Source organism: Oncorhynchus clarkii, chromosome 8, assembly GCF_045791955.1.
Source record: "Oncorhynchus clarkii lewisi isolate Uvic-CL-2024 chromosome 8, UVic_Ocla_1.0, whole genome shotgun sequence".
NCBI classification, from domain to species: Eukaryota; Metazoa; Chordata; class Actinopteri; order Salmoniformes; family Salmonidae; genus Oncorhynchus; species Oncorhynchus clarkii.
The window spans coordinates 21,563,277-21,635,365 of NC_092154.1; the positions used below are offsets into that span (position 1 = coordinate 21,563,277).

General features: G+C 42.0%; 4 protein-coding genes across 5 annotated transcripts; 1 reads left to right on the forward strand and 3 right to left on the reverse strand.

The window, feature by feature from the left end:
- Positions 1-426: 426 nt before the first annotated feature.
- Positions 427-2,114, reverse strand: LOC139415577 (fatty acid-binding protein, brain-like). Its single transcript, XM_071163687.1, has 4 exons — positions 1,973-2,114; positions 1,652-1,824; positions 1,167-1,268; positions 427-713 (listed from the first exon to the last, which is right to left on the reverse strand). The coding sequence occupies exons 1-4, from the start codon at positions 2,043-2,045 to the stop codon at positions 663-665; spliced, it is 399 nt and encodes a 132-aa protein (XP_071019788.1). The 5' UTR covers positions 2,046-2,114; the 3' UTR covers positions 427-662.
- A 1,326-nt stretch (positions 2,115-3,440) lies between these two features.
- Positions 3,441-33,167, reverse strand: LOC139415578 (cAMP-dependent protein kinase inhibitor beta-like). Its single transcript, XM_071163688.1, has 3 exons — positions 33,053-33,167; positions 5,886-6,045; positions 3,441-4,261 (listed from the first exon to the last, which is right to left on the reverse strand). Exons 2-3 carry the CDS (start codon positions 6,016-6,018, stop codon positions 4,173-4,175), a joined length of 222 nt encoding a protein of 73 aa, XP_071019789.1. The 5' UTR covers positions 6,019-6,045; positions 33,053-33,167; the 3' UTR covers positions 3,441-4,172.
- Positions 33,168-37,939: 4,772 nt separating this feature from the next.
- Positions 37,940-44,209, forward strand: LOC139415099 (serine incorporator 1-like). Its single transcript, XM_071162913.1, has 10 exons — positions 37,940-38,086; positions 39,331-39,492; positions 39,606-39,799; positions 39,956-40,035; positions 41,549-41,686; positions 41,840-42,009; positions 42,156-42,246; positions 42,349-42,493; positions 42,634-42,858; positions 43,269-44,209. Exons 1-10 carry the CDS (start codon positions 38,048-38,050, stop codon positions 43,405-43,407), a joined length of 1,383 nt encoding a protein of 460 aa, XP_071019014.1. The 5' UTR covers positions 37,940-38,047; the 3' UTR covers positions 43,408-44,209.
- Positions 44,210-44,261: 52 nt separating this feature from the next.
- LOC139415098 (heat shock factor protein 2-like) lies at positions 44,262-50,522 on the reverse strand. 2 transcript variants are annotated; one of them, XM_071162910.1, is made up of 11 exons: positions 50,329-50,522; positions 49,750-49,858; positions 49,534-49,661; positions 46,884-47,008; positions 46,703-46,778; positions 46,526-46,584; positions 46,354-46,435; positions 45,961-46,073; positions 45,618-45,872; positions 45,332-45,443; positions 44,262-45,019 (listed from the first exon to the last, which is right to left on the reverse strand). In XM_071162910.1, the coding sequence occupies exons 1-11, from the start codon at positions 50,419-50,421 to the stop codon at positions 44,660-44,662; spliced, it is 1,512 nt and encodes a 503-aa protein (XP_071019011.1). In that variant the 5' UTR covers positions 50,422-50,522; the 3' UTR covers positions 44,262-44,659. The 2 variants fall into 2 exon arrangements, with proteins under 2 accessions (XP_071019011.1, XP_071019012.1); XM_071162911.1 differs by having other exon boundaries at positions 44,265-45,019; positions 45,381-45,443; positions 50,329-50,505.
- Positions 50,523-72,089: the final 21,567 nt, after the last annotated feature.

The following is a 72,089-nucleotide window of genomic DNA, read 5'->3' on the forward strand; positions in this document are numbered from 1 at the left end:
AAACAAACCTGTTAAGCTCAGACCTTATTTCCTGTGTTTATCGCAAAAACCGATTCTTTCACATTTATTTTCTCTATAGGAATCTCTGAACGAAACAGAAGTAAATCATTTGCGTTTTTTAGGATTACGAGCTGGCGAGCTCTATTGATTTCGCCGGCGCAGCTCTGCAAAATAATATTTAGTGCACGCAGACACAGCCGCACAGACAAATGCCCCTTCGCAACACTTTTACAACATGGTCTTCCTAGGCATGTGAGCTTGAGTTCTGCTGATATATTGTATCGAATAGTCATGACATGAATACATTGTGGCAGACACCTGTTTCCTAGGCATGCCCAATCCTTGAGTGGGTGAATATGTTGACGTTGAGGGAATTGCACAACAATGGGTATCAAACAGTCATTTACATAATAGAGTAAAAACATATTGAATTTTGAGTGCATGTTCTTTTATTTTAGTATGTTTCACAAAGGTTTACAGATGATGAGCAATCACCAAATGAACATATATAAAAAATGTCTTACAAAAAAGACTTCCAGCCCATGTTGTAAAACATTTGGAAGGATGAAGTGCAAAGGTCAGCATGCAGTAAAAACAAAACACTTCTTGGCTGTAGTCCAGTAAAATGGACTCAAATGATTTAACTAGTGATGTCTCCCAGCTCATGCCTTCTCATAGGTACGCACTGCCACAATGTCTTCAAAAGTAAGAGTCTGTGAATGAGATAAAATAACAAATACATATCTGTGCATTGAAGATATCAAACATGAAATACAGTATAAATAACATTCATAATGAAAAGTAAGATATTGCTTGATGGACTCTTATTTTAAGAGTGGACTATTAGAGGTCATGGACTATTAGAGGTCACTCTTACAATTTGTGGGAAATGTAAAACTAGAGTCATAATGTTAAACTGATGAGGACCATGCACATTTAAAAAAAATGTATTTGCATATATCTCTACGCTGAGAACTATGCTGCTATGCTACTATGCTACTATGCTCAGCAGCACCAGCTTCAGCATAAAGGCTTTCAGCATAGAAATACCCTCTACACCGTTTCTAGTACTAGTACTAGTGTAGCCTTGCTTCCCCATCACCTTGTTTCAAAACCCATATTACCCAGGAAATCTAATTTCAGAATACATTTAAGAAGGCTCTTACCATGACCAATTTCCCATCCTTGATTTCTCTCATAAACTTGGTCTCCTTGCCGTCCCACTTCTGAACGTGAGCAAGTTTATCTCCATCCAAGCTCACAGTGGACTGCAACCAGATGGGACAAATAGGTCAGAATATGGCTCTCAACAACAAGTTAAATATAGTTACAATATATTATGGTAAATTCTATGAAGACATAAATGCAATACTTTCAAAGTTCCAATGTTTCATAATCCAGATCATATTACATATTACTAATGCGGCTAAATATAAACAAATTGAATGAAATTTGTCAAGTAAACATGTTAGTCAATGCATTATAAAACGCTGGAAACAATAAATTAAAACGTTGGACTGGGCTCTTTAACAGGTTCCTCAAACCAACCCAGTGAAAAATATAAGAGCTGTTCTAGCTGACAAAGCCTATATTCAAGTGCAGTGTCCAGTGCATATATCCCTTTAAAAAAATCCCATATTGTAACACTTACTTTACAGTTTCTGTCATCTGCAGTGGCTTCATCAAACTCCTCTCCCAGTTTGAAGGATATTTCAGTGTTCTTGAAAGTACTCTGGGTTTTAACGACCACTTTGTCCCCCTCTTTTGCGATGATAACGGTTGGTTTGGTCACATTTCCGACCTGCCTTGTTGCAAAACCAACACCTGTGAAAGTAATGAAAAAAGGCAATGAGATCATGCAAAATGAATCACCTGACGCCAACTACTGTACATTATGTCATTGAACAAATATACAGGTAATAAATAACTTTTCTAATTATTAGGTAATAACTGTAAAGTCATGAAAACTTACCAAGTGCTTTCATGTACTCATCGAAGTTGTCACTGTCGACCAGTTTCCAGGTGGCACAGAAGGCATCAACCATGATGAAGAGTTAGAGGACCGTGCAATAAGAGAACTGAGGTAAAGTTGATACGGGTGGTGCCGGAATCAATATGAGCTTTTTCACATAAACCTTCATTATTTGTCTGGGGCTTATTAATATGCTCGTAGGGGGTGGCGACTTACTTCCTATTGGCTCAGGAGATACTTTCTGTCTTCTGATTGGTGTTGAGAGCTTGTAAAGCTATGCTTTGATTTTCACTTTACATAGCATATGCCATCCCATGATTTGACACACCTATTGCAAAATACACATATTATTTATCAACTGCTTGTGCATTGATTGCAGTTGCAGATCCGTCTTGTTGTGACTTAGAGTAAACATACTAGCTACACTAATCACTGTCCCTGCTCTGCAAGACAGACGGTAAATGGAATGTGTCAGATCTAGGGCTGAAAACCCACCCAACTGGAATCAGAGTTTGTTTGACAAATCTTTGTCATTAAGTGGATTAATCCACTCTAACAATCCCATGGGCTTTCTGCATTGAGGACAGTTATTATGCATTCTGTGTGCATTCAAGTACCAATGTATTTGTTTTAGGCAAAGATAGTTCTTCATTTTCAGTATCCTAAATCTGAAGGAAAGCAAAAATCAAACATTTATGTCTTACATATCATTGGGTAGGCTATGGATACTGTAATTATTCCATAGCATGATCAGGTTTGGACTATTCTGATCACATATATAACATATGCTATGCATGTATGAATACCATTAGGAGACAATCATCTTTTTAACTAAAGATTTTCAGCATAATGTTCAGTGCTTTGCTTCCAAGAGCTTTGGAATTTGATACAGAGCTTTTTATGTGTAGTTTAATAGAATGTATATGTATTATTACAGTAGCATGGATAATCCCTATTTGAAGAAATGTGTCTCCTTGATGTATTGTTTAATATCTACTCAGTAAGTTGCTTTATATTTCATGACAATAAAAAAGGGTGTTAAAAAAATATAATGTATATTTGCCAGTGGATTCTGTAAAATATCCATTCATGTTGGTGTGAAAGACATATTTGGTGCCCTCCTCTGGCCAAATCAGTCCCCACCAGACACTATGGTACAATATCACGAGAGATATAAATTACATCTACAAAAACGAACAACATGGTTTAATTTTTCAAGGTACTGTGGCCTTTCATTCGTGGCCAACAACACACATCAATATTCTGGTTCCATGGCTAAGAATGTAAGATGTACTGTATTATTGCAGATGACTAAGAAAGAGTAGGAGATACAATGTAATCGCCATTTTACTGCCAATGATTAAACAAGGTAAGTTGGTATCAATTTCACTGTGCAATGAGACGCCTCCCTTGTACAAAGACAACACACAATGTTTATTTTATTTTTTATTATAGCATCTGAAAAATATTTACCACAATGCCGTATATAAAGCATTATGTTTATTAGCTGGAGTGGACATTGAAATGCATCTTTAATGGGTGGCAACTATAATGTAAAACTATTTACTGCCCAAAAATACATATCTTTTTTTGGTTTCTAATAACTCAGTTGTTAACTATGCATATTCTAACAGTAAAAAAACACACAAAGTAGAGGTTGCACTGTAGTGCTCTAATAAACGGCAATTGTAAGATACAAATTTGACTTACATCACCAAGTGGAATGTTTATTATTTTGTTGTGCAAATATAAACATTCCTGCAACTACATTTTGACATTCTGAGAAAAAATGCATTCATTGGAATAGCTCCGTATGCAAAGTATGTACAAGTCCCTCTTGCTCAAATAAAAATGGCATTTTTCAGTCATGCCACTTCACCAGTTCACTTCATATGCTAATATGAACCGGACATAAGTGCAGTTTCATTCTCTGTACATGTAATAAACTATGGGTAATCTTGAACGAATAACCCCTTAACTTATAAAGAAACAGCCTTTTCTTTTTTATAGTGCTCTCCCTTTTCCACCCAAATATTTAAGTTTCCATCATAGGTGTCCTGACATTGCATAGCACAGTGCATGACGATTACAGTTGTCTAGTCAATGGGGTTGGTTTGAGGAGAAGCGGCCATAGTAGAGCCAGTCTCTCTCTTGTTCTCCCTCTTCTCTTGTAGTCAGTTAGCCAGAGACCACGGCCCTATTACGTCCCCTCCGCCTTCTCCTCACCCTCTATAGGGCAATTCGGTGGGCTTCCAGAGGACGTGCACTCTCCGCCTTCTCCTCCATCATCTGAGAAACACACAGAGCAACATTCATCATTTCAGTCAGGAACATATCTTTGAAAATGCCTTAATGCCCATGTAGTTGGAAATGTTTGCATTCCATTCACAATACAAACTGTAGCGTATACTTTCCCCTATTTTGTGTTTGTTTGTAAGACATGGAAGATACAGTATCTTGCATTCACAAGATGAAGGGAATATGAGATTGTCAACCTCAGCACCTGACACCTTGAATATCAACAGAGACTAAACTTAACACAGATCCTCACAACTCAACCGCTTTGTTCATATTCAGCATTTTAATACGGTTTTGAACACTGTCAAAGTGAATTACTCTACAGAGAGCCTTCACCATCATTGAGATGACCGTCTTCAGGGAAAATGAGCCAACACAGACTGCTTCTTGACAGACAATTCCTTTCTGTATTGTATAGGGGATTTATACTGCAAATTGCACGCAACTGTGATATATCTGGTTCATGCCCTCTACAACATTAGGATCTACAGTATATGCTGCTGGTTGGTTAAATCTGCTTAAATCAAGTCATGAAAAGGCCAATGTGAGTAACAGAAGGAGATGAATTTCACAAAAGCTATTGTTTGACCATTTGAGCCCTTGTGTGTGTTTGTGTTTCTGTGTGTGTTTGTGTTTCAATGTGTGTGTGTGCATGTGTGTTTGTGTGTGTCTGTCTGTCTGTCTGTCTGTCTGTCTGTCTGTCTGTCTGTCTGTCTGTCTGTCTGTCTGTCTGTCTGTCTGTCTGTCTGTCTGTCTGTGTCTGTGTTTGTGCATGAGTGCAACCGTGTGTGTGCATAATCTTGTTATTGACTCATACATTAATGCTCAATGGACCAGTCGTTATAGTTGAAGGGTGTAACACTGCAGCCACAAAGTGAAAGGGAGCAACGCTGAGTAAAAAAGCTATACATAAACAGAGGCCTCCAACTAACAATGACTTCCCCTCCTACCTATGAAGCAATATGTGTAATGGCTTTAGTATATAACCAAGACAGCAGCTACTATTCCTGGAGTCCAAACTTCCTGGGCTTTCCCTCACTGGTAGATAGTTAGCCCTTTCCAAACAGTTTCTTTCATTTGTTTCCATTTAAAAAGTTAAAGCTGTGGTTCAATTTACATTCTGTTAACGTCCAGATGCCCTTCCCATTAAACCCTGGTAGATTAATGGAAAGCTGGCTGTCCAGACAAGACACTTGATAATGGTGATGGGTACTGGGCTGGCAGGGCCTCACAAAAGCACTCAACTATCTGAGTAAAGATTTCTTTAATGACAGTGCTTTATTAAGTGTTGCTCCACCACACTTTTTCTATAATGGCTAGATACAGATAAGTATTGTTATGGAAAATTGCATGTACTTCTATGATTAAAAAAACAGACACAGTACCATCTTTAATATTCACAAAATACTGCTTCTGAAATAAACTGGTTCAAATTCTAATTGAAATGTTTAGATGAAAATACTTTGAATTACAATTCAAAGTACAATTCATCTTAATCCATAACAGAGTGAAAGCATGCAATCATGTACTGTAGGCGTATGGCAATTATTGTAAATATCGCAGAAACTTTGCAATCAAGTACTGCATGTAATTGAGAGTAAATTTCACTACCCACCTACAACAGAGAGCTCTGCTAGTTTGTCTGACAGGTCAGCAGGCCCTGCCCCAGTGATATCAGGTACAGCGTTCCTCCGGCCAGTCCTCCCCGTGGCTGCAAAATCAGTGACAACAGGCTCCACATCAGTCATCGCTGGGCCCTGTTCTCATAGCATAGTCTGGAACACAACAACAAAGTGGAATTTATGTCTAAACATATTGTACCTGGTTGATAACACTGTGCTATGTTTAAGCAATAAGGCCCGAGGAGGTGTGGTATATGGCCAAAATAGCATGGCTAAGGGCTGTTCTTAGGCACGACGCAAACCCTCAACGTGCCTTATTGCTATTGTAGACTGGTTACCAAAGTAATTAGAGCAGTAAAAATAAATGCATTGTCATACGCATGGTATATGGTCTGATATACCACGGCTTTCAGCCAATTAGCATTCAGTGCTCGACCCACCCAGTTTATGAAACTCATTACACAAGCTTTCCGTCACACATTACAATACAACAGAATATATCTGTGCACATTACAAAGGTAATGAATGTATTGTGCATGCTGCAACACATACATGTTGTAAGGACCGATGCCGGAGATAAGAAGCAGGTATGGGGAGTCAACATTTAATCAGGAACAAACAGGAAACAAGACAGGCACAGCGTCGGCACACGGGTAAACAAGGACATACGACAATCAATGCTGAAGCAGGGAACAGAGCAGGGAACCAGACATATATAGGGAAGGTAATGACAGAGGTGATAGAGTCCAGGTGAGTCCAATAAGCGCTGATGTACGTGATGGGGGAAAGGCAGGTGTGCATAATGATGGTGGCAGGAGTGCACAATGCTAGGGAGTCTGGCGCCCTCGAGCGCCAGGGGGGAAGAGCGGGAGCAGGCGTGACACATGTACATATAATAATAAGCAGTAATAGGCCTATTATTTTAATGATAATTATCAGAAGAAATCATTGCATAATTCTTTGACTGTGAAAGTTTCATGCTTCTAACTAAATCTATATGGAATGGTATGGTTTAGTTTAGTTTATTATAATCCCCATTAGCTACAGCACATGCAGCAGCTAGTCTCCCTGGGGACCACATACAACATACAAATACATTAAAGTACAGAACAGTAGGAGACAAGAACAACACAAGATATTAAATTCAATTCAAAATAAAACATCTAATAAGACTTATCTGAATGACACCAAGAGACAACAAAACAAGATGTGTCTGTTACATGAACTCTTCAGCAATCTAAAGTACAGTTAACTCTAGTGAACTTATCCTCTGCAGCAGAGGTAACTCTGGGTCTTCCTTTCCTGTGGTGGTCCTCATGAGAGCCAGTTTCATCACAGCGCTTGATGTTTTTTTTTGCGACTGCACTTGAATAAACTTTCAAAGTTCTTGAAATTGTCCACATTGACTGCCCTTCATGTCTTAAAGTAATGATGGACTGTCGTTTCTCTTTGCTTATATGAGCTGTTCTTGCCAAAATATGGACTTGGTCTTTTACCAGATAGGTCTATCTTCTGTATACCACCCATACCTTGTCACAACACAACTGATTGGCTCAAACGCACTAAGAAGGAAATACATTTCACAAAATAATTTTTAACAAGGCACAACTGTTAATTGAAATGCATTCCAGGTGACTACCTCATGAAACTGTTTGAGAGAATACCAAGAGTGTGCAAAGCTGCCATCAAGGCAAAGGGAAAGGGAAAAGGGTGGCTACTTTGAAGAATCTCAAATATAAAATTATTTTGAATTGTTTAACACTTTTTTATTTACTACACGATTCCATATGTGTTATTTCATAGTTTTGACGTCTTCACTATTATTCTACAATGTAGAAAATAGTAAAAAAAAAAAAAAAAACATGGGAGGTGTCCAAACTTTTGACTGGTACTGTATGTCTGTTTGAAGTGTATGCAAATAGATTATGAAAGTGGTTAGGCATTTTCAACACAAACGTTTCTTAAAAAGACTAGAAGATGTAGTGAATTTCTCCTCAACCCTGGTACAGTACGGTATGGTACACACTGAACCATAATATGAGCACTATAACAGACAATAGTGCTTTCAAAAAGAGCACTGCTTGCCTCGATACCCTTCTCTAAGGACATTTGGTCCCTTAGCTCTAGTCTAAATATCCAGGACCTTCATTACCTTGGCCTAATGACTATTGATTGGTACTACTTTATTACTACAGGGGCATTGGTACACATGTGATCAATACTTAACCATGTGTTATGCAACCTTTCCTGCATGCCATTACTGCAGCTCTATTTCCCCTTAAAATATAGAACTTTGCCTTTTACATTATGTAGTAATGGACCGACAACCAGTAAGTCTCAAAATAATATGCTATGCAGTATACAATTTGACCAGCAGGGGGCTCATTTCACGGCAGTACAGTACTGAATGACTAAATTACAAATCTACTCTCCATGTTAAACATTCCCTCTTGTTGCTAAATTAATGCAAAATAAAACATATTCCGAGATTTAATTACAGTTTCTCCTGGCCTATTCACTATCTTTCAATGGATTACAGTCTCTCCTGGCCTATTCACTATCTTTCATTGGATTCCAGTCTCTCCTGGCCTATTCACTATCTTTCATTGGATTACAGTCTCTCCTGGCCCATTCACTGTGTTTCATTGGATTACAGACTCTCCTGGCCTATTCACTATCTTTCATTGGATTAAAGTCTCTCCTGGCCTATTGACTATCTTTCACTGGATTACAGTCTCTCCTGGCCTATTCACTATCTTTCATTGGATTACAGTCTCTCCTGGCCTATTCACTATCTTTCAATGGATTACAGTCTCTCCTGGCCTATTCACTATCTTTCATTGGATTACAAATAGGTTTTAATACCAGAAATAAATATTGCCAGTCGCTTGACATGGTTACGAGTCCCGGTCGGGGCTACCCCTTGAATTCGCTACAATACTATACACATTTAGACACCCTATACATTTACAAAGAAAACATATCCTACCTCCAAGAACACAACACACACACATGCACACACATACATTTGCACGCACACACTCACATCCTTACACTCACACACACATACAAAGAAAACATATCCTACCTCCAAGAACACAACACACACACATGCATGCACACACATACATTTGCGCGCACACACTCACATCCTTACACTCAGTCACACACACACACACACACACACACACACACACACACACACACACACACACACACACACACACACACACACACACACACACACACACACACACACACACACACACACACACACACACACACTAGTCATCATTCAACAGAAGGTGCATTACCTCCAATGGGAGTATCAGTCCCGTAGATGATAAGCACTCGCTGGATGTCACAACATTTAGAATTTAATCAAACCCCCCTTAGTCAAGACAGGCAATTCTTGCATTAGATTTGTCGCTATTATTAACAGGGCTCCAGCATAACACCTGGGGCACCGGTGAAAGATGGAATAAGGGGGAGACGTTAGTCAGAATAGGGGCCAGAGCCAAACAGGTCCCTTTTAGACCAAAAATTTAATTGTCTTGACTTAGTGTTATGTAAACATTCACTAGGTGAACAACACTTCTTAAATGGGCCCTTTAATCCTCATAGCTCCCTCTCCTTTATCTGTGGCCAGCTTTGGAAGACGTGTTGTGCTGGTTAAGCAGTGTGGCCCTAAAGGCCCTGTGTGTGCTGAGATGCTCTGCGGAGTGTGTTTAAAGGCCCACTGCTAAGCACATGCATCCATAACTGTGTGTGACTACAGATAGACTGCTGTATTTGGACTTGGGTCCATACAACAGAAGGCTCTGGGTAGCAGGGGAACCCACAGTGCCCTCGCAGAGTGGAAGCAGCAGGAACTGGTGTTGGCATTCTTCTCCTTGCAGTCTTCCACTCATCTATGTCCACTGGAATAAAAGGAGCTGTGTGCATTGCCAGCAGGCCCCTGTGCCAAGCAGCCAATGAGAGAGAGAGTCCAGTGCCAGAAGGCAAGAGGGAGGCATCAGCTTGTGTGTGTTTGACTGAGAACATCGCCCGCCCATTGCTGTTAGAAACACAAGCTTATCTCCGTATGGTTGAGCTTGCTGGAGGGCGTTGTAAAGCATCATGTGCATTTGTGGGTTGAAAGGTGTAGGTGTGTAAAGGCTTATGTTATCACAATCAGAAAGGATCACAGTTTAGACCACTAAAGACTAACATATCCTAGTTAATCAGCAAACATATTCCCCTCGAAAGTATGCAAAGAAGTAAGTCAAAAATCTTGAAAATCAACACCTCAACACAGACATGACCTAATAACAACCCCTCTAAAAAAAAGACTGCTAATCCAGTCTTGATCTGTACTAATCCTAAATAACATTGGAGCAGCACATCATTTTACCTCCTTCTAATACTGAACAACGTTCCACCTAGGACCCCAAGAAGTTGTTAATGGAGAGAAATGTTCATGACTATTTCTAGGAATGCTCAATGAATATCTTCTATGATTAGTGGGGGGTGTGATTGAAGGGACAAATATTGGACAAATAAACTGACTGAGCCCAGCCCAGATGACTGACATCTCTCCATCGAAGGTGGCCAGAACTACATTTTGATAAAGATGGACAATCTTGACAATAACCTTTAAAAAAATGTAGCAGTTAGGCTACAAACTGCAAACATTAATGTGGAATATCTCTAAAAAAACATGCAATTATTTTAGTCAACAACAGAGAGAGAGCTGTCTTCCATTTCAGGGACATCAAGGCTTTTATACAGTACCAGTCAAAGGTGTGGACACACCTACTCATTCAAGAGTTTTTGTTTATTTTGACTATTTTCTACATTGTAGAATAATAGTGAATACATCAAAACTATGAAATAACACATATGGAATCGTGTAGTAAATAAAAAAGTGTTAAACAAATCAAAATATATTTTAGATTTTAGATTCTTCAAAGTAGCCACCCTCTGCCCTGATGACAGCTCTGCACACTCTTGGCATTCTCTCGACCAGCTTCATAAAGAATGCTTTTCCAACAGCCTTGAAGGAGTTCCCACATATGTTGAGCACTTGTTGACTGCTTTTCCTTCACTCTGCGGTCCAACTCATCCCAAACCATCTCAATTGGGTTGAGGTCAGGTGATTGTGAAGTCAGGTCACCGTGAGGCCAGGTCATCTGATGCAGCACTCCATCACTCTCCTTCTTGGTCAAATAGCCCTTACACAGCCTGGAGGTGTGTTTGGGCCATTGTCCTGTTAAAAAACAAATGATAGTATGCACTAAGAGCAAACCAGATGGTATGGCGTAACGCTGCAGAATGTTGTGGTAGCCATGCTGGTTAAGTGTGCCTTGAATTCTAAATAAATCACAGACAGTGTCACCAGCAAAGCACCCCCAAACCCCAACACCATCACACCTCCTCCTCCATACTTCACGGTGGGAACCACACATGCAGAGATAATCCGTTCACATACTCTTTGAACCAAAATCTCTTGGAACCGTTCACATACTCTTGGAACCAAAAATCTCAAATCTGACCTCATCAGACCAAAGGACAGATTTCCACCGGTCTAATGTCCATTTCTGATGTTTCTTGGCCCAAGCAAGTCTCTTCTTCTTATTGGTGTCCTTTAGTATCCTCGTGCTCGTAGACCTTAGTGATGCTTTTGATACCATCGATCACCACATTCTTTTGGAGAGATTGGAAACCCAAATTGGTCTACACGGACAAGTTCTGGCCTGGTTTAGATCTTATCTGTCAGAAAGATATCAGTTTGTCTCTGTGAATGGCTTGTCCTCTGACAAATCAACTGTACATTTCGGTGTTCCTCAAGGTTCCGTTTTAGGACCACTATTCTTTTCACTATATATTTTACCTCTTGGGGATGTCATTCGAAAACATAATGTTAACATAATGTTAACTTTCACTGCTATGCGGATGACACACACTACTGTACATTTCAATGAAACATGGTGAAGCCCCAAAATTGCCCTCGCTAGAAGCCTGTGTTTCAGACATAAGGAAGTGGATGGCTGCAAACTTTCTACTTTTAAACTCGGACAAAACAGAGAAGGTCCCAAGAAATAAAGAGATCTTCTGTTGAATCTGACAATTAATCTTAATGGTTGTATAGTCGTCTCAAATAAAACTGTGAAGGACCTCGGCGTTACTCTGGACCCTGATCTCTCTTTTGACGAACATATCAAGACTGTTTCAAGGACAGCATTTTTCATTTACGTAACATTGCAAAAATTAGACATTTTCTGTCCAAAAATGATGCAGAAATATTAATCCATGCTTTTGTTACTTCTAGGTTAGACTACTGCAATGTTCTACTTTCCGGCTACCCGGACAAAGCACTAAATAAACTTCAGTTAGTGCTAAATACGGCTGCTAGAATCATGATTAGAACCAAAAAATGTGATCATATTACTTCAGTGCTAGCCTCCCTACACTGGCTTCCTGTCAAGGCAAGGGCTGATTTCAAGGTTCTACTGCTAACCTACAAAGCATTACATGGGCTTGCTCCTACCTAACACGTACGCTACGGTCACAAGACGCAGGCCTCCTAATTGTCCCTAGAATTTCTAAGCAAACAGCTGGAGGCAAGGCTTTCTCCTATAGAGCTCAATTTTTATGGAATGGTCTGCATACCCATGTAAGAAACGCAAACCCGGTCTCAACCTTTAAGTCTTTACTGAAGACTCATCTCTTCAGTGGGTCATATGATTGAGTGTAGTCTGGCCCAGGAATGTGAAGGTGAACGGAAAGGCACTGCAGCAACGAACCGCCCTTGCTGTCTCTGCCTGGCTGGTGCCCCTCTTTCCACCGGGATTCTCTGCCCTGGGTCACTGGCTTATTGGTGCTCTTTCATGCCGTCCCTAGGAGGGGTGCGTCACTTGAGTGGGTTGAGTCACTGATGTGATCTTCCTGTCTGGGTTGGCGCCCCCCTTGGGTTGTGTCGTGGCGGAGATATTTGTGGGCTATACTCGGCCTTGTCTCAGGATGTTAAGTTGGTGGTTGAAGATATCCCTCTAGTGGTGTGGGGGCTGTGCTTTGGCAAAGTGGGTGGGGTTATATCCTTCCTGTTTGGCCCTGTTCGGGGGTATTATCGGATGGGGCCACAGTGTCTCCTGACCCCTCCTGTCTCAGCCTCCAGTATTTATGCAGGGGAGTTTATGTGTCGAGGGGCTAGGGTCAGTTTGTTATATCTGGAGTACTTCTTCTGTCTTATCCGGTGTCCTGTGTGAATTTAAGTATGCTCTCTCTAATTCTCTCTCTCTCTCTTTCTTTCTCTCTCTCGGAGGACCTGAGCCCTAGGACCATGCCTCAGGACTACCTGGCATGATGACTCCTTGCTGTCCCCAGTCCACCTGGCCGTGCTGCTGCTCCAGTTCCAACTGTTCTGCCTGCGGCTATGGAATCCTGACCTGTTCACCGGACGTGTTACCTGTCCCAGACCTATTATTTGACCATGCTGGTCATTTATGAACATTATAACATCTTGGGCTAACCCATCTAACCCTACTTCAACTCTGAGAAACTTTTATTTGAGCTGCAATCTGAGGTGCAGTTAACTCTAATGATCTTATCCTCTGCAGCAGAGGTAACTCTGGGTATACCTTTCCTTCCTTGTCACAACACAACTGATTGGCTCAAACGCATTAAGAAGGAAATAAGTTCCACAAATTAACTTTTAACATGAGTAGTTGTGTCCAAACTTTTGACTGGTAGTGTATATATTATGCCCCCCCCACACACACACTTATAAAACCAATGTTGTGCTCCTATGTCATGTAGTCTGCTCTCACAACCTTTGTCATCAAAGCTTTGATATTTTAGTGTCACTTGAACTAAAGGCTGAAACAGAATACAGTCTCCCTCTGTCCATCAGTGCTGGTGGGACCAATGTGGAGTGATGACCTAGAGCAGCTTGGCCGAGTGTGATAAGAGTAACGGCCATGGAAGCTCCTCCTCCTGTGTCAGCACAGCAAACAACACGCAAAGCCGCCCCAGCCAATTTACTCAGTGACAATGGCTTGAAAGAGAACCATGCCATGTGAAATCGCTGATTACTCTGGGCTAGGCTGACCTTGAAGCTCAAACATCCACCACCACTCATCACCAGCATTGCACACCCTGCCAGCCACAAGGTTCATTTATCCTCCTCATAGCCTCCTATTCTATGGAGAATTTAACAAGATTTCAATAGCCCCAATGCCTATTAATCCGCACACTCTTTGAAAAAAGGGTTACAAAAGGGTTCTTCGGCTGTCCCCATAGTAGAAACCTTTTAAGTTCCAGGTAGAATTTATTTGGGTTCCATGTAGAACCCTCTGTGGAAAGGGGTCTACCTGGAACCAAAAGAGTTCTACCTGGAACCAAAAAAGGGTTATTCAAAGGGTTCTTCTTTGGGGACAGCTGAATTAACCATTTAAATACTAGATAGCACCTTTTTAGAAGCTCTCCATTGTGGTAAGAGGATTGATAAGTGAGGGAAAGTGGAGCTTTTACAACAGCTCAGATGAGACACGGGGTGCAGTGTCAACATGTGCATGTACTCATAAAGAAACGTAGTGCTGATTCAACCAACTATTTCTAGAACCTTCTGTAGTATTTTCTCTCTAGGTGACAAATACAATTTGTTAGCGCATAGTCCACCATAAATTACATTCAACCAGCTGTCATGAAGGCCATTGTTGTGATAAGTTTTTAATCGACAGTATACGTATGTCCGATTCCCAGGAGGCTTAAAGTGACAGAGATAAGTGGACGAGCTGCATGGAGAGAGGAAGAGGCTTGAGACGCCTCCACCATGGCCCAATCAGGACCCTGTCGCTGGGTCCCCCTCTTCCTTTCACTCCACTGAGAGAAGAGAGAGCTCCCAATGTTCGATAATGAGCCGTGTTCAGTGGGAAACTTCAAGGAATGAAGTCACATGGCAGCATTGTTGACTGTTCATTATTCAGGAAGGCCTGGTGGGTCAGGGCCTCTCATAACTGTAGCCACACACAAACACAAGAGTCCTGCTCACAGAGCATAGGGAACTGCCTGCCTCTCCACTACCACTGTTACTCCCACTGTTACCCTGTCATATAGCAGTGCAAAGCATAACATTATGTCATTGATCAGGCACCATTATCGAATTATCCACTGAGGTATTCTTGAAAACAATGATTTTCCAGATCCCAGATACTCTACTACAAAAAAGAGAAATGGCCTTCCAAGAGACAGTGCCTTATTTATATCTGAGAGATGGCCATCCAATAGTATTTTATCTTGCCCCTATGGGATCTTTATCCAACCCAGTGATAGCTGTTGACGCCGCTGTGAGTGACAGGGTGGAAGGCTAGCACGTTCTCGGTGTGTCCCTCTCAGCGGGCTCAAAGACTTTTCCCAGCACCCATCTGTTCAAAAGGGCAGCATGTGACCGAGTGAGTCAGATAAAATGGCCACCTCAGAGAGACCCCACCAAGGCACTGAGGACGCCTGCCAAACATAACCAAAAAATACTGTGATAACCTCTGACAATGGCACTGCAGAACATAAATACAACACAAACAAACACGCTAATAAACAGCCATTTATGGAGAAAATCTATTTGAATGTTGCAGGAGCGTAATGCTTGCTTATGTAACTGATAAGAAAGCACATTATATTGCAAAAACATGCAATTAAATTAATCACAACAGTACAATATTTGCAGAGACAATGTTATTTCAGCGTTACATGTGTTACTATAAAGGCTTCTGACAGCAGATGCCCATCTGATCATGTTTACACTGCTCATTGGACCTCTTCTATTCAGAAATAAATCCCAGTGGGGGAGGCCACAATATTTCCTTTGTTTTTTCCACCTCATTTTCCTGCTATTTGTCCTTTTGCTTTGGAAAGACGTCATTTGAAACAAAGCCTACGAAGTGATATTTTGAAACATAGGGAGGCTAATTAAGTACATGTCTCCCATAGCAGCCAGGAAGAGAAGAGAGCTCTCCTCTTCAATACAGGGCTATATTTGGACAGGCGACCTCCTGCTGAATGGGCTTTAGAGGATACACCTCCCAGGGTTGTTCAAATGTCAGAGCACCAAACTAACAAGTGACTTCAGTGCACTCAAAAGTCACGGAGTAAGGCTCCTTCAGCGTACTTCCAATGGAAAGATTCCTAAGCCTGATTGATAGAGCCCTAGAACCATAGGGCTCTAGGGTGCCATTTGGAGAGTTCTAGGGTGCCATTTGGAGGGCTCTAGGGTGCTATTTAGAGGACTCTAGGGTGCCATTTTGAGAGCTCTAGGGTGCCATTTGGAGAGCTCTAGGGTGCCATTTGGAGGGCTCTAGGGTGCCATTTGGAGGGCTCTAGGGTGCCATTTGGAGGGCTCTAGGGTGCCATTTGGAGGACTCTAGGGTGCCATTTGGAGGGCTCTAGGGTGCCATTTGGAGGGCTCTAGGGTGCCATTTGGAGGACTCTATGGTGCCATTTGGAGAGCTCTAGGGTGCCATTTGGAGAGCTCTAGGGTACCATTTGGAGGGCTCTAGGGTGCCATTTGGAGGGCTCTAGGGTGCCATTTGGAGGGCTCTAGGGTGCCATTTGGAGTAGAGATCGACCGTTTAATCGGCATGGCCGAGTAATTAGGGCCGATTTCAAGTTTTCATAACAATAGGTAACCAGTCTTTTTGGACGCCGATTATGGTCAATTACATTGCAATCCACAAGAAAACTGCGCAGCAGGCTGACCACCTGTTACGCGAGTACAGCGTCAAAAGGACCTTGCGGCTGCAATGAGCCAAGGTAAGTTGCTAGCTAGCATTAAACTTATGAACAATATTAACTAGGGAAATTGTGTCACTTCTCTTGCGTTCAGTGCAAGCTGAGTCAGGGTATATGCAACAGTTTGGTCCTGCCTGGCTCGTTTCGAACTGTGTTTCTTCCTAACAAAGACCGTAATGTGCAATGTAACAGCATTATTTAGACTTAGGGTTGCCACCCGACAAAAAGGAATGGTTCCGTATTTCACTGAAAGAATAAACATTTTGTTTTCGAAATTATCGTTTCCGGATTTGACCATATTAATGACCAAAGGCTCATATTTCTGTGTGTTTATCATAATTAAGTCTATGATCTGATATTTGATAGAACAGTCTGACTGAGCGGTGGGTAGGCAGCAGCAGGCTTGTAAGCATTCATTCAAACAGAACTTTACTGCATTTGCGAGCAGCTCTTAGCAATGCTTGATGCACAGCGCTGTTTATGACTTCAAGGCTATCAACTCCCGAGATTAGGCTGGCAATACTAAAGTGCCTGTAAGAACATCAAATAGTCAAAGGTATATGAAATACAAATGGTATAGAGAGAAATAGTTGACGCGTCATAATTCCTAGAATAACTACAACCTAAAACTTCTTAACTGGGAATATTGAAGAACTGGGAATATTGAACCACCAGCTTTCATATGTTCTCATGTTCTGAGCAAGGAACTTAAACGTTAGCTTTTTTACATGGCACATATTGCACTTTTAGTTTCTTCTCCAACACTGTGTTTTTGCATTATTTAAACCAAACTGAACATGTTTCATTATTTATTTGAGACTAAATAGATTTTATTTATATATTATATTAAGTTAAAATAAAAGGGTTCATTGTTCGTTCAGTATTGTTGTATTTTCATTATTACAAATATATATAAAAATCGTCCGATTAATCGGTGGTGGCTTTTTTGGTCCTCCAATAATCGGTATCGGTATCGGCATTAGAAAATCATAATCGGTCGATTTATAATTTGGAGGACTCCAGGGTGCCATTTGGGATGCACATATGATCATGGTGCACAAGAAGACTGCATGGGCTGTGCTGTTGAAGTGATGTTTCAATGGCAGGAGATGCCAAAGTGAATCTGTGGGATCCAGCAGTGTTTTGGGAGACACTGTCCCTCTTCCCCAAATCCCATCTCTGGATTGCTACCATGGATTTCACAGAGCAGATCAGGAATAGAAGTCATGCACCATCTAAGTGAATCACAACATCTTTTCAGTAATGATATGAAACCTTCAGTCATAACATGCCTACCACACATGTCTATTGTGTTGACTCACACCATGTGTAGAAAAGGCCCATGGAGTTGGTGGAATACTCCTTTAATTCATTGCCATTTACTCAGCTGGACCAGGGGCGCTCTAATTAGGTCAGGTGGAAATGTCCGACAGATCTCAACTCCATAAAAGGAGGAAATTGCCATCGCCTGATCTCGCTGCTTTCTCTTCCTTAACTCCATCTGATCCAGAAGTTCTGTGCGTCCATGAATCCACCACAGACTACTCAGTAAATATACCACTTTATGGTTAAAGGAATTCCTGCCTCAGTCTCATCCATTCCTCTGTCACCTGACACGTGACCACCTGTTCACCTTCACTGTCAGTCATCCTACCTGTCCAGCTACTCACACAGATTCCACTAATCTTTCAATGGTCCTTCGAACCGGATGATGACTGAACCAAAGACAGGTGAAAAGGAAATGGAGGCGGAGAGGGAAGAATTGTCTCCACTGGAAGGAAGAAGAGAGGAGGAGAGAGCAGCTGAGGGAAAGGTCTTGGAACAAAGGAAATATCCAGGAGCTAAGCCTAAAGTAACAAAGGCTTCATCCTCAATCACCAGCAGCACCAGAAGAACCAGGCAAGCACCTGGTTATCTTTCGGATTATGTGGTCAAGTTTCCGACATCAAAGGGCAAGCCCACCAGAGCTCAAAGTGTTGATGGATCAACTATATGTTTCAGCCATCAACCATCCCCTCTGAGCCAAGGACTGGAAACTGCTTTGGAGCAGGAAAGTGGTCTACATGAAGAACCTATGGAGGAGGTAACTCCCACCGCACAGGTCGACCAGCTTCCTGAGGCAGGCTCCACTCACTCCTTAACTAATGGGAAATCATTGAAGCACTCTAGACGGAGTGGGAGTTCGACCAGTGGATACCCCTTTGGGAGTGGCCATGGCAGCCGCCATTCACTAGCCCTCAGCAATTCACAGACCGCTGTCCTACAAGAGAGGATGAAACTATTAGCTTTGGAAGAAATTGAGCGTCAGATTGAGGAGGAACGACAGGCTGATGAACGATGTCACCAATTGGATGTGCAGGCCCGTAGAGCTCTACAGGAACGGGAATTCATTGCCAAGGACCTGGCACAGCAGCGAAGGCATCGTCAAGCCAGAAGGGAATTGGAGGAGGCACGGATGGTCTCATCCTTCCTGGAGAGGAACGAACAGGGAGTTGACCTGACCACCCCTCCACATGGACCTGAACTGTCTGCCTTTCTTTCCCAATCTGCCCCTCTGGTACAGCATGGCCCACAGTCCCTGGAGGCTCCGGGGTCAACAGCCAACACGGAGCACGGGAGACAGGCCGCTCCGCCAACGCCCTCTATGCCAGTGACACAAGTTAGCATTCCTCCATCTGGACAAAGCATCACTCCTTCGCCTTTCCGCCAATTACCAACCAAGGCAAATCGTTCCTTTCGTCCAGGGCCAGGCCAGTCCTCAAACAACAGGTCGGAGGGCTCTCGCCCAATTCTGGCTGCCACAAATGGTGGGTCTGGGAAAGTAGGGGACCGGCCCAATGAGGCCACAGTGGGATCATCAGAAGTCCCGGGTTTATCCTTCACGCAACCAGAAGAGGGAGCCAACATTATGAAACTTCTAGTAGCCTCAGCCTATGGAATTCCCAGACCCAAACTGCCATACTTTGAAAACGGAAAGGAGAGTGAATTTGTCCTTTTGGAAATGGCATTGGAGAGCCTATTGGGTATTCACAGTCATCTGTCAGAACGCTACAAATACCAAGTACTAATGGATCATTTGCGGTTTCCCAGTGCATACAGGCTGGCCCAATCCTTTATGCACTCCGCAACGCCATACACTGCTGCTCTCCAGGCCCTGAAGGTGAGATATGGTGAGCCACGTCAGCTAGTCCAGAATGAACTAAACAACATCCTGAACACGTCTCCAATTAAAATGGGAGACCATGCTGCCTTCCAAGAATTCTCCCTGGCTGTCCAATCCCTGACCTCGATGCTCCAATCCGTTGAAGGAGAAGACGGGAACGAGCTGAAATGTGGCTCCCACGTGGACAGGCTTCTTAGCAAACTTCCAGTGTACCTCAGAGACAGTTTCATTGAACATTGTTTGAATAAGGGCATCCTGAAAGAAGGCTCGAGAAGCACCTATGCTCTTAGAGACCTGGCCGCATGGTTGGAGGTGAAGGCAAAGGCGAAGAGCATCGCTCACCAGGCCACAATCTCAGCCATAGCCACCGGGGGAAGGAAGGAGTTTGAACGCCAGGAGGGACAGAAAAGGCCAAATCCCACTACCATGTACTTAAATAGTGAGGCCCGGGAGGAACCCGGGAAGAAGACCCCTCTCAAGAGCAAGAACATCAAATTCCAGCCTTACTGCCCATATTGCAATAGTAAGGGGCACTTCCTTGGCTCATGCCCCAGGGTAAAAAAGCTCACTCAAACTCAATTGAAGGCCTGGATCACTTCAGGCGAGCGATGCTACAAGTGTGCCCGTAGCCATAAGGCGGAGACCTGCACATTGAGGAAACCCTGCAACCGCTGTAAAGAAATCCATCTCACCGTGTTGCATGATCTAATTCCCCAAGCACAGAAGGAGCAGAGTATGCTCATGGTAGGAGCTGCAAAGGAGCTGTACCTCGACCAGCAGAACCGGTCTCCAAGGGTCATGTTGAAGGTGGTCAAGGTCACTCTGAAAAGTGAAGGGAGAAGCATTGATACGTTCGCTGTTCTAGATGATGGGTCAGAAAGAACATTTATTCTCACGGCGGCCACCCGTCAGCTTAACCTGGAGGGGACCCCCGAGACCCTTAATCTCAGAACGTTGCGAGATGATGTTATCCAAATGAAAGGCTCTGCTGTAACATTTAGCATTTCACCTTCAGGAAACAGGGACGTGGCCTATAACATCACCAATGCCTTCAGGGCAGGTGGCTTGAATCTCGCAGAGCACTCCTGCCCGGTAAGTGTTCTACAGAAACAATATCCTCATCTACGAGGATTGCCTCTTCCTAACCTGGCCAGAGTAGCGCCACTTGTCCTGATTGGGTCAGACCACCCACATCTCGTCACCCCGACTGAGCCTATACGAGCTGGACCAGAAGGAGGGCCCATTGCTGTCCATACATCCTTGGGTTGGGCTGTGCAAGGTCCATCCCATCTACTTCTCTCCACCCAAGCTGTACAGTCACAGCAAGTCCTCTTCACCAGAAGCAATCCAGATGCAGCCACTAACCTCCTTCGGAATGTTGAGATGCTCTGGAAGATGGACACATTCTCCAATCGGAAGCTACAGGAGGTCACTCGCTCGAAACATGACTCCTATGCATTAGTCGTCCTGGAGAAAAGCACCACCACCACTGAAATGGATGGCATTTGCAGGTATGCAACCCCACTGCTACGGGTGCCCAACCATCCTCCTCTGGCAACCACCACACGGGCTGTACTCCCACTACTGCGTGGAACGGAGCGACGCCTGGTGAAGAATCCTGAGCTTGCAGAAGTTCATAACCGAGAGATTCATAACCTTGTGAAGGCAGGCTTGTCCCGACCAGAGAACGAGTGGCCGACAGCCCCCAGGCGTACGGCCCCTCTGCAACCAACTGAAGCTCATGAGTTAAGGAGATCCGCCCAATGCTACAGCATTTCTATGGAACCAACAACGGCTCTCCCTGACCTAACACAATCCCAAACACTGCCGGATCTGATCACCGCCACAAACCAGACCTCAGATGGGGTGGCTTCTACACCTACATCCCTCGCGGCAGAGACACTACTCCTCCAGCAAGCACAAGCAGTTAGCTTCCCTGAGGAGTTAAAAGCTCTGAAAGCCGGTAGGGAAGTGGCTAAGGACAGCCGTCTTCTCTCTCTTGCCCCAGAATATGATCCAATCCTTGGAGTGATCAGAGTCGGAGGGAGGCTGCGCCAAGCAGAGGTTTTGGACCCAGATGCTATCCACCCAATTATCATTGACTCCAAACCCTTGGGATATCTCTCTGCAGACATCACTGACCCCGATCCAGTTACACCGAATATGCTCTTGATGGGACGCCGAGATGCATCACTTCCTCAAGCCATGTATGCTGATACCAACCTAGTAGGCAGACGCCAGTGGCGACACAGCCAAATCTTAGCTGACCATTTTTGGGCCCGATTCATTCGGGATTACCTACCAAGTCTACAGCACAGAGGGAAATGGCGGCGAGAAATGGCCAGCCTGGAAACTGGCCAAGTAGTAATGATAGTGGACCCTCAGCTGCCTCGAGCCTCCTGGCCGGTGGGCCGTATAACTAAGACCATGCCTGGGACCGATGGTCGTGTTAGATCAGTGGAGATCCAGGTGAAGAACCGGACATATATCCGGCCAGTTGCCCGACTAATTCCTCTCCCTGAGATGACAGAGGACGGGGAGCAATGAGCCTTTTTTGAGGAGTGTGGAATTTAACAAATTTCCGGGGTGGCTGTAGAAAAGGCCCATGGAGTTGGTGGAATACTCCTTTAATTCATTGCCATTTACTCAGCTGGACCAGGGGCGCTCTAATTAGGTCAGGTGGAAATGTCCGACAGATCTCAACTCCATAAAAGGAGGAAATTGCCATCGCCTGATCTCGCTGCTTTCTCTTCCTTAACTCCATCTGATCCAGAAGTTCTGTGCGTCCATGAATCCACCACAGACTACTCAGTAAATATACCACTTTATGGTTAAAGGAATTCCTGCCTCAGTCTCATCCATTCCTCTGTCACCTGACACGTGACCACCTGTTCACCTTCACTGTCAGTCATCCTACCTGTCCAGCTACTCACACAGATTCCACTAATCTTTCACCATGATTCATAGTAGATAATGTAAGCTATTAAAACCGATTGCCATGTTGAAGGCTATCACCTATTCAGACAATGTAGATGACTAAATCGGAGGTGGCATCTTGCTTTCCTTCAGTTTTGAAGATGTGACTCACTAACGCAGACCAAGCCAGACGTACAGTATATCTTAATCAGGACTGATTATAATCACCAGTAATTCAGACAGCTAGCAAATACAATCAGCTATAATGATATAACTCATCATTCATAACCACTAAAATACTGTAATCAGAACATCACATAAAACATCCATAGAAGGGAAAATGCAACGTAATAATGCAATAAACAGATACGGTTGTTTCCCATGCAGACCAAAACATTGTCTTATTCACCTTCATATTCAGTTCTCTTCCTGATAGCACACATAAAATGGTTACCCACACTGAAAGCACTGGTCAAAGCAAATCCCTCCAGGCTTTACTAAAAATCATTTGAACTGGATAGTCAATTGGATATCTTCTTATGTGCTTTGAAGTGAAGAAAGCCAGTATTTGCTTTTGAAATAAGACTCCACAACCAAAAGAGCTTTTGAAAACAGCTGCACATGGCTAAGTTGGCAATTTATAGAAAATATACAACACATTGATATCTTATTGACGTTGAGCATTTGCAGAAACAAAATGCATTTTGTCGTTCTATCTATAAAATCTTCTGGATGCCTAAAATAGTCCCACAAAATGTATAAATACCCAAACCAAAAATCAGCAATTAACATTCCTCTCAGCAAACCGGGAACATTCCCAGAACATAAGCTAACATTCCCATTAATATTTAGTTATGGTGTTATCTGACATTAGGATGATGACATCTCAAAAACATTAATTCAAATAATGTTTTTTTCCCAGGAAATGTTTTAAATTAAATATCCTTGGAATGTTCTCCTAACATCCACTAAAATGTTGTGCACGACATCTGTAACAACCACCACAGAACATTCCCCTAAGGTTGTTTAGGTTTCAACGTAGCCAATATATCATTGCTAAGGGCTGATCTTATGCACGTCCTACACATGGAGTGTAGGACACAGCCCTTAACCATGGTATATTGGCCATATATCACAAACCCCTTATTGCTATTATAAACTGGTTATCAACGTAATTAGAGCTGAAAAAATACATGTTTTGTCATACCTATGGTATACGGTCTGATATACCACGGCTTTCAGCCAATCAGCATTCAGGGCTCGAACCACCCAGTTTATAATTACAATGAATGCATATCTTAGATGCTGGTTGAAGCTGTGACCCATCGTGTTGCCAAGGGTAGCTTAAAAGTTATGTACCTCTCCCTCAGGAAGCAGCCTGTGACTTTGAGAAGGCCGTCTCCCTCCACGCTTTGTTGAAAAATCACCTTGGGAAGATTTATGAGGAGTTTAATGTTTGGGAGAGCAAGACTCAGAGAGAGAAAATACACCTGAAAGCCAATTCATGACACACACCTGCCAGAAGAGGCATGCACGCACCCCAACACTGTAACTCCTCTCTCTGGCAGGTCTATGATGGCCTCACCATTAAGTGCTCTGACTGACAGTGACCCTATGAATGGAAAACAGCTCTTTTTGCTCATGCAAGAGTGAATACAATTTAATAATTAATGATATAAGCATATTTGAAGGAAATCTTCATATATTGTACTGTGTATATTTACACACATGCACAGGCATTCACTACAAAGAGTCATAGTGATTCACCTACACTTCATGACCAAAAGTATGTGGACACCCCTTCAAATTAGTGAATTTGCCTGTTTCAGCCACACCTGTTGCTGACAGGTGTATATAATTGAGCATACAGCCATACAATCTCCATAGACAAACATTGACAGTAGAATGGCCTTACTGAAGAGCTTAGTGACTTTCAAAATAGGCCACAAAAGCTCACAGAACGGGGCCGCTGGGTGCTGAAGCACGTAAAAATTGTCTGTCCTGTTGCACCACTGAGTTCCAAACTGCCTCTGGAAGCAACGTCAGCACAATAACTGTTCATCAGGGGCATCATGAAATGGGTTTTCATGGCCGAGCAGCGGCACACAAGCCTAAGATCACCATGCACAATGCCAAATGTTGTCTGGAGTGGTCGAAAGCTCGCCGCCATTGGACTTTGGAGCAGTCGAAACGCGTTCTCTGGAGTGATGTATCTCGCTTCACCATCTGACAGATTAATCTGAGTTTGACGGATGCCAGGAGAACGCTACCTGCCCCAATGCATAGTGCCAACTGTAAAGTTTGTTGGAGAAGGAAAAATGGTCTGGGGCTGTTTTTCATGGTTCGTGCTATACCTCTTAGTTCCAGTGAAGGGGAATCTTAATGCTACAGCATACAATGACATTCTAGATGATTCTGTGCTTCCAACTTTGTGGCAACAGGAAGGCCCTTTCCTGTTTCAGCATGACAATGTCCTGTGCACAAAGCGAGGTCCATACAGAAATGATTTGTCGAGATCGGAGTGGAAGACATTGACTGGCCTGCACAGAGCCATGACCTCTACCATCAAACACCTCTTTGGGATGAATTGGAATGTCGACTGCGAGCCAGGCCTAATCATCCAACATAAGTCCCAGACCTCACTAATGCTCTTGTGGCTGAATGGTCCCCGCAGCACTGTTTCAACATCTAGTGGAAAACTTTCCCAGGAGAGTGGAGGCTGTTATAGCAGCAAAGGGGGGGCCAACTCCATATTAATGCCCATGATTTTGGAATTAGATGTTCGACGAGCAGATGTCCTCATACTTTTGGCCATGTAGTGTATCTATTTGGCCTCATGTGAAATAGTACATTTGTAGTAGGCCTACAGACCCTCATTCATAATCAGTCAATCAATACTTCTCTTTCCAATTTCCACAGAAATTATGTTTAAAACAATCCAGATTAACAAGGTGTATTACACATGGAAGGAGAAACAATCATCTCTTTTAATTATCATGGGCTTTAATAAATAATTTGTTTCTTCACATCAGAGAGAATTCTTGCCAGAGGTTGATAACAAACACTTTGTGAATGCCACACTTTACAGTCTTTAAAGACACAGTCTTTATATCGGCCCATATGTGTCACAGACTACATTAGCAGACAGGCAGTTTGTTTAGCAGGAAAGGAGAGTGCCATTTCAGCAAATCACATAGGGCAGTCTAGAAAAAAACATCCTCCTTGTTGAAGAGTTTACCAGGCAGAAGTGCGGTCAGTTGTGGCCAAACGATGACAGCTAGGCGGTCTGTCTCATATTTGTTATTCCTCATACAGTGTCTTGTTCAACCGCAGATTTATTTTCAGAGTGTAACATAGGATATAAAGCAGAGCGACGAGTACAGCCTAGATTGCTAGTGGTTTATTTTTAGCCTCTGTGATAACTCAGTTCAAATCCAGTGATTTAAGATAACACGATCCGGGTCGTTTTATTGGCCCAAAACTCAGACTTTACACAAGGCTGGATAAAGATAAGGATTAGGCCACAGAGCTGTGTGTCTGTGGGGCTCTTCACCCGGCATTGTGTGTGCTAAGTGAATGATATGTATGGTAATAATCAGACTTACAACGTAGTTTATCTGTGTTTTAAAGACAATCAATGTCTGGTATGGATTGCCAACTGTGGCCCTAGGAACAAGGAACGCAACCTGTGTTGTGGTCTTAAAATGACTCGTTTTGGGATGCACCACTGCACTGTGTAGACTAGAGTAGCATAATTGTGGGCACTACCAGTGAGAGCTAAGTGCACTCATCGGGTTCCTGCATGTGTATCATGCAATACTGGCACTGCAACATTATAGTACTCCACTGTTCTCTTGTCAGTGACAAACTGGCAGCTGGTGACCCAAAGGGACTTAGATACAGGCAGATGAACATGGACATACCCATAGGGTAGGAACCTCTGAGGAATACTGCGGTTCACAGTGGGTCGATGGGCCAATCAGCACATTTGGATCCTAATCCAGCGTGGCAACAACAGTGTAATGAAGCTTTAATCACTAAAAGATCGAATTACTCCAAAACCCTAATCCAGGGGATGACCTTAACACTCTACTACAGTACACAAAATAAACACAACAATATGGGATTTTATTGTTTTGCTGTTTAACCACCTAACCCATGGCTCCTTTCATTACCAAAATGCCAGAGGTTTAAGGGGCTAAAAAGGGCAAAATGTGACCCAATAGTATGAATAAAGAATTAGTAATACATCCAATACATAGTTTAGTCTTATTGTCAATATGTCACAGAGAGAACATATGTGTGCAGCAGTCTCTGCAAGCTGTTCTGTCTCTGGCAGAGTGGTCCAGAATGCCAATGTGATAGATTTTGATACATACCCCCACACCCCCACAAGGACCTGTTAGACCGATTTGTGATAATTTTATTGACTCAACAGTGAGAGGAGCGAGAGCATGCTTGGCTATGTGCTAAAACTGAGCCGGTTTCACAAGAGCCAATTACTGTGCTGCTGACTGAGCTGAGAGAGAGCCAGGCAGAAGAGAGGAATGATGGGAAAAAGGATCCCTCCTGGGGCATTGCCAGTGAAATACCAGCACAGAAACTGTCAAAGACAATCACAGGCGCCTTGATGACACATGATGAAAAAAAAGACTTCAAACAGAGTGAGCTACAACTGTTACAAAAAAATATTTCCTGAGTCGCAGCTCGCAGGTAGTTAAGGATGTCCAAATTGAAATATCACCTATTGACAGTGTTTACCTGACTAATCCCTTCAGACACCATCTTTAAAAGACTTTGTTGGTCTCTGGGGCTTTCAGGTAGGGGTGTCTTCGATCAAACACTCTTGATGAAACTGATTTAGTTACACCTTACACTTTATTTGTTTGATACAACAAGCACAGTTTCTCTTCGCATTTGTTTTAACAGACGTGCCTGAGAAAAACAATTACTGTGTAGACACGACACAATGTGACAACAGGAAAATAAGTGATACCAAACTGCACTTTTCATTCCCATGTGTGTAATTACACATACTAGTAGGCAGACACCATTGGTAGTTCTCTGTCATCAACACAGCCAATTAAGAGGATAATACAAATGAGACGCACCTGGATCCTCCTAGGCTCATTAACTTAATGTTTTTTTAAAGTACAGTCACGATTGACCATATTGGAATTACCTACTGTGACATTTAGATCCTGAGTGACAGGCTGGCAGATGATGTATGACACTAGTTCACTTGAATAATGAATAGTAATAACTGCATATCTAACACCGGACAAGCTCCAGTTAGTAGGACTATAAGCCTATAGGCAGCAGCCAGCTAGGGACAGACAAACCCCACCTCTAACGTTAAAAGGGTAACAGCGTTCTTCACCTTCCTCTTTACATTTCCAGAGAATAATGATAACGACATAGTGTTGTGAGGTGAAGGGGCACCTGTCTGAGTCTATTTGAGTCAGTGCTGCCCAGAGGAAGCAGAGGGGTTGTAAATACTATGTCCCCTGCAACTTCATCCGTCACTCTGGATATGCGTTAACAACATTTCATTTCTACTTTTAGTATCCTCTTTAGAAAATACAGCAGTCAGTAGACAACAACAGCCTGGTCCAAGCTGAGTGGCACTGTTTGAATGTTAAAATGACACACTACTATATGGTGGAGAAGGTCAGACAGATTGTACGAGAGGGTCTGGAAATGACGTTACACGGGATTCTAAAGACTAGAGTAAGAAGGAGGGTGGGGGTGTATGCCTTATGATTAATGAGTCGTGGTGTGGTCATAACAACATACAGGAACTCAAGTCCTTCTGTTCACCTGACCTAGAATTCCTTACAATCAAATGCCGACAGCAATATCTACCAAGAGAATTCTCTTCGATTATAATCACAGCCGTGTATATCCCCCCAAGCAGACACCTCGACGGCACTGAAAGAACTTCATTGGACTCTATGTAAACTGGAAACCACATATCCTGAGGCGGCATTTATTGTAGCTGGGGATTTTAACAAGGCTAATCTGAAAACAAGGCTCCCTAAATTTTATCAGCATATCGAATGTGCAAACCTGGGCTTGCAAAATTCTGAAAATCTAACCACGACTCCATTTTGTTACTCCCAGCCTATAGACAGAAACTAAAACAGGAAGCGCCAGTGCTCAGGTCTGTTCAACGCTGGTCCGACCAATCTGATTCCACACTTCAAGATTGCTTCGATCACGTGGACTGGGACAACAACATTGATGTAATATGCTGATTCAGTGAGCAAGTTTATTAGCAAGTGTATCGGTGATGTTGTACCCACTGTGACTATTAAAACCTTCCCCAACCAGAATCTGTGGATTGATGGCAGCATTCGCGCAAAACTGAAAGCACAAACCACTGCTTTTAATCATGGCAAGGTGACCGGAAACATGAACGAATACAAACAGTGTAGCTATTCCCTCCGCAAGGCAATCAAACAAGCTAAGCGTCAGTATAGAGACAAAGTAGAGTCACAATTCAACGGCTCAGACACGAGACGTATGTGGCAGGGTCTACAGTCAATCACGGATTACAAAGAGAAAACCAGACCCGTCGCGGACACCGACGTCTTGCTCCCAGACAAACTAAACAACTTCTTTGCTCGCTTTGAGGACAATACAGTGCCACTGACACGGCCCGCTACCAAAACCTGCGGGCTCTCCTTCACCGCAGCCAACGTGAGTAAAATATTTAAACGTGTTAATCCTCGCATGGCTGCCAGCCCAGACGGCATCCCTAGCCCCGTCCTCAGAGCATGCGCAGACCAGCTGGCTGGTGTGTTTACGGACATATCCCGCACCTTAAAAGCGGTAGACCTGCCACTTTCAAGGTGCGGGACTCTAACCTGGAAGCTTACAAGAAATCCTGCTATGCCCTCCGACGAACCATCAAACAGGCAAAGCGTCAATAAAGGGCTAAGATTGGATCATACTACACCAGCTACGATGCTCGTCTTATGTGGCAGGGCTTGGAAACTATTACAGACTACAAAGGAAGCACAACCCCGAGCTGCTCAGTGACACGAGCCTACCAGACGAGCTAAATCACTTCTATGCTCACTTCGAGGCAAGCAACACTGAGGCATGCATGAGAGCATCAGCTGTTCCGGACGACTGTGTGATCACGCTCGCCGTAGCCGACGTGAGTAAGACCTTTAAACAGGTCAGCATACAGAAGGCTGCGGGGCCAGACGGATTACCAGGATGTGTGCTCCGGGCATGTGCTGACCAACTGGCAGGTGTCTTCACTGACATTTTCAACATGTTCCTGATTGAGTCTGTAATACCAACACATTTCAAGCAGACCACCATATTCCCTGTGCCCAAGAACACAAAGGCAACCTGCTTAAATGACTACAGACCCGTAGCACTCACGTCCGTAGCCATGAAGTGCTTTGAAAGGTTGGTAATGGCTCACATCAACACCATTATCCCAGAAACCCTAGACCCACTCCAATTTGCATACCTGCCAAACAGATCCACAGATGATGCACTCTATTGCACTCCACACTGCCCTTTCCCACCTGGACAAAGGGAACTCTTATGTGAGAATGCTATTCATTGACTACAGCTCAGTACCATAGTACCCTCAAAGCTCATCACTAAGCTAAGGATCCTGGGACTAAACACCTCCCTCTGCAACTGGATCCTGGACTTCCTGAAGGGCCGCCCCCAGGTGTTGAGGGTAGGTCGCAACACATCTGCCATGCTGATCCTCAACACGGGAGCTCCCCAGGGGTGCGTGCTCAGTCCCCTCCTGTACTCCCTGTTCACCCACGACTGCATGGCCAGGCACAATTCCAACACCATCATTAAGTTTGCAGACAACACAACGGTGGTAGGCCTGATCACCGACAACGACGAGACAGCCTATAGGGAGGTCAGAGACCTGGCCGGGTGGTGCCAGAATAACAACCTACGACAAAGCCTATTCCCCCTCAGGAAACTAAAAAGATTTGTCATGGGTCCTGCCTTGTACGGCAATTGCTCAGCCTCTGACCGCAAGGCACTACAGAGGGTAGTGCGTACGGCCCAGTACATCACTGGGGCTAAGCTGCCTGCCATCCAGGACCTCTACACCAGGCGGTGTCAAAGGAAGGCCCTAAAAATTGTCAAAGACCCCAGCCACCCCAGTCATAGACTGTTCTCTCTAGTACCACATGGCAAGCGGTACCGGAGTGCCAAGTCTAGGACAAAAAGGCTTCTCGACATTTCTTACCCCCAAGCCATAAGACTCATGAACATGTAATCAAATGGCTACCCGGACTATTTGCATTGTGTGCCTCCCCCCTCCAACCCCTCTTTTACGCTGCTGCTACTCTCTGTTTATCATATATGCATAGTCACTTCAAAGCTGGGACCGAGAGACTGAAAAACAGCTTCTATCTCAAGGCCATCAGACTGTTAAACAGCCATAACTAACATTGAGTGGCTGCTGCCAACATACTGACTCAAATCTCTAGCCACATTAATAATTAAAAATTGCTTGTAATAAATGTATCACTAGTCACTTTAAACAATGCCACTTTATATAATGTTTACATACTCTACATTACTCATCTCACATGTATATACTGTACTCTATACCATCTACTGCATCTTGCCTATGCCGTTCGCCCGTTCAGCCATCGCTCATCCATGTATTTATATGTACATATTCTTATTCATTCCTTTACACTTGTGTGCATAAGGTAGTTGTTGTGAAATTATTAGATTACTTGTTAGAGATTACTGCACGGTCGGAACTAGAAGCACAAGCATTTCGCTACACTCGCATTAATATCTGCTAACCATGTGTATGTGACCAATAACATTTGATTTGATTTGATGGTGGAGAAGGTCAGACAGATTGTACGAGAGGGTCTGGAAATTACGTTACACAGGATTCTAAAGACTAGAGTAGGCAGTCGACAGATGTAAGATTAGAATGTGTCTGCAATCTCTTCTTTCTCCATATCATAATCAACACATTTCCCCGGGCTGGCTTATTATTCTTCCAAGCATGTGGTCTCTCAGGGCAGGTGTTGACTGGTACAGTAGATGTGTTGATGGTGGGTGTGGAGGGAATAACATGGTGCTTACCCTCTAATCAGCAGGAGTTAGAGAGTCAGAGCACTGGCATGAAATGCATGCTGCAACCAATAATAAACCTAGTGCTTGGAGGTCACCATAACTACATCATCTTACTGCATGATGCATGATGGCCAAACACTATTTTAAACCATGGGGTTGAATTTTGTGATAAGAAAGCTGCTGGCTGACTCACATTCATCGTAAACAGCTCATTCAATAGACAAGACCCATGTTTATACAACCATTCTTTATTTAATCAGCAGGAGAATATCAACAAAAGTTATAAGGAAACATTGATTAATATGATCATGTTTGTTCCTTGTGATTGCACTGCAGTCAGGTCATTGAAATAAGCTATTTATTGCATTAAAGAAAATCAGCCAGGTAGACAGACAGGTAGACAGACAGGTAGACAGAGGGACAGGCCATTGTATTTGAGATAGGTATGCAGGGTTTTCAAGTATTCAATAGCCATCAAATGCAAACGTCATTGGGGAAGACAGGAGAGGAGGATGTGTCATTCAAATAAAACGCATTTATGATCAAATAATAGCATATGCCTTTTAATGATCCTGATAATCAATCAATCCCAAGTGGCATATGTATGACTGATATTCGTTGATATTCTTCTGCATCACATACAACATGTTTTTTTCCATAACAATGGAATACATGTGCAACGGATCCATCAATTGACAAAAAGGTTGCTCTCACACATATCTGTGCATTGTAGTCTTTATGCATGTCATTCAAATAAAACGCATTTATGATCAAATAATAGCATATGCCTTTTAATGATCCTGATAATCAATCAATCCCAAGTGGCATATGTATGACTGATATTCGTTGATATTCTTCTGCATCACATACAACATGTTTTTTTCCATAACAATGGAATACATGTGCAACGGATCCATCAATTGACAAAAAGGTTGCTCTCACACATATCTGTGCATTGTAGTCTTTATGCATGACATTGCATACGGCATGGTCATGCGTTGAATTTACATGACCAACCTTTTCTGGTTGCAGGTTTCAACAGCAAGCAATGACAATAATAACCAGCTCAATTAAAAAACTTGTAGTTGCCTACAATCTGCTGTAGCCTATAACTTGCCCATAAATTAGGCTACAGCAGATTGTAGGCTACTTGTCGGCATTTGGCAACAACCTGACGACGAGAAACCTGCCAAAATAAGATATATTGTGACACCTACTTACCCAATGTGTAGAACAATGATTGTTACGAGAATGTTATTTATTTGCGCTCCAACGAAATAGATATTTCACCATCGACAACCCATGGAAAGGACTCGGTGCACACAGTCTGCCCTCATCGTGATTTCCTCTACTCTCTTTATTTAAGTGCGAGGATAACTATCTCCGCCGCGGTGACATCACACAGAACGATCTTTTTTTTATCACCCAGAACTAGTATTCTACCAGCAGCACAAATGATGACGTCACGTTCTTTCGGAAATGAAGAAACCTTCCAAATAAAAGCTATGTTATGCTTAGTAGAGACTCTACTGAGTATTTCCCACACCACTTTATCTGAGACAGATAGTAAAGTTCTCTCTCTGTATCCCATGTCCAGTCTATTACAGTGTATTGCATTGGGCTATGGAGCTGGTGGAGAACGAAGTGCTGCTGGATATGTATGACACAGTCCCCTTCCCAAACTACACATATTTGGTTAGTAGAGGAACTGCTGAGTATTTCCCACCCCAATTTAGCTGAGACAAGTAGAAAAGTATTTTCTCTACAACCCAAAAAGTATCCCATATACCGTGTATTGCATTGCAGTGAATGAAGTGGGGGAGTAAGGAGTCACCAGTACTCTGTATTGTCACGGATTCCTCCGGTACTGATGTTGACACTGTTCACCAGCTCCTGAGGTCTATCACCAGCCTAGGCGTCACTGAACTGGATCATTACCACCAACCCTGGACTGTCTTGTCTCATTAAGCACACTTGGTTCCCATTCCCCCTGATTAGTATGTGTATATATGTGCCCTCTGTTCATGTTGATTATTGTTCCGTTTCTGTTGGTGTTGTGAGTACCTGTGCTCTGTTGTAATGGCTTGTGTGTACTAGTGTTATTACGTGTCTCGTCCCATGTATTTATTAGAGGTTTACATCTCAGTCTTTGTTTGGGTTACAGCCCTGTGTTATATATATATATATATACAGTGGGGCAAAAAAGTATTTAGTCAGCCACCAATTGTGCAAGTTCTCCCACTTAAAGCTGAGAGAGGCCTGTCATTTTCATCATAGGTTCAACTATGACTGACAAAATGAGAGAAATCCAGAAAATCACATTGTAGGATTTTTAATTTATTTATTTGCAAATTATGGTGGAAAATAAGTATTTGGTCAATAACAAAAGTTTATCTCAATACTTTCTATATACCCTTTGTTGGCAATGACAGAGGTCAAACGTTTTCTGTAAGTCTTCACAAGGTTTTCACACACTTGCTGGTATTTTGGCCCATTCCTCCATGCAGATCTCCTCTAGAGCAGTGGGGCTGTTGCTGGGCAAACTTATTTCTTTCATCACATTCCCAGTGGGTCAGTAGTTTGAATGTACCGGTCATACAATGAGAGACATAGGCCTATTTCAGTCATTGCAAAGTCTAATGGATTAAGGTATCCTACCAAATGAATGCTTGAATTAATTTCTTGTGTAGTGGTTCATCTATTTGTAGAATATGCCTATGCATCACTGAACACTAGGTGATGTGTCACCTCCACAATTGCTCTCTTCCCAGAAATAAAATGAGCAATGAGGTTTTCTGGAAACGTACTCAATTATGAAATGTAACACTGAATCCTAGACCAGACAGCCAAAGAGAAAATGAATTTTCCATGGTATAATTGTGATATTAAATATGCATGTATGCATGGGAGGACAGGGAACATCTGCACCCCTTTTCAGCTGGAGAAAACACAGACTAACTAAACTGGGACAAAGCCACTGCAATGTTGGAGCTAGAAACATTAGCATTTCACTGCAGCTGCAATAACATCTGCAAAATATGAATATGAGACAAATCAAACTTAAATTTGATTAGCAGCACAATTTTGTGTTGTGAACCATGTTACGGCTTTCCTCCTGGGAAGGAAAGGCGGACCAAAATGCAGTGTGGTTATAGTTCGTTTTTTAATAGGAAAACTCAACATGAACATAATACAAAACAATAAACGTGGCAAAACCGAAACAGCCCTATCTGGTGCAACAAACACAAAGACAGGAAACAACCACCCACAAAACCCAACACAAAATAGGCTACCTAAATGTGGTTCCCAATCAGAGACAATGACTAACACCTGCCTCTGATTGAGAACCATATCAGGCCCAAACACAGAAACAGACAAACTAGACATCCAACATAGAATGCCCACTCAGATCACACCCTGACCAAACAAAACATAGAAACATACAAAGCAAACTATGGTCAGGGTGTGACACATGTAATGATGCAAATCCATTTCAAGAGTCTCAAATTGTTGGGGTCTCTTGTGATGGTGAGAAAAGTGTTATGCATGAATTTCCCCTAGACTTTCCTATTCTACTAAATCATTAGTGACAGGCTATAGTCAGAGTTTCTTTGCTATAGTAGCTTGGAGAGGTAAAACGAACTGCCTCAATACATGATGACCCTTGATAGAATTAGGCTACGGTGTCCCTAATCTTTCCCGATTCCCATTAATGCAATTAGTTTTATGAGTACTGTCTGAACAAGGAGTCACTGACTCTTACTGTACAGAGTAGGCCTATGTAAGGCTTTCATCCAAACCAAACAGGGTAAAGAATAGGGTCATGCTCAGTGAGGAAAGGCTCAATTATCACCTGAGCATGGTATCTGGAAAACGGATGCCCATGTGAAACCCACAAACCAAGGCTCGTGCGAGGCTACTTCTGAAACTCAAAGCACTCATGGATGACTTCCTAATTCTCCATATCCAGAATATGTGTTTATCCAAAATAGCCTAAAGGTGATAGAGCTACCAAATATCTGATCTAGCATCATGGTTGATTTGTCGACTGTGAACTTTAACAGTAGCCCTTCGCTCACTGGAAAAAGCCATGCATGAATCATACTTATTTCCCACACATTCTCTTTTTCTCTATCTGCAGCATTTGTGCTCAGGGGGTATTTACATGTTCAATGTGACTCAATTATTAAAATTTGAAAACAGCTAAGAAGTAAGTCAATTCAACGTGATAGGAAAATGTAATTAGTACAAGTTATTTTCTTAAATCAAATCCAATTTTATTTGTCACATACACATGGTTAGAAGATGTTAATGCGAGTGTAGCGAAATGCTTGTGCTTCTAGTTCCGACTGTGCAATACTATCTAACAAGTAATCTAACCTAACAATTTCACAACAACTACCTTATACACACAAATTTAAAGGAATGAATAAGAATATGTACATAAAAATATATTAATGATCGATGGCCGAACGGCATAGGCAAGATGCAGTAGATGGTATAGAGTACAGTATATACATATGAGATGAGTAATGTAGGGTATGTAAACATTATATAAAGTCGCATTGTTTAAGGTGGCTAGTGATACATTTATTACATCAATTTTTTCATTATTAACGTGGCTAGAGATGAGTCAGTGTGTTGGCAGCAGCCACTCAATGTTAGTGGTGGCTGTTTAACAGTCTGATGACCTTGAGATAGAAGCTGTTTTTCAGTCTCTCGGTCCCCGCTTTGATGCACCTGTACTGACCTCGCCTTCTGGATGATAGCGGGGTGAACAGGCAGTGGCTCGGGTGGTTGATGACCTTTTTGGCCTTCCTGTGACATCGGGTGGTGTAGGTGTCCTGGGCGGAGCAGTTGCCGTACCAGGCGGTGACACAGCCCGACAGGATGCTCTCGATTGTGCATCTGTAAAAGTTTGAGTGTTTTTGGTAACAAGCTGAATTTCTTCAGCCTCCTGAGGTTGAAGAGGCGCTGCAGCACCATCTTCACCACGCTGTCTGCGTGGGTGGACCATTACCTGGACCAGGTACTTAAAACTTTCCACCTTCTCCACTACTGCCCCCCCTGCTGTTTCCTGAAGTCCATGATCATCTCCTTTGTTTTGTTGACATTGTGAGGTTATTTTCCTGACACCACATTCCGAGGGGCCTCATCTCCTCCCTGTAGGCCGTCTCGTCGTTGTTGGTAATCAAGCCTACCACTGTAGTGTCGTCTGTAAACTTGATGATTGAGTTGAATGCGTGCATGGCCACGCAGTCATGGGTGAACAGGGAGTACAGAAGAGGGCTCCAGTGTTGAGGATCAGCGGGGTGGAGATGTTTTTACCTACCCTCACCACCTGGGGGCGGCCCGTCAGGAAGTCCAGGACCCAGTCGCACAGGGCGGGGTCGAGACCCAGGGTCTCGAGCTTAATGACGAGTTTGGAGGGTACTATGGTATTAAATGCTGAGCTGCAGTCGATGAACAGCATTTTTACATAGGTATTCCTCTTGTCCAGCTGGGTTAGGGCAGTGTGCAGTGTGATTGCGATTGCGTTGTCTGTGGACCTATTGGTGCAGTAGGAAAAAAAGTAGTGTGTAGTAGGGAGATCCGTAGATCTGAGAAGTGTGCAGGAGCAGTGATGAGAATGGTAGTAGAAGATGGGTACAGGGTGAGGGATATTGAGAGGATTCCTGTGGATAGGCAGAGCCCAAGAGAGAGAGAGCGATGGGAAGAATTTGTGTTTCAGTAAGATGTGATTTTTGGTATTCATAGCCATGGATGTCAATTATACTGTAGAAATGGATCAGAAGTCACAGAAAATAGAGGTTGTGGTGGCTGCCGCAGAGAAGTACTTTGGATTGCAAGGATTTTTTGCAGAACAGTTGCATGGGGTGTTGAGTGGTCGAGTTCTATCCTCTCAGACCTTTGGTCTGAAGTAGGATTAGATAGGGTTAAATAGTGGAATGGGGTGTTTTTTTAAGAGGGTTAATAGTTGGCAGGGCACTTTTAATTTTCTCAAATGTTGTGTAATTTAATGTGGGTACATAATTTAATGTAGGTACAGTAGGCCGTGAAATGCCTCACACACCAGTACAGTAGATGGCGGTATATGCACCTTCAATTGGATGCGATCCACGAACCAAATCCTAAGAAGAAGCGCGATTGTATTGTAAACAGACGAAAAGCATCCATCTTTTACAGCACAGAGAAGTCTTATTTCGGCAAAACATCATGGGGGCCGTTCTCGGACTGTGTTCCATGGCGAGTTGGGTAAGCCTTCGTTTTTATGATAATTAAAATAAGTCAACATCACTCAGATTCAAACGGACCGAATCAAATATTTATTCAGACGACAGTTTCGCTAGCTACAGTAATCCTAAAGTAATTGTAGCTGTGTTAGCGTCAATGCACAACAACAAAGCCAGGGTGGTTCCCTGTTCAGTATGGCTTGGTGCATTGCCTTTTAATCAAATACATTGGCCCCGGGTAATCTTTCTAAAACATTACCACAATTTTAGCTAGCTAACGTTGGACGGTTAAAATCGTCATGTCATTGATAAACACTCGTCATATGCAGGTTTTGACAGTTCGATCCCCGAACTGGTTTGCTTTTCTTGCTCTCTATACATTTTAAATTCTACAGCAATGTAGGCCTACTTGAGACCTAGCTAGATAGCCACTTTGTTATTGATAGTGCCTATATGTTCAAGAGTATTTTAATGACCCACATTTCACAATGCACTGGTGGCCTAACTGGAGACGTCATAGTTAACGTTAGCGGTTATCTAGCTAGGTCTCAAGTAGGCCTACATTGCTGTAGAATTGAAAATGTAAACGTACAGAGAGCAAGCAAAGCAAACCAGTTCGGGGAGCGAACTGTCAAAACCTGCATATGACGATTGTTTATCAATAACATGATGATAATTTTAACAAGCTAGCTACTGCCCGGTACTTGGAAATATTGCAACACCGTGGCTAGGCATCAAAACAGAATCAAATTTCAGATAACCGTTAACTGTGACGTCTCCAGTTAGGCCACCAGTGCATTGTGAAATGGGGGTCATTAAAATACTTTTGAATTTAACGGCACTCAGTTCAGTTAGGCATATGTCTGGTATTGTTTCCTATTTAGTTTAACTAATAATATTCCTGAAACTATTTAAGCTAAAAGTGTACCGTTAACTGCCTGGTCTCTCCTCCACATTGGTATCAACTTGATTAGGTTTGACACATGCCGTGGCCAGATCTCTATTCTTAGCAGAGATTTGGTTTCCAACGCAGTTAGCAACTTGGGAAAAACAAGTGTGTTGGTGTTATGTCAACCCTACGTAGATGTATTAACTTTTATCAATGAATGAAAACCCTATTGACTTTGTACTTAGGCTATATTCTAACTGTAAAACCATTCAGCGGTGGGCAGATATATTATTTTGTCAGCATCAGTTCTATACTTGTATGACTTAGCTAATTGGTTTTAATCATATTTAACCCCATTCCCTTGTCTTGCCTTGTAGATCCCCTGCCTGTGTGGCACTGCCCCCTGTCTGCTGTGCAAATGCTGCCCCAGTGGGAATAACTCCACTGTCACCCGACTCATCTATGCCTTCTTCCTCCTGCTGTGTGTGGGCATCGCATGCATTATGCTCATGCCAGGGATGGAAGAGCAGCTCAAGAAGGTACCAAACTATGTGTTTTATATATTTGATATACAACATTTACAGTTAAGACAACTCATTCTACACATTTTTGTTTGGCCTGACTAGTTACTTGTGCATCTTGGCTCTTGCAGATTCCAGGATTCTGTGATGGGGGAATGGGTACATCAATTCCAGGTGTGGAGGGTCATGTCAACTGTGATGTCTTGGTTGGCTACAAGGCTGTGTACCGTATCTGCTTCGGCATGGCAATGTTCTTCCTGCTCTTCTCCCTCCTCATGGTCAAAGTCAAGAGTAGCCAGGATCCCAGAGCTACTATACACAATGGGTAAATAGCACTGTGTCCTCTTCATATATGGGTAATGACAATATCAGTAAGCATTATATACTGCAATGCAGGAAGAGAAATAAGGAACAAGGGTATCCATAAGTATATTTAAGTTCAAACAGGTCGATCAGTTAAAATACTTATGCTTTCTTTTAGGTTTTGGTTCTTCAAGTTTGCTTCTGCGACTGCCATTACCATTGGTGCATTCTTCATTCCAGAGGGTCCCTTCACAACTGGTAATGACCCTTTTCATGCAAATAATGTTTTTCTGTCTCATAGAAATATACCGTACCAGTCAAAAGTTTGGACACACCTACTCATTCAAGGATTTCTTTATTTGTATTATTCTACATTGTAGAATAATAGTGAAGACATCAAAACTATGAAATAACACGAATGCAAAAATATATTTTAGATTCTTCAAAGTAGCCAACTTTTGTCTTGATAACAGCTTGGCAAACTCTTGGCATGCTCTCAACCAGCTTCATCTGGAATTCTTTTCCAACAGTTTTGAAGGAGTTCCCACATATGCTGAGCACTTGTTGGCTGCTTTTCCTTCACTCTGCAGTCTAACTCATCCCAAACCATCTCAATTGAGTTGAGGTTGGGTGATTGTGGAGGCCAGGTCATCTGATGCAGCACTCATCAATCTCTTTCTTGGTTAAATAGACCTTACACACCCTGGAGGTGTGTTGCGTCATTGTCCTGTTGAAAAACAAATGATAGTCCCAATAAGCGCAAACCAGATGGGATGGCGTATCGCTGCAGAATTCTGTGGTAGCCGTGCTGGTTAAGTCTGCCTTGAATTCAAAATAAATCACACCGTGTCACCAGCAAAGCACCATCACACCTCCTCCATGCTTCACGGTGGGAACCACGCATCCAGAGATCATCCGTTCACCTACTCTCTGTCTCACAGACACGGAGGTTGGAACCAAAAATCTTACATTTGGGCTCAGATTTCCACCGGTCTAATGTCCATTGCTCGTGTTTCTTGGCCCAAGAGAGTCTCTTCTTATTATTGGTGTCCTTTAGTAGTGGTTTCTTTGCAGTAATTTGACCACGAAGGTCTGATTCACGCAGTCTCCTTTGAACAGTTGATGTTAAGATGTGTCTGTTACTTGAACTCTGTGACGCATTTATTTGGGCTGCAATTTCTGAGGCTGATAACTCTAATGAACTTGTTCTGTGCAGCAAAGGTAACTCTGGGTCTTCCTTTCCTGTGGCGGTCCTGATAAGAGCCAGTTTCATCATAGCGCTTTATGGTTTTTGCAATTGCACTTGAAGAAACTTTAAAAGTTCTTGACATTTTCCACATTGACGGACCTTCATGTGTTAAGGTAATGATGGACTGTCGTTTCTCTTTGCTTATTTGAGCTGTTCTTGCCATAATATGGACTAACAAATAGGGCTTTCTTCTGTATACCACCCCTTCCTTGTCACAACACAACTAATTGGCTCAAACGTATTAACAAGGAAATAAATTCCACAAATTTACTTTTAACAAGGCACACCTGTTAATTGAAATGCATTCCAGGTGACTAACTCATGAAGCTGGTTGAGAGTGCCAAGAATGTGCAAAGCTGCCATCAAAGCAAAAGGTGGCTACTTTGAAGAATATCAAGTAGAAAAAAGTAAAAATAAAGAAAAACCCTTGAATGAGTAGGTGTCCAAACGTTTGACTGGTACTGAAAGTGTAGCTAATAAAACTCACTTAGCCTGCAGCTAGTTCACACTTCTCTCCCTTAGTTTGGTTCTACATAGGAATGGCTGGAGCTTTTTGCTTCATCCTGATCCAGCTGGTCCTGCTGATAGACTTTGCCCACTCCTGGAATGAGTCCTGGGTGGAGAAGATGGAGGAGGGCAACTCTCGCTGCTGGTATGCAGGTATGGTAATCAACAGGAGCTTCTCTTTAAGAATACCTTGTGAAAATGCACTGGTGACAGGTTGAGTTAAAGCAACCCTCTGTGTCTACACTTTTAACTCCCCCTGTCCCCATTGTCCAGAAATAACCAGTAAGTCTCATTTCTCCCGTGCAGCTCTGCTGTCTGCTACAACCATCAACTACATCCTGTCCCTGGTGTCTCTGATCATGTTCTACGTCTACTACACCCACACTGACGGCTGCACTGAGAACAAGGCCTTCATCACTGTCAACATGCTGCTGTGTGTCGGAGCCTCAGTCATGTCCGTCCTGCCCAAGATTCAGGTAAGGAAGTGCATTGGACCAGCATGTCACCTGTTGTACCCCAGAAACCTTAGTCTCTGGACCTTCATCTTGTATAATAAACATGTAATTATAATATGTTATGACACATTTACATCTTAGTGTTATCTCACCCCTTTTCTCAACAGGAGTCCCAGCCAAGGTCTGGGTTGCTGCAGTCTTCCATTGTGACTCTGTACACCATGTATCTCACCTGGTCTGCCATGACCAACGAGCCAGGTGAGAAGTTTAATGATCAAATGTCTCCGATACACCAATAAATGGCTAACTCTTCATCAAGACAAGCACTCGAGTAAATGTGTTTGTCTTTGCCATCCACAGACAGGAAATGCAACCCAAGCTTGCTGGGTATCATTGGCCTCAACAACACCACCCCAGCTGGTAAGGACCACCCTGTTGTTCAGTGGTGGGATGCCCAGGGTATTGTGGGGCTGGTCCTGTTCCTGATGTGTGTTCTGTACTCAAGGTAAGGAAACAAGTCCGACCCAAACAACAATGTCTGCAGTTTTCTCTTCGAAGAAACTGCTAATGCTATTTTACCAGTTACCAGCTTTGCGCAGTTGCTATTGACCCTGACAATAACATGTTATCCATTCATTCCTATAGCATCCGCAACTCCTCCAACACCCAGTTGAACAAACTGACTCTGACCAGTGACGAGTCTTCTCTGATTGAGGATGGCCACCACCCTGAGAACTTTGACGTGGAAGATGGTGAGAACCGGGCCGTGGACAACGAGAAGGAAGGAGTCACCTACAGCTACTCCTTCTTCCACTTCATGCTCTTCCTGGCCTCCCTCTACATCATGATGACCCTCACCAACTGGTACAGGTGTGTATCCTCACTCTCCTGGATTATTTGGTCTGGTAGGATGATAACTAGGCAACAGTAATGAGTCTAGCCTTACACTGAACCCAAACCGGCTGCGAGCGTACGCCATCGTGCGCTACCGTGCATAAATGTATAGCTAGTAAACAAATCTGTGGTGGTAGTCAGTCGTTTTTAACTCTAATGCAATTGATTGGTTAAGTATTACATGGACATGTATTTGGGTTGACATCCATACAAGCATTATACTCCAATTTTTACCTCAACAGTGTGAAATGCACACAAACAGTAGCCTAAATGATATCTTTCCCCCACACATTTCCATGGCAATTCCATTGTTTTGGTCAAGTTTGATTGACCTCTTTTGCATCTGTCGCTCGTGAGTTTGACTTGTCTGTTTTTTATTTTCTCAGCCCTGACTCCAACTATGAGACAATGACCAGCAAGTGGCCCTCGGTGTGGGTGAAGATCTCCTCCAGCTGGATCTGCATTGCCCTCTATGTGTGGACCCTAGCAGCCCCACTGGTCCTGGTCAACCGAGACTTCGACTGATGATCTAAAGAATGAGGGGGGCAATCATTTGCTCATGATCATTTTGAATATTCAACTCGTAAGGTGAACAAGCTCTGTAAATACTGTGTGCATTCCCCACCCACCCTTTTTGTTAATACACTGCATGCATGCTATAGTATTGAATACATGGGTGTTTTATGTACCATGTTTTATCCTATTGCAAAGTTAAATAATGTTTTTTGCTGAGTTGGGGTTGTAAAGGTAGCTGGGGCTTGGAGAGATGGTCAGTGAAAGGAGGACTCTTTGTCAACTGTAATTGACTCTGGATAAGCGACATTCAGAAAGAACCATTGATTTGTTACAAAATGGGCAAGACTGCTTGATGTTTGATAATATGCTACACTTTGCTTTAAGTTATGCATATGTAGCAATGAAGTGAAGGGTTTCAGATATTAGCTCATTGTTGTAATCCTAGGTTCATTTCCATCAGTGATGTACCAGTGGCATATTATAGGCTAATCTACCATCATGCTTTGCTGTGCTTTCCTTTTCAGAACATCCTCCCAAATTGCAAAACTGAAACTACAGCTTTCCCTTTTGTGATCATGCACATCTTGTTGTAGGTCATATTAGTCCTTCAGTTTTGGGTACCTTGTTACTTATGATTCACACTGGAGTTATCTTAATGTAAAATACTGATGTTCAGTGGATAAATGATTTTGTAGATGCTTTAACATACTAGAAATGTGTATTCAGTATTTCCAGCAGACTGACAATTGTTTGTGTTTTGACATGTATTAAAGTGCATTGTAACCCACCTTTTAATAAACTTTAAGGCAAAGCATGCATTTTCTTGAATATACCTTCACCTACAGAACAAAGCATTCAGAATGTAATGATGCTTTTGCTGTTCTTTTAATGTCATTGTCACTGTTAAGCTTCGCAATCTATGAATCTTAACATGAAACATTATGATACACGGTACATAGACTACAGTACTTGAAATGATCAACATTGGTGTTTTACTAAGGAAACAGGCACTTTTTTTTGTTCATTAAAGATGAATGTGATCCTTAACATATCAAGAATACAGTGAAACATTCCCCTTTTCACAAGAAATGCTGAAACCTAAACCAACAATTGCAGCCTCATCTTAATCGGGGTTTACGTACAGCTGTCAGTAGATTATTCCACTAAATGACGGAATGTCTTACTTCTGAACAGGAAATAGATCATTTTAACAAGTATCTACAAAAGGTCCAATCCTTTTTCTGCTCCTTGGTTAACCTTGTTAAATCTCCAGCTGCGTCGAGTCAGTGGTGTCACCTTCTGGGTTGAGTTCACACAGGTAGAAGATCGTTGACTCGCTGGCCTCTGCCTCAGTCAGGGGCTCCAGGCGGATGAGAGAGCTTCGTGGAGGCTCCTCGTCTGGCTCCAGCAGGTCTGTGGGGACCTCAGTGTTGTGCTGCAGCAGGCTGTCTCCCAGCTCTGTGGCTGTGCTGCTGTCTGCCTCTGTGGCCAAAGGGGTGCAGCCATCCAGGAAGGCCAGCAGAGGGCAGGATGTGTACTGGACCAGCTGGTTGTCTGCTGAGAAACTAGACTTGTCTCCTTCGGATAGCAGCCCTGCATTTTCTTTGGGACCACCACTCCCCTAAAGAGTGAAATGAATGAGTATTCAGAAACACACATAAAATTCAGACAAACTTGGGGTATAATCATCATGTCAATTCTGTGGCAAAAGGTTTCGCAACAGAAACCGTTTACTCCAAATGGGAAATGCAAACGAGTTTCTATTGGACAAATTCAGGTAGGTCCCTCCATGTTTCATTCCGTTTGCTGTGTTTGGTTCTTTAACAGTTTCTGTAACAAATGCATCCCGGATATTGAATTGAGTGGGTTAACCAGGTAATTCTATACAAGTGCAAAACTGTAGATTTTGTATGGAAATGTAATTAACATAAACCTCTGTGGCCTCTAAAATATCTGGATCAATGCTGAACTGCTTCCCGTACAACATAGCCTGAAAGTCTTCCAAACTGCAGTCAATGCTGTCCAAGTAGTCCATCAGCTCAACCCTGTTAAAACATTTGGATGCCAATTAACTGTAAAACGAGACAATAATTCAATAGGCCTATATCCTTACAAATGAAAATATGCAACTCAGTAATATGGAACATAATGTGAGAAAGCCTTCTCAAGTTCTTCATGAACTACAGGCCACAAACGTAAAGCTAGTAAAGTCCACTTACTTGCCGAGGAGATTGATATTCTGAGAAATAGCTCCACTCTCATTGAGGATTGAGTCCATCATCTTCATTGGATCCTCCAGGCTCAACCCTGACTGTTTGTTTAGCTGCAAGGTGCTGCTTGTGGGAAGGCTATCATATGTGCTTATGGTGGTCTCTTCTGGTTCGATTACTAAAGAGTTGGTCTGTCCTATACTGTCAGCGCTGTCTGTCTGTGACACAGTATTGCTGTTGAAGACCTCAACTATTTCTACATCCCTAAGAATGAAGGACAGGAGAAAAGGCATGAGAATGGATGATGGCAGATGGAAATATACATGAAACAATTTTTTTTATGTTGAATTACGATTGATCCAATGCTCTTGAGGGGCCCTCTGTGATCTCTGTGTCATCGTCAGTTACATCACAGATGACGACATCGTCAGTAAGATCAGCACTCTTCAAACCACTGACAGAGGGCTGGGAGAGAGTTCAAAATGTACATCTTTAGAATAGCTTACATTGAGAAAACAGACTTTTGAAGTAACAAACTCATATTATGGAAAAAATCTGCGCCGCCGCCAATGTCAAGTTTTGTTCTCACAATGCGGCATTTTCCTTGTCAGTGATCCTGCCTTAATATTGTAAAAAAAATTAAAGGATCTGTTTGCTAGCATCATTAGCGTCCTGACTGATTGGATGGACACCACCATGTACACCTTACATAGGGAGGTAAACCCATTCAGACCTCTACACATACTTTGTTGTGGTCCAGAGGAGGATCATCGTAGATTTCATGGATGTATTTAGGCTTCTTTCCATTGCTGTTCAGTAGAATAGGCCTGTAAAATGGAGATTCAGAAATGAATTAATAATGTTTAGTAATCGATGATGTCATTCAAAGGAAGAATTGCTATACTACGAAGCCTTACCTCTTGCGTTTTAAACTCATCCGGTTCTTCTGTACCAATGTGACGATGAATTGTATTAACTGCAATGAATAAAGATAATTATTATCAAAGTTAGACAACTATTATACCCTAAAGGACAATTGTTAAGCATTTTTATTGTGAGCAAACTCATTCTTGGTGCAGAATGTTTTGCTGCACCTTCTTAATGATTTGCTGCTGTTGGGAGTGCTTCTGTCTCAGGTCTGATATTTCCCTCCATAGACCTTCATTATCTCTGTAAACATAAATTCAAGCATGAGCATAGAACTTTCTCCAAACCAACACATCAATACTACTTTCTAACCTCCATTTGATAGCCAGGGCATGGTAGTTTGCTTACCTTTTCAGTGTGTTGAGTCTGGAATCAATGCTTTCTTGTTTTCCGTGAACATTCTGAACACTGGCCAAAATATTGGACAGGTCTTCCTGTCTGATCTTTGTATCATTTGGTCTTGCATTGGAAACCTGAAAAAAAATATGCCCTTATTCAGTTTGACGTACTTACTGATATAGGTGATTTATTTGTTTACCATTATATGTTTGTTTCCATGAGGTCTTACCTAGGGCTGTTGCGGTGACCGTATTACCAACACACCGGCGGTCACAAGTCGAGAAGGCAGTCAAATTCCACATGACCTTTTTAGTCACGGCAATTAGGCTTCTCTAAGCTCTGATGCTGCTGCTAGTCATTAGTAGCCTACCAAACTTGCTAACTGCCTGGTACTCAGCATGCTATTGTCCCTCTAATCACTATAACATCAATGCAAATGTTTTCGAAAATCTAATCAAACACTTCATGAGAACCCATCAGCTCATTTGTTTAGACTATGCGGGAGAAAACAGAGTGATGGCCGCTAATAAAAAGAGGAGGATCCCATCAGCCTTCTATAGGCTTGCCCTACTATATTTTTTCTCAACTTCCCTAATACTAAGCACATTGCTTATATTTACAACAGGAGTAGAGCCTACCTGGCTGGCATGAAAATAAACCACAGGGTGCATAGATTGCGTATTTTTCCCCACTGCCCCTGTTTCGATACAGGTGCATGATAATGGTCCATTCTAAATCAAAACAAATGTCACACATACAGTACCAGTCAAAATTTTGGACACACCTACTCATTCAAGGGTTAATCTTTATTTTTTACTATTTTCTACATTGAAGAATAATAGTGAAGACATCAAAACTATGGAATCATGTTGAACCAAAAAAAAGTGTTAAACAAAGCAAAATATATTTTATATATTTCAGATTCTTCAAAGTAGCCACCCTTTGCTTTGACAGGTTTGCACCCTCTTGGCATTCTCTCAACCAGCTTCATGAGGTATTCACCTGGTGTGCAATTCAACTAAAAGGTGTGCCTTAATAGTTCATTTGTGTCATTTCTTTCCTTCTTAATGTGTTTGAGCCAATCAGTTGTGTTGTGAAGATAGCCCTATTTTGTAAAAGACCAAGTCCATATTATGGCAAGAACAGCTCAAACAAGCAAAGATAAATGACAGTCCATAATTTCTTTAAGGCATGAAGGTCAGTCAATATGGAACATTGAGAACTTTGAAAGTTTCTTCAAGTTCAGTCGCAAAAACCATCAAGCGCTATGATGAAACTGGCTCTCATGAGGACCGCCACAGGAACGGAAGACCCAGAGTTACCTCTGCTGCAGAGAATAAGTTCATTAGCGTTACCAGCCTCAGAAATTGCAACCCAAATAAATGCTTCACAGAGTTCAAGTAACAGACACATCAACAACTGTTCAGAGGAGACTGTGTGAATCAGGCCTTCATGGTCGAATTTCTGCAAAGAAACCACTACTAAAGGACACCAATAATAACAAGAAACTTTCTTGGGCCAAGAAACACAATCAATGGACATTAGACCTGTGGAAATTTGTCCTTTGGTCTGGAGTCTAAATTGGAGATTTTTGGTTTCAACTGCCATGTCTTCGTGAGACACGGTGGGGGTGAATGGATGATCTCTGCATGTGTATTTCCCACCTTGAGGCATGGAGGAAGAGGTGTTATGGTGTGGGGGTGCTTGGCTGGTGACTCTGTGATTTATATAGAATTCAAGCACACTTAACCGGTATGGCTACCACAGTATGGCTATTTGACCACGAAGGAGAGTGATGGAATGCTGCATCAGATGACCTGGCCTCCACAATCCCCTGACCTCAACCAAATTGAGATGGTTTGGGATGAGTCGGACCGCAGAGCGAAGGAGAATGCATGTTCAGCATATGTGGGAATGCCTTCAAGACTTTTAGAAAAGCATTCCAGGTGAAGCTGGTTGAGAGAATGCCCAAAGTGTGCAAAGCTGTCATCAAGGCAAAGGGTGGCTACTTGATGAATCTCAAATACAAAATATATTTAGATTTGTTAAACACCTTTTTGGTTACTACATATGTTATTTCATAGTTTTGATGTCATCATTATTATTCTACAATGTAGAAAATAGTACAAATAAAAAAAAACCCTTGAATGAGTAGGTGTTCTAAAACTTTTGACTGGTAGTGTAGGAGTACCTATTCCTTTGTTAACCGCTCAACACAGAATAGCCGCATGTGCGCACTCCCTCAAATCATTTGTAGAAAATATTTACATTTTATTCAGCTTTGTTCAATTGTATTCTTCATACTATAAAATAATGTGAAGGAATTATAAGTAAATCTTGTCTGCTAAATGAACTTGTGTAGCCCACAGCCATTTGGCATAGCCACATCTGGATCTAACATAAGGAAAACTCAGACTATGCTATTCTTTCCTTCTGAGATAGACTACATTTTCTTTGGACATATCTAAAATAAATAATGGATTTATTGTGAAGGTGTAGGCTATATTACATGGATTTATTAGACTTTTTAAAATGGCTTGTAAGACTATGTGTGGAGATGTTAAATGTGTTTATGTTAATTAATGGTCAATTACCGTGAGACCGACAGTTATTTGCTTGACAATCAGCAGCTGACAAACCTCCACAGACTTAGTCTTACCTTTCTTTTGATGTTTTCCAGCAAGTCATCCTGACCATGTTTAAAGTAATGATGCTGAAATTCAACTGGTCCATCCCTCTCTTGCTTTACTATGCCTGTGTCGATGTGCATCACTTTGCGAAATCCATCTGCAAATTGACCACCCATTAGACAGCTGCACAAGAGGCATTCCACTAAAACAGCAGAGCCGCTATGTTTATAGAAGCGCTTACTTACACATATTCAGCTGTCTGACAAAGCTGGCCATGTTGTTGTGCTTGAAGAACTTGGGAAGGATATCCTTGGAAAATCGCTGTTCATCCATGACAAGGAAACTGTTACCTTCCTAAATAAATATGTATATATTAGGAGACTAGAATGTCTACAACTACTTCCAATCAATTACATTTATGTGTGTTACATTTCAGGACCTAAATAGTGCATGGGTATTCTTGCTTAATTTTATCAAGGAATGCTTATTTATATGCTATTTTGTTAGCTAGCCAATTTTATTGATATGCTATTGTAAGAAGCTAGCCAATTTTATTGATATGCTATTGTAAGAAGCTAGCCAATTTACAAACAGATCATTCAAAATAACATGCTAGCTTTAGTCAGCAGGGACAACAATAACAAAAGAGTATCAGTAACAAAACAAAACGATGCTTATTGAATCCTACTAATCGACACATGCATCTAGGACTAGGCAGACATAGCTACTATAACTGTCTAACTCGTTTCACACCATGCAGAGTCAAGTGCTAGCGCTACCTAGCTCTGCCAGGCTGGCACGCTCAGTGGGGCAATTTAATTTACCTGACTCCAACAAATAAATTCATTTGTGTCAGAATCTTCCACAAGAGTCCAAAGCTTGGTGAGAAAGGCTGGTACATTTGAATTTTGTTTCATTTTGCAAACTGACGATGGAAAGATGCCTTTTGGTGATGAAAGAAGCAAGTCGCTGAGAAGAAGAAAACAAGCGTCCTAAGCATGCATACGACTTCCTGTTTGAAGAGCAGCAGCTGATTGGTTGAATGTTGACTTACATTACACATGTGTAACATGGAGAATAATGCATAGATCATTCATTATACGTTTGCAAATTATTGCTGAAATGTTTTGTTTTTCTGTGACATGCATTAAAGTAACTGACCAGATTTCTATTAAATATGACCTTTAATAAATTGCAATATGAGTTAAATCGTTTTCCTTCCAAAAAAAGGTAATTAAGTATTGGTGAAATGTTGTAGTTTTTCTGACATGATTTAAAGGTACACTCAGCAATATGATATAGATGCAAAAACTAAACAGCACAGTGGGTCACTTTCTGTAACAACTAAGAGCGTTGAACCGCGAGGCTCAACTTCTCTGGCTTTTTTGGCGTTTTGTAGTGATTCCTAAGTTGTTGATGTTAAGAATGTTTGTTGGTCTGTGGTGTGTAATGAGGAGCATCCAGACGCTGCACTTGACACATTTATGAAATTGCTTTTTCCAGTTACTAATAAGCATGCATCCATTAAGAAAATGACTGTAAAAACTGTTAAATCCCCGTAGATTGACGAGGAATTGAAAAATTGTATGGTTGAGAGCTATGAGGCAAACGGAGTGGCAAATAAGTCTGCCCAACCGATTGGAAAGTGTACTGCAAATTAAGAAATCACATGACTAAGGTTGATAAAAAGAAGAAACAATACTATGAAACAAAGATACATTATATAAAGAATGATAGTAAAAACCTTTGGAGCAGCTTAAATGAAATGTTGGGCAAAAGGCTAACTCAGCTCCATCGTTCATTGAATCAGTTAATTCATCACAAAGCCCACTGATATTACTTTAATGATTTTTTCATTGGCAATATCAGCAAACTTAGGCAGGACATGCCAGCAACAAACAATGACATTACACATCCAAGTATAACTGATAAAATTATGAAAGACAATAATTATAATTTTGAATTTTGTAAAGTGAGTGTGTAAGATGGACAATTTGATGGAAAATTACTGAGGATAATAACGGCCAATATTGCCACCTCTATTTGCCATATATTCAGTCTAAGCCTACTAGAAAGTGTGAACCCTCAGGCCTTGAGAGAAGCAAAAGTAATTCCACTACTCAAAAATAGTAAAGCCCAGTTACTGGCTCAAATAGCCAACAAACCAGCCTGTTACCAACCACTAGTAAACTTTTGGCCAGATACAATACTATTTTACTGTAAACAAATTGACAACTTTCAGCACACATAGAGAAGGACATTCAACAAGCATGGCACTTACACAAATGATTGATGATTGGCTGAGAGAAATTGATGATACAAAGTTTTGTTATCTGTTTGGCTTTTGACATTATCAATCATAGTCTGCCAATTGAAAAACATATGTGTTATTGCTTCACATGCCATGCTATATTTTGGATAAAGTGTTACCTGTCTAACAGAATACAGAGGGTGTTCTAAGGAACCGCCCCCTTTTTTTCAATTTTCACTTAAAATGACATACCCAAATTGAACTGCCTGTAGCTCAAGCCCTGAAGCAAGGATATGCATATTATTGGTACCATTTGAAAGGAAACACTATAAAGTTTGTGGAAATGTGAAAGGAATGTAGGAGAATATAACACAATAGATCTGGTAAAAGAATATACAAAGAAAAAAATCAACCGTTCTTTTGTATTTTGTTTTGTACCATCATCTTTGAAATGCAAGAGAAAGGCCATAATGTATTAATCCAGCCAGGTGCAAATGAGATTTTGGCCACTAGATGGCAGCAGTGTATGTGCAACGTTTTAGACTTATCCAATGAACCATTGCATTTCTGTTCAAAACGTTGTAGCAAGACTGCCCAAATGTGCCTAATTTGTTTATTAATAACTTTTCATGTTCAAAATTGTGCACTCTCCTCAGTAGCATGGTATTATTTCACTGTAATATCTCATGTAAGTTGGACAGTGCAATTAGATAAAAAATTATTTAAGCTTTCTGCCAATATCAGATATGTCTATGTCAGATATGATATGTCTATGTCTCCTCTACGTGATAGTAGAGGAGTGGCCTGAGAGAACACACTTAATGTGTTGTGAAAATTGTTATGAAATGTAATATAATGTAATATTTTCAATTGTATTAATTGCCTTAATGTTGCTGGACCCCAGGAATAGTAACTGCTGCCTTGGTAGCAGCTAATGGGGAACCTTAATAAATACAAATACCTTTAAAGTGGCAGACCAGTGTTTACAGATTTCTACGAAATATGACCTTTAATTAATTACAATATGAGTAAAATAGATTTCCTTCCAAAAAAATGTAAATAAGTGTTTAAAAGCAACTTTTCTGTGTTGGCAAACCCGAACAACAGAATGGTGTGGGTGTTTACCGTTCATAAAAAATATTGATGTAGACCACTGATTGGCCAGCTCATCCTCCTCAGGAGGATGACATCATCCTCTATCAGGAAATATCTGTTTGAGTTAAAAGTTTGAGGTGGGGTACTTGAAATATTTTTTCTCCAATTTATGCTTTTGCCACAAATACAAGTATAGGAAGAGTCAACAACATTATTTGGGTATGAGTTAAGAGAACATGTACTTTTAAAAGTGAGATTTTCACTGAACAGTTATTTTAAGGTAACTGGAAATGTTCTCACACAGATATTGACAGCCTTTCAATTGACGCTCTTGAATTCAGCTGGCATGGAAGGATGCTCATAACACCCCCTACAACCTAGCTTTGTTTACATTAGATTGATGAGTCATGCTATGTCTTGCCACTAGGTGTCAGCCTTAGATCATGTAGTATGTAACATGTTTAGGATAGTTTCCTACAGATATTTCTCCAATATCTGCTCCTATAAATTCTGCTCTTGGCACTTTTCTTCTAATGTAAATATTTGTTTTCATTACAAAATGCTTTTTTCAGCTCTATTCCCTGCATAAAGGTCTAACACATATAAAAGTATAGCAATTATCAAAGTGAAATTAAGAATAAATTGTCAAATGTTCTTGATCATTCATTCAATTTCTGGAGTATCTGGAATAAATATTTGCAATGTTCAGGACAAAATGTCCTGAAAAAACTGAGAGAAAAAAATCTATTTACTATTATAGTCATCTCAGTGGAAAAAGCCATAAAGGAGAGTTCAGGGGTTAAGTAAAACCATTTCCCTCTGCAGTTTGAGAGAGCCACTGTTGACTACCTACCTGCTAGAGTGCAGCTAGAGTACAGCAGAAACAATGTGGTGGGGTTGGTTGGCCAAAACTGCCTGCTTTGTGAACCAGATAGGCAAGGACATAACTTATTCCCAGTAGAGGGCATTTCTTATTTGCCATAAAAAGTATAATTCAATAAGTATCAATCATTTGATTGGTGTTTATTGCATTCTTCAGAGGGATTAATGCAAATGTTTAAGAATTCCTAAATGCTGCACATGAACAAAATGTAATGCTATTGTACTGTATTTATCTCACACACATAAACATAATTTCAGTGCTTTTTCCATGTGTGGCTTAAAAACATAGGCTAGCACACTACACAGAGAGGGGGACAATTTGCAGAAAGATCTATGTTGCCAACAGCGCATGCCTCTTCTAACATTCAGACATCATAACAAAATGAGGTTGACAAGTGCACAGCTAATTGGGACAGACGGTAATATTACATCAAAAGACGTCATGAAGTCCTTTTAAATGGCAGTAATTAGGACATTCTTTGATTCTGAGACAGAGAGATTATAGGAAAGGCAAAATCACAGCACATTAAAGTAAGACAGGTGATATTCTGCCTTTCATTGTGTAAGTACAGGGAGGTAAGTTCAGTACCATATGTACAATTGTCCTGGATAAAAGTCAAATACTGCTCGACCCTTGAACATTAGTATATTTAGACAGTATGGTGCTGAAGTATGTAAGTTGCTTCTTATTATATTTGACAATATCCCTGCCACGGTTGAAAAACTTTCATTGTTGAAAAAATGCTGGAGAGTAGGCGTGGCGCCAGCAAATAGAGTGCTTATGGGGACTTACAGTATGTCTCACTTGGTGGCAGGCAGCATTGTTAAACGGCTAATTCAGAATATTAAATTGGCTTAACTTTTGCGTTTGGTGAAAGGTTATGACACTCTTCCCATCTGACTTGTAAGGTGTTAATGCCATAGGAAAATATTGATACAGTGTTCCAAAAGGAATTGGCTACACGACTTGACCTATACTTGTCGTATTATCTACTTTTATTCAGGCCTGTGTTTGTATGCAACCATGAGGAGGACCAAGGCACTGTTAGGTTAAAGTTTTACCAAGGCATTCCTTAATCATGCCCATTCCCTGGACCAGGCTCAGGGTGTTCAGGTAGTGGTTGTGAAGCTGCATACTCACTCTCCCTCTTTTTGCAGCAAAGTTGGAACAAAAATGTTGGAATGAATTTACATTTTCCATTGGATGTAGAACTTGGACCCTCATTTTACAGTTGTTGTTGTTCTCTCTCATTATTTGATTAATCTTGAAGTCTAACAGAACAGAAAAGAACCAAAGAAAAATATATTAGTCCAGATCTCAGCAGATTTCTTTTTTACTTAATTAATAAATACGTTTGGAGTTTGCCATGTACTGATGGTATTAGACTTCCTTTAGACTGCCAAGGGAGAAGTTTTACTGCTGTTTCAAACATCTTTGATTAAGTGTAACCAAATGGGAATGCCTCTGTGTATTAATTGATGCTGCATATTCCACCACACAAATTGAAATAAAATGATCTCACCAAAGTAGTTATTTTTAAGAGCTATGTGCAACAATAAAACACACCTTCTCAGTTGGATGTTAGAGACAAATGTTCAAACTCATTTCTTTGCTTTGAGGAAGTTCTTAGTAAAAAGATCATTGCATCCATTTATTTTCTTTTAGCTCAGTGAGACTTGGAAATGAAAAGACTACTTACAAGCCAGAATCCATAAAATATATGTTTACACGTTTCACATTAGTGTTAGATCCTGGGTTGAGAATAAATGGGTTGCAGCATGGTATCAATATCCAAGAGCAGAGAGGACATTTAGGCCAATAGCGCTGGGATGGAGGCCTTGTATTATGTTAATTGGTTTTAACTTTGTCTTCAGATTGATGACATACTGTATAGGCCTGGTAAAACTATTGACAGAATTCAGAAAGCTGGCCAAAGTCTTTACTTACCCATCAGCATGTGTAGATCTCTCTCATTTTCTTAAAGGAACAATGATGGTATTGGGAATACATGGATGGCTTTATTCTAATGAAATCTAAAATCTTTGATGAAGTAGTTTGTCCAAAGGTAGATTCAAAGTGGGACCCTAGGCACATCCCTACCCTAAACTCTAACCCTAAACTTAACCCCCTACCCTTACCCTAGGTTTAGCCCCAACCTTAACCATTTTACATTTCAACTTCAATTGACTGATGTCAGCGTTAGATGTCCCAAGGATTCCACTTAGACTTTTCCTTGTCCAAATGGTCTTATGTCCCTTTTTGCCTCCAGCTTCCATCAGCTGATGGGAATGACCTGTACATTTGCCATTCGGGATGTTGTGCTTTGCGACAGATGGGGGTTCAGTACACTTTAGCTAGATAGCTAATATTGATTTGCTACTGCATTTTGGTGTCTGTTTACTTTACAGGTGACATGCCTGATGAGATATTTTATCACCAGAGAATTTGATAGCTACTGACGTTAATTTCAGTCAAATTAAACTACTGCGGACCAGAGCTAGCTTGCAAAAGTCACATTTTCTAAGAAATAATCTCTCGTCGACTCGGACAATGTTCTGGTCTTACTATATATTTTATGAGGTTGGCCTGCTATTGGTTGAAGCACTTCTGACACCATGTTATGATCGATCGTAAGATATGACCAATACAGGGACACTACACAGAAGAGCCGAAGGGAGCAAATGGCTTAGCTTCAAAATGTTAGTAATCAATTTAATCATTCATGAAAATGATACGGAAGCTTAGACCGTAACCCTGTTTTTGATTTTTTTTAAAGGCCCTACCCAGCCCTAACCCGATGTAAGATGTCGGAGTCCATAGAACTCGGGTTGGGTAACAAAGCTCAACTAGGGCAGACCAGAGCTACTGCAGACCAGAGCTAGCTAGAAGCTATAACCAGGATCAGAGCTAGTTAGTGCAGACTAGAGCTGGGACAATGCTAGTGTGGACCAGAGCTGGCTAGTTACTAGGTACACCCTGGATCAGAGCTGGACCAGAGCTAGTGTGGACCAGAGCTAGCTAGCTACTAACTACTCCTTGGACCAAAGCTATTTATTGCGGACTAGAGCCAGACTAGAGCTTTGATCCGGGGCGTAGCTAGTAGCTAGTCATTGTTTCCTACTGAAGCCTATCAAGCTTTTATGCAAATGCTAAATGGTTATAGTTCAAAAAGCAAAATAGTATCAACAATCTTTTGTCAAGCAATCTAAGTTGAGTCAGTCTGAACATGTCAACGTTGGTTTGGTGTTTTTAGCTTTAACAGTTCAAGAGCAGTGGTGAATCCAAATGCTTCCCATTGAATCCTATGGATCTTTTATACAAATTTTAAATTATTATATTTACTATTAATGGTATGAAAAAAACAGTATACGAGCAACCAATTTCAGACCAGTCTGTGCCTTTTAGAGTTTGAATAGTGGTTCAAGCTTAAACAGTTTGAAATAGTTATTCTTCTTCTTCTGTGAGGTTTAACGGTGGTTGGCATCCAATATGTTGCATTGCCGCTCCCAACTGAACTATAGTATACAGTATATCACTCATTGGCCTATCTCTCTGTTCTGGCACAGATTTACTATTCACAGGGATTCTCTCAGAATCGTTGACCCTTGATCCTGCTCTCCTTTCTTCACTGCCTCAACATACAACCCCTTCCGCACTACGCTGACCCTGGCCACCTCAACCTGCCTTTCCTGCACCCTGACACGTCCGATCCTCAGCAAAATGAGCACCCCTGCAGTTGCACACACAACTTCTACACATTACTCTGTCCCATGTCCTCATGCACACTTTCCACATATTGGAAACTCCCTCCTACACACTCAAACATGCCCATAAATGTGACACTTATAACACCACAGTGGATTGGGCACAAAAGCTCTAACAGTATAACTCATATATCCTAATATTACTTTGTCAGGTAAAGACTCTAAATCGAAGTTCAAAAGAACAGAGAGCATAACCTCTGTTTCACCACCCTCTCTGCCAGGTCTGTGTCGCACCAAACGGTGAGCGTCACAAACACCAGGAATCTTCAACTTCAATTGCTCCACCTCCACACTTAATGCTACTCCAGAAATCATTCCCTTCAATGGTGTCCTGTACCTAAGTGCAAAGCAAGATACAGGCCTGCTCCCTCTGATCTTAAGAAACACAAGCAAACATCACAAGTCCACTTTGGGTTACCTTCAACAACTCAACAGCACCCACCATCTTTTCCACCCAACCTGAATCCACCCATTGATCAGCCAAAAGGCCTAGTTCCACCCTCTTCAAAAATCTCACTCCCACTGGATCAAACTTATCTTTATAATAACCATTTCCATCAATACAAGGCTCGGGCTCCGAGTCCCTCACAACACCTTCTACCCCTTCCATTCCATTCCATCTCCAGAACTCAAACTAGCAACCAAATTACTCTGTTTGAACTTGACACCAATCTTCCTCGACATACCCTCTCCCTTGTTATTGCTAGCTTCAACAGATTCAAACCTATCCTCTGCCTCCCTCAGTCTTTTAAACCTCCTCTATCTTTCCCTCAAATCCTCCTCCATTAACCAATTACCCGACTCTTTCTGAAAATATTCAACTTTTACAAGACAAAATCCATTTTTATCCTCCTTGAGAGACATGCTTAGCCCTGTACACACACCAATCTACCACAAGAAATTCTGAACCTACCGTTGAAAATAGTAGCGACCAGAATTGGAAAGGAATGCATTGGGATTTATGCAAATATGGTGTAGTGTGAAAAGTATAAGTTGTATCAAAACATACTTTTTTTCTCAAGTAACCCTGTTTTGGTCTTGGTTCCTTTTACGGTTATGGTCCTAAAGGTGGCAGTGAAAGGCTGAGTCACTGGATTACTAGGGCTCTTTCATACCGTCCCTAGGAGGGGTGCGTCACTTGAGTGGGTTGAGTCCCTGATGTGATCTTCCTGTCTGGGTTGGCACCCCCCCTTGGGTTGTGCCGTGGCGGAGATCTTTGTGGGCTATACTCGGCCTTGTCTCAGGATGGTAAGTTGGTGGTTGAAGATATCCCTCTAGTGGTGTGGGGGCTGTGCTTCGGCAAAGTGGGTGGGGTTATATCCTTCCTGTTTGGCCCTGTCCGGGGGTGTCATCGGAAGGGGCCACAGTGTCTCCTGACCCCTCCTGTCTCAGCCTCCAGTATTTATGCTGCAGTAGTTTATGTGTCGGGGGGCTGGGGTCAGTTTGTTATATCTGCAGTACTTCTCCTGTTCTATCTGGTGTCCTATGTGAATTTAAGTATGCTCTCTCTAATTCTCTCTTTCTCTCTTTCTTTCTCTCTCTCGGAGGACCTGAGCCCTAGGACCATGCCTCAGGACTACCTGACATGATGACTCCTTGCTGTCCCCAGTCCACCTGGCTGTGCTGCTGCTCCAGTTTCAACTGTTCTGCCTGTGATTATTATTATTTGAACATGAACATGAACATTTGAACATCTTGGCCAGGTTCTGTTATAATCTCCACCTGGCACAGCCAGAAGAGGACTGGCCACCCCACATAGCCTGGTTCCTCTCTAGGTTTGTTCCTAGGTTTGTTGCTGTTTGGGGTTTTAGGCTGGGTTTCTGTACAGCACTTTGAGATATCAACTGATGTACGAAGGGCTATATAAATACATTTGATTTGATTTGATTTGAAAGGCAAATAATAATAAGTGTAAACAATTTCTAAAGTTGTGCTTGGCTTTCAGCAAGCACACCTAACTAACTAGTTAGCTAAACAGTGTAACTTCCAGCATCCTTCGCTAGTCTATTGGTCAATTTCGCGCCCATCTCATTTTCTCATTTGACATACATTTTTGTTTAGCTAGCTAGCTAACACCTTTCATACAAACAATTCTAGCTTGTCTTTTTACTTGCAGATGGAGGAACAAACTGCCTTTTGTGGCCTCCCAAACAGTACATTAAACAACCTGCATTGATAGGCCAGTGATTGGTCACACTAACTCGTAGTTGACCGACCAAGTAGGTAGCTGGATGCATTTTCAACTCTCTCTGGTGCATTCCAGATCCCAATAATCTCTCCATCTCCCTGAAGTGTGCACTCGCTCACTACACTACTTACTCCCCACAAAATTAAACGCATTGGATTGGTGTTGGCATGGGCTATAGGGGGTTTAAATATATCGGTATTTTCCTTTCAAATCTGGGGAGAAATCTGTTTTTCTTGCTCTCCCCCTCTTCTCTCTCTCTGCCTGACTAGCTGTTTCTTAAAATAAGGGGATGCTCTCATGGCTACAGTTTTTGTACAAATGGCCTGTCTTTCCTTTCTTTACGTTAACCTTTGCTGTAACACAAGTAGCTAATAGGCCATTTGACTGTAAAATGTGAGTGTGTATGTAGCTACAAATATTTATTAATGTGATGTAGCTATATAAATTGGATGGACATTTGTTTGTATGTGTCTCTACCTTGGGAAGTCCGGTTTGCTCCTAGCCGCCTAACATGAGCCCACAGTGCTACTTATTTACCAACCATTGTCTGTGCCTCTTTTGCGATGCTTTTCCCCCAGGAAAACATTACATGCAATTGTTAGATAAAGAGGTCTAAGTTCGGGCTCCAAGACCACTCAATCATCACTGACAACCCCATTGTGTCCACCTTCCAGACTGTGAAGAACCTCAGTGGGACCTTGGAAGACACCTTGTTGTGGCATTCAGAGCCGAACCGATGTTTCTACGATGCATAGACTACTACTGCTGCAAATCACACTGATTCACATGGAAGTTCTACCTGGATATTTGATGTGGTTTATATGTCTCAGGCTCTGCACTCTCTTTGTTGGCATCATGTACCTTGCTTTCTGTGAGTAGTCTCAAAAACCTGACCCTATGCAACGCAGTGACTGGGGTCTGGTTTCAATGATAGGCTCTTTTGGCACACTGAAACTACGTCACTGTGTGCGTCACTACTTTATCCGCTTGAATAAAATACAAAATAGTAGCTAGCAAGATGGAGCTCACAGAGGTTATTTTTAATGAGTGCTTTTCGCAAGTGGCTAGTTTGCATCAACTACCTTCACTAAAACCACTGTAAAGGTTTTGCCTGCAAACTTTGGTTTTAAATCGAACATTCTGGCATGTCTGCCTCGTGGCAGTGACATAGTTCCTCTAATCCAAAAGAGTACATCATTGAAACCAGTCACTGTGTTGCCTAGGGTCGGGTTTTTGAGACTATGCTGTGAGCCAGTCATAATTAGCACACTAACTGTTTGCAGATGGAAAGTCTCACACATTGTTTGACTCACAAACGTGAGTTCTTCTAATCATGTGGTTTTATAAAAGACAAAACATAAAACTGGTTATTTTATCGTATCAAACGTTATCCTTTCTCTCAATTTATTTGCTGCAGGAATAGACAGATACAAATCCAGATTAGCATTTGTCTTTTGTATTCAGGTTATAGACTGTTGATTCAGGGTTTCTACTCTCACCATCTGTGTGAGGTGACATCATTTTATGTACAATGACATCACTTTATAATAACAATATCAAACCTTTGTAGAAAACACCTGATTCCTACATCAAATCATTAGCAAAGCAGCAGAGCATGGATCAAAACAGCATGGGCACATATGGCTTTGTTCTAACTAGACAGATATAGTTCATTACCTAACTAACACCTTCACATCTTTGGGGTTAGCTCCAAATCCTTCCAGTTGCATGATATACATGTCTGAAAATCCTGCTCACTCTTCAACTTGTTGCACTTTCTCACAAATTTTTCCCTTTTCGATAAATTAAATAAAGCAATTTGGCCTGCATGCAGGCTGCTTTATCCCAGTGCGAGACCTGCATTCCTGCATGCCAAGAGTAATAAAAGTAAATAAATATATAAACGAAGCCTCCAAACTTTCAGAACCACCTGGCACACATGTTTATACGCTACGGTATTAACATTTTCTTGTACTTTATGGCTCAGAAAACACTTACAGCGGTGTCACAAGGCCATGGGGACACACAGCTCAGCCCCATTAGGCATTTATACATGACCCAGGAGTGAACTACAACGTGAGGAGAGGAGATGGATCACTGGAGGGTAACCAAGATTTGGCCTGGCTCAGTCAAGCTGATTAGGACAAACCTTTTTGTTCTGATGGTTGTATGATCTTGAAGAGTGTAGAAAGATAGACAGCAGTTTTCTCTGTACATGACAGTGGAAGGGGAGGACCATCCATCTCAGGGAAATTTCATAAAAATAAATATTGTGAAACATTAAAGAAGTTATCCTTTTTAGATAAACTATACTAAATATGTTCATATGTCACCAAATAATTGGTTAAAATACACTGTTTTGCAATGAAGGTCTACAATAGCTGGAGGACAGATAACTTTCATCCTCCTCTGGCTACATTGACTTCAATACAAAACCTAGGAGGCTGGTAGGCCTCACTCCCTTCCATGGACATACAGTATATGGTAATTATGATCACTTCCGGAGGACGTCCTCCAACCACTCAAAGCTTTTGTAGTATGAACTGACATGTTGTCCGCCCAATCATAGATGTAGGATCAGAGAACTAACCCAGTGTGTTGTATTGGGATTGTGCCACAGAGCATTATGGGGGGTGTTATGTGTTGAGAAGCTTGGTGACATTGTTGGATAAAGATTAGGAGTGAAGAGTGGCAGTTGAGAATTTTGGGATATTATTCTATTCAAATTACAGGAGACAGAGGAGGCATATTACACATTGTTTCTTGGGTTTAGAACTTTTTTATTTTTTAAAATGTTGTCCAGTTAGTGCTATTTATTTAAATTTGCCTTGCTAACTTCAGTAGCTAGCTAGCTACCAGCAGTTTTCTCTGCCAAAATGGTAGAATGGCCAACGCTACCAAAATGCTATGGACTTTTTGTTGAAGAACCCCTTTCATTCTCTGGGGTACATGGAAGGTGCAAATAAGAAGTTAGGGCCAACTTCTGCCTGAGATCAGTTTCATGAAGAAGGATGAAAAGTTGAGGGCGTTCAATACCAACTGGTATCAAATGTATAGCTCAGTAATAGACTGAGGTAAAGTTGGTTTTATATTCACACATTCGGACATTCAACAGACAATCAACAAAGCCAATTACAAATGTATAAATCAATAACTAATTCACCGTTTGTCACAGAAAAATCTAACGAGGTATGATACAGTGCCTTGCGAAAGTATTCGGCTCCTTTGAACTTTGCGACCTTTTGCCACATTTCAGGCTTCAAACATAAAGATATAAAACTGTATTTTTTTGTGAAGAATCAACAACAAGTGGGACACAATCATGAAGTGGAACGACATTTATTGGATATTTCAAAATTTTTTAACAAATCAAAAACTGAAAAATTGGGCGTGCAAAATTATTCAGCGCCTTTACTTTCAGTGCAGCAAACTCTCTCCAGAAGTTCAGTGAGGATCTCTGAATGATCCAATGTTGACCTAAATGACTAATGATGATAAATACAATCCACCTGTGTGTAATCAAGTCTCTGTATAAATGCACCTGCACTGTGATAGTCTCAGAGGTCCGTCAAAAGCGCAGAGAGCATCATGAAGAACAAGGAACACTCCAGGCAGGTCCGAGATACTGTTGTGAAGAAGTTTAAAGCCGGATTTGGATACAAAAAGATTTCCCAAGCTTTAAACATCCCAAGGAGCACTGTGCAAGCGATAATATTGAAATGGAAGGAGTATCAGACCACTGCAAATCTACCAAGACCTGGCCGTCCCTCTAAACTTTCAGCTCATACAAGGAGAAGACTGATCAGAGATGCAGCCAAGAGGCCCATGATCACTCTGGATGAACTGCAGAGATCTACAGCTGAGGTGGGAGACTCTGTCCATAGGACAACAATCAGTCGTATATTGCACAAATCTGGCCTTTATGGAAGAGTGGCAAGAAGAAAGCCATTTCTTAAAGATATCCATAAAAAGTGTTGTTTAAAGTTTGCCACAAGCCACCTGGGAGACACACCAAACATGTGGAAGAAGGTGCTCTGGTCAGATGAAACCAAAATTGAACTTTTTGGCAACAATGCAAAACGTTATGTTTGGCGTAAAAGCAACACAGCTGAACACACCATCCCCACTTTCAAACATGGTGGTGGCAGCATCATGGTTTGGGCCTGCTTTTCTTCAGCAGGGACAGGGAAGATGGTTAAAATTGATGGGAAGATGGATGGAGCCAAATACAGGACCATTCTGGAAGAAAACCTGATGGAGTCTGCAAAAGACCTGAGACTGGGACGGAGATTTGTCTTCCAACAAGACAATGATCCAAAACATAAAGCAAAATCTACAATGGAATGGTTCAAAAATAAACATATCCAGGTGTTAGAATGGCCAAGTCAAAGTCCAGACCTGAATCCAATCGAGAATCTGTGGAAAGAACTGAAAACTGCTGTTTACAAATGCTCTCCATCCAACCTCACTGAGCTCGAGCTGTTTTGCAAGGAGGAATGGGGAAAAAATTCAGTCTCTCGATGTGCAAAACTGATAGAGACATACCCCAAGCGACTTACAGCTGTAATCGCAGCAAAAGGTGGCGCTACAAAGTATTAACTTAAGGGGGCTGAATAATTTTGCACGCCCAATTTTTCAGTTTTTGATTTGTTAAAAAAGTTTGAAATATCCAATAAATGTCGTTCCACTTCATGATTGTGTCCCACTTGTTGTTGATTCTTCACAAAAAATACAGTTTTATATCTTTATGTTTGATGCCTGAAATGTGGCAAAAGGTCGCAAAGTTCAAGGGGGCCGAATACTTTCGCAAGGCACTGTATATTCTTTAAATGTCTAGCATACTTTTACAAACTTTTTTTTTTTTTAATTCCTGTTTTGATTTGATAGAAATACAAAAAATCTATAAAATGCCATTAAAAGCGGTATAAATCAATAACTAATTCACAGTTTGCCACAGCAACATCAAACTAGGTATGATTTATTTTTATAAATGTCTAGTATGCTTTTTCAACCTTTGCTTTGAGTGAACATTCCAGTTCTGATTTGATAGAAATACATAAAATGCCATTTAAAGCTATATAAATCAATAACTAATTCACCGTTTGTCACAGAAACATCAAACTATGTATGATTTATTCTATAAATATCTATCCTACTTTTACAACCTTTGCTTTGAGTAAACATTCCAGTTATGATTTGATAGGAATACTGTACATACAATCTATAAAATCCCATTAATGTCTTGATCGTCTAAAGAATTAACGGACCAAGGCGCAGCGTGCGTAGAGTTCCACATGTTTAATAAATGAAACTCACCAAAACAATACAGAACAAACGAAGCGTGAAGTAAATGCAGTGCTCAACAGCAACTCCACAAGAACAAGATCCCACAAAAAGGCTGCCTAAATATGATCCCCAATCAGAGACAACGATAAACAGCTGCCTCTGATTGGGAACCATACCAGGCCAACATAGATATAAACACACTAGATCACCCACCCTAGTCACTCTCCGACCTAACCAAAATAGCACCCCAAAGGTGCGAACCCCGGCCGCAAAACCTGACTCTATAGGGGAGGGTCCGGGTGGGCGTCTAGCGTCAGTGGCGGCTCCGGTGCGGGTCTTTGGCCCCGCCCAGACTCCGGGTCCGGCCATGGAGCCGGGTAGAACGCCGTACCCGGACTGGGCACCGGCGCCGAGGAAGGTTCCGGCCATGGAGCTGAGTTGGCTGCCGTGCCTGGATTGGGCACCGGCGCAGAGGAAGGTTCCCGGCCTTGGAGCGGGACTAGACGCCGTGCCTGGACTGGACATTGGTGCAGAAGAAGACTCTGGCCTTGGAGCTGTACGCCGTGCTTGGACTGGGCATCGGCGCAGGGGAAGGCTCCGGCCATGGAGCTGAGTTGGCCGCCGTGCCTGGACTGGGCACCGGCGCAGAGGAAGACTCCGGCCTTGGAGCGGGGCTGGACGCCGTGCCTGGACTGGGAACCGGCGCAGAGGAAGGCTCTGGCCTTGGAGCTGGACTGGACGCCGTGCTCGGACTGGGCATCGGCGCAGAGGAAGGCTCTTGCCCTGGTCTCGGACTGGTTCCGGACTGTGGACCGTATCAGGAGGCTCCGGACTGGGGACCGTCTCAGGAGGTTCCGGACTGGGGACCGTCGCCGGAAGCTCTGCACTGGGGACCGTCACCGGAAGCTCTGGACTGGACGTACCTGACTGGGAAGGCGCACTTGAGGGAGAGTGCGAGGAGCAGGCACAGGACATACCGGACTGGGGACACGCACTTCAGGGAGAGTGCGAGGAGCAGGCACAGGACGTACCTGACTGGGGAGGCGCACTTGAGGGAGAGTGCGAGGAGCAGGCACAGGAGGTACCTGACTGGGAAGGCACATTTGAGGGAGAGTGCGAGGAGCTAGCCCAGGACGTACTGGGCGATGTTTGCGCACTGGAGACCTGGTGCGTAGAACCAGCACAACTTGTAATGGAATGGTGACACACACTTCAGGGCGAGTGCGTGGAGGAGACACAGGACATACCGGACAGGGAGGCGCACTGGAGGCCAGATGCGTGAAACTGGTGCAGATGACACCGGACTGGTGTCACGCTCCTCAGCACGTCCACTCTGCAGCACTCTCATCGCCAACACCTCTCTCCGGAATCTTTCGTCGAGTTCCTCCTTCGATTCCCTGATGGTCCAGAGACATTTTTGGGGCTGTCTTTTGGGCTTTCTACCTGGCAGCGAAACCCGGCGTCCTCGCTGTCCTCCCTTCTCTTCTTGCGTTTTAGGGATTAGGGAGAGCATACTTAAATTCACACAGGACACCGGATAAGACAGGAGAAAAACTCAAGAAATAACAGACTGACCCGAGCCCCCCAACACATAAACTACTACAGCATAAATACTGGAGGCTGAGACAAGAGGAGTCAGGAGAGACTGTGGCCCCATCATATGAATAAATGTCTAGCATACTTTTACAACATTTTGTTTTGAGTTAACATTCCATAATACCTGAATACTTCTCTGTATGCTTTAGTGTCTAGCAAGCCAAGACCACGGGGCTTGATGTACAGTATGTAGGAGCAATTAATTTTTTTGAATAAGGTGGTGAACTTAATAAAACGGCAACTGAGTGTATATCACAAATAACTCATTTTGAGCAGTGTCTGTCTGTTATTATCAGGTTTCAGGTAAGACCCAAGTGAAGACTGGGTTGAAGTAACAATGTTTATTGCAACAACAGGGGCAGGCAAATTGACAGGTCAAGGCAGGTAGGGGTTGATAATCCAGAATAGAGGCAAATGCACAGGATGGCAGGCAGGCTCAGAGTCAGGACAGCCAGAGGTTGGTAATCCAGAGTAGGGGCAAAGGCACAGGACTGCAGGCAGGCTCAGAGTCAGGACAGGCAAGGGACAAAACCAGGAGGACAAGAAAAAGAGAGACTGGGGAAAGCAGGAGCTGAGACAAAACGCTGGTTGACTTGAAAAAACAAGACAAACTGGCCCAGACAGACAGAAAACACAGGTATAAATACCCAGGGGAAAGTGGGGAAGATGGGGGACACCTGGAGGGGGGTGGAGACAAGCATAAGGATAGGTGAAACAGATCGGGGCGTGACAGTTATATGATCAATGGGTATAATGGTAAATCTGATCCCCAAGGTCCTCATAGGCTCACTTGGCTATTATAGAGTTGGAGGTAAAGAAAAAAAAATGAAATTAGGACATTAAAACACATCCATTTACATAAAATGTATTTTAAAGTATAAATACCTTTCTAAGACCACTGTCTTTCTGGAGGTTTTAAAAGGTTTGCAAATAGTTATTTCTGCAAAGAATGTGAATTCAAAGGGTTATGGTAATACCTATATAGGTGACGTAGTTTCTCCACTGGTGTAATGGGTATAATGTGTGGTAGTTGCGCACCTCCCTGCAGAATTATGTAGAGCTGATTTGGGCCAGTTTATATTTTTTTTCATGATCTTTTGTGATAAATCTAATTTTCTCGTAGGCTTTGTGCTAGCATTCTAAGAGAGAAAGAGAGCAAATAGCATAGTTGAAGTCCTATATTTTAATGGTTAGTGCCAGTAGATTGCAGAGGGGTTCACATACAGTCCTGAGGTAAATCATAATGTAAACATTTAGACCAAAAACAGAACATGTACCTTCCACTTCTTATATTAGTGTTTTTGCTTTTTTTGTTATCCACCCTCTGATATCTTTCAATACCCATGCTAATATATATATATATACAGTATACGTACACGATCGTTCAAAAGTTTGTGGTCACTTAGAAATTGTTGGTCACTTAGTCACTTGTTTTTAATAGAAAAGCCAATTTTTGGTCCATTAAAATAACATCAAATTGATCAGAAAATACATTGTAGACATTGTTAATGTTGTAAATGACTATTATAGCTGGAAACAGCAGATTTTTTATGGAATATCTACATAAGCGTACAGAGGCCCATTATCAGCAACCAACACTCCTGTGTTCCAATGGCACGTTGTGTTAGCTAATCCAAGTTTATCATTTTAAAAGGCTAATTGATCATTAGAAACCCTTTTGCAATTATGTTAGCACAGCTGAAAACTGTTGGTCTGATTAAAGAAACAATAAAACTGGCCTTCTTTAGACTAGTTGAGTATCTGGAGCATCAGCATTTGTGGGTTCAATTACAGGCTCAAAATGGCCAGAAGCAAAGAACTTTCTTCTGAAACTCGTCAGTCTATTCTTGTTCTGAGAAATGAAGGCTATTCCATGCGAGAAATTGCCAAGAAACTGAAGATCTGGTACAACGCTGTGTACTACTCCCTTCACAGAACAGCACAAACTGGCTCTAACCAGAATAGAAAGAGGAGTGGGAGGCCCCGGTGCACATCTAAGCAAGAGGACAAGTACATTAGAGTTGTAATTGCACGTTAAGATTCTTTACACGCTGATCATCTTTTCTGGGATATCGCGAATGATTTGATAGCTTCTATCGCATCATCCATTCAAATTTAAAGTAAAGAGAAAGGTTGACACAGCACATTTTTTTTGTGTGCGCTCATGTAGGCTTTCCACTTTCCTCCGGTATTTATTTAGCAAAGATGATAACACATACTCGCTCCGGACTCATGGAATAAATGTTGCAGCAGCCCAGGCTACACCTAAACATTAGAAATTTGACATGCTGTGTGGGATGAAAATGAGACAATATTTCCATCTGATCAACTGTAGGCTACTAATAAGAACAGCTGCATACAGCCTATGTGCTCTGTCCATCTGGTCAGGGTAACTAATTGGTAACGTTATGTATTTATAGTGTTTGCGTGTCAGGAGAAAATGTGAATGCGATCAAATTTGATTATATTCAAAATGATTACCTGGAATGAATCAGTCAGATGTGAGTCATTTTTTCTAAGTCCTACAGTTGCATAGGCCTGCATGATGCAAACATGGATAAAGCAAGCTCAGCCATGTGAGTTCTATTACCTATCAGTTGTCTGTGTCTGGGTGAAGGAAATGCCCCTCCTAATCTAGTCTAAATATAATTTATATGAACAAATATAAGGTAGCTGCAGTTTAAATGGATTCATCCCCCCAGTGCCAGGAGTTTTTTTCAGGAGTTTTTTAAAACCATGTGACTTGATTAGGAAGAAATGGTCCCATCATAGCCCATATAAAACCTTTTAACAACTGATTAATCACTGTCATACCTTATAGGGTCCAGAATAGCCTTCATTTCTCAGGTTAATATATAAGGTAAACAATTCAGGCCCCAGGAGGTCAAATTTGCCCCACCGCTCTGGGACCTATGGTGCCACCAGACTGCTTGCAGTTGTCAGTTATCGTCAGGTATGTGGATGATCAGGGCTTTAGTCAGGAACGTTCCTTGAGCTACTTTGATGTGTCAAGTCTGCGAGATGTGCAGTCTGTGTTCGACTTTATGAATTCTGAGATGTCTGAGTTCATAGAGAAACTCGTTGTCCAAACCTACGATGGCGCAGCTGTAATGGAATGTATCTGCTATTTGTATTTACAGCTATGTCCCCTCATGTTCCATGATTAAGTGGTGATGACTACTCCACTCCACTACCAGCCTCAACTTTCTCCTGAAAAACTGAAGCCATGATGTCTCATGTGCCCGCTCATCCACTGGCACATTGAATGATTCCCTACCTAGGAATGTGAGTACCCCTATCAATTACCTTTCATTACTGCACGTAGAGTCAATCACATACACAATCACATTATTACACATCAAAGATTTTACTCCTTACTTGGACTAACTCATTATTAGCTCTTTTGTCTAACTGTGTAGTGTGTTGTGTTATTGTTTTTTGTCTTCCCTGTCAAGCCTCTGAACACCTCAACTCATGCCTCATACCCTCATTCAATCACTGCTGTGATCCCTTTCCAACACTGTGTAAGTAGCCCTCTCATTCCCATTCCCCATAATATTGTATTATAAATGCCTTTATTAAATGCTTTAGGTTAAAATAATTTGTCTTTGACAATTTTTGAAACACACTTTATGGTCTTCGTGTGTTATGCCGTGGGTCTCCCATCCTCCTCCATTTTTCAAGCGCAGGTGAGTTTCATTTCCAGCAAACGGTGCTTTTCCAGATGTTATTGTGATAATAGGGAATAATACAGTGCGTCTCGTTTTCATACAGAGGACGAGGAGCAGTGCTGTGCCAGCTGCTAGATGCCCACTGGGCTTCTACATATTCCACACTTTAGAGCAGTTGTTCCCAACCAGGGGTACTAAGACCACTGGGGGTACTTGACCTGTCCACAGGGGGTACTTGAAAAGACTCATGAGAACATAGGCCTACTAGTAAAATGCACATGAGGGGGTGCTTCAGGGGTACTCTGGGCAGATCAAATTCAGATGGTGGTACAGTAACCGAAAAAAGTTGGAAAGCACTGCTTCAGAGAGTATTTGAAGAGGTGGAGCCACTAATGCTTCTTGAAGACAGTATTCTCTTTAGATTTTGGGCGTAATCTTAATGGCTATCCCTCGCAGTCTTGAAGATTAACCTAACGTTGCAGGTGTTAAAGAAACGCCTGAACAGGGTCAGCAGAAACTGGATGATGACCTGTTAAGGGTGCTTAGAGATAAACAGCACATGATTCCCACTTGTGATTGTTATGCATGGCTGACAGTGATTCCAACGCTCTGAAGCGTATCTCCAGTGTAGAGCATTTCCACATACCTGTGGTGAAGTGCACATGTTCAGTTTGTGATGCTTGTTTCTCAGGCAGCTATCGAGGTCTGCATGTGTTGGTCTATAAGACTCATGTACTGGCTCCAATAGAGCTGTTGATAAGAACAGATGCATTACTACCACATCACTGGCAGATGCTCAGGTCCTCTCTCTCTCTATATATAAATATATATCTCTCTATATATATCTCTCTCTCTATATATCTCTCTCTATATATATCTCTATATATATCTCTCTATCTATCTCTCTCTCTCTCTCTCTCTCTCTCTCTCTCTCTCTCTCTCTCTCTCCTCTCTCTCTGTCTCGCTCTCTCTCTCTCTCTCAGTACCAACATGTCCCCCTCAGCCCCCTCCCTAACAGAGACATTTTACTGGGTAATAGAGCTGCTCTCAACAGTATATCCCTGCAGTGCCATCTAACATTCACTGTCTGGTTCTGTTTTCTCCTCTAGGCTGTTTTTGATACACAGCTCTGCCCCTTCAGTGTTTGGTGTGCCTCTCACCATGTCAAACTGAGTTGGACCATGGAAGCTGTTCACGTCCCCTTGGATATCCTCTAGTTCCTCCAGAGAAACTTCTAAACGAACATGAAGGAACTATATAAGACTGACCTGGTTGTTTTACCAACCAATTTATGTTAGCCAGACATATAATCCAAATAGAATAGTGAATAAGCCTTCATTAAATACTTCCTGATTACTCTAAGAGAATATAAATGAATGCCCGTGTTTCTTATTTAGTAATATATTCAACTATGATGACACATAAGGCTACTCTTGAGTGCAACACTTCAATGCAAACAGAGAGACAAGTGGAACAATTGACAGCCCACTGAAAGACTGCTTAAATAACTAAAAAAGCATCTTCCTTGGCATAGCTCCATGGCAACAAATGTTCCAAGCTTAATTTGCAAGAGAAGTACAGTGCCTTGCGAAAGTATTCGGCCCCCTTGAACTTTGCGACCTTTTGCCACATTTCAGGCTTCAATCATAAAGATATAAAACTGTATTTTTTTGTGAAGAATCAACAACAAGTGGGACACAATCATGAAGTGGAACGACATTTATTGGATATTTCAAACTCTTTTAACAAATCAAAAACTGAAAAATTGGGCGTGCAAAATTATTCAGCCCCTTTACTTTCAGTGCAGCAAACTCTCTCCAGAAGTTCAGTGAGGATCTCTGAATGATCCAA

Coding starts and splice junctions, on each gene's coding strand:
- LOC139415578 (XM_071163688.1), bottom strand. CDS start 6,018: ATGACTGATGTGGAGCCTGTTGTCACTGATTTTGCAGCCACGGGGAGG. Junction 4,262..5,885: donor AGCAGAGCTCTCTGTTGTAG/GTGGGTAGTGAA, acceptor TGTGTTTCTCAG/ATGATGGAGGAGAAGGCGGA.
- LOC139415577 (XM_071163687.1), bottom strand. CDS start 2,045: ATGGTTGATGCCTTCTGTGCCACCTGGAAACTGGTCGACAGTGACAAC. Junction 1,825..1,972: donor TGAGTACATGAAAGCACTTG/GTAAGTTTTCAT, acceptor TTACTTTCACAG/GTGTTGGTTTTGCAACAAGG. Junction 1,269..1,651: donor CAGATGACAGAAACTGTAAA/GTAAGTGTTACA, acceptor ATCTGGTTGCAG/TCCACTGTGAGCTTGGATGG.
- LOC139415099 (XM_071162913.1), top strand. CDS start 38,048: ATGGGGGCCGTTCTCGGACTGTGTTCCATGGCGAGTTGG. Junction 39,493..39,605: donor TGGAAGAGCAGCTCAAGAAG/GTACCAAACTAT, acceptor TGGCTCTTGCAG/ATTCCAGGATTCTGTGATGG. Junction 39,800..39,955: donor AGAGCTACTATACACAATGG/GTAAATAGCACT, acceptor GCTTTCTTTTAG/GTTTTGGTTCTTCAAGTTTG.
- LOC139415098 (XM_071162910.1), bottom strand. CDS start 50,421: ATGAAACAAAATTCAAATGTACCAGCCTTTCTCACCAAGCTTTGGACT. Junction 47,009..49,533: donor TGGAAAACATCAAAAGAAAG/GTAAGACTAAGT, acceptor ATTTTTTTTCAG/GTTTCCAATGCAAGACCAAA. Junction 46,585..46,702: donor AGCAGCAAATCATTAAGAAG/GTGCAGCAAAAC, acceptor TATTCATTGCAG/TTAATACAATTCATCGTCAC.